This window comes from Pseudophryne corroboree, chromosome 6 (genome assembly GCF_028390025.1).
Source record: "Pseudophryne corroboree isolate aPseCor3 chromosome 6, aPseCor3.hap2, whole genome shotgun sequence".
In the NCBI taxonomy this organism is placed as follows: domain Eukaryota; kingdom Metazoa; phylum Chordata; class Amphibia; order Anura; family Myobatrachidae; genus Pseudophryne; species Pseudophryne corroboree.
In genome coordinates, this window is record NC_086449.1 from 85,244,771 (window position 1) to 85,316,859 (window position 72,089).

Below are 72,089 nucleotides of genomic sequence, written 5' to 3' on the forward strand. Positions count from 1 at the left end.
CATGTGGTAGTATCATGCCCAGAAAAGCCGGAAAACTTCAGGGCCTGAGGGTGATGGGAAATATCCTGTCAGGCCAGAAGTCAGAATTTCCCAAGAAGACTTTTATCATTCCGGTGACCTTGAAGATCCTCGGTCAAACTGTCAAGACTGAGGCCTTTGTGGACAGTGGGGCCGACGGGGTTTTTATGGACCGCCAATTCGCCCTGAAACACTCTGTTCCCTTAGTACCCTTGGCATCGGAAATTGAGATTTGTGGGTTAAACGGGGAACCATTATTCCAAGGTAAAATTACCTCTTGCACTAGCCAGATTTCTTTGTTTATTGGAGCCACACACTCTGAAAAATTGTCCTTTTATGTGACTGTCTGTACTTTTGCCCCATTGGTGTTGGGGTTACCCTGGTTAAGGGCCCACAATCCTCAATTTGACTGGGTCTCTGGGGAGATTCTTAGTTGGGGTACTGATTGTTTCAGGAGTTGCTTGAGCCTTCCAGTCAGGCTCTCGCAGCTAAGTTTGCCAGGATTGCCAGGGTGTTATGCAGATTTTGCGGACGTGTTCTCCAAAAAAGTTGCAGAGGTACTACCTCCCCATCGCCCCTATGACTGTGCCATTGATTTGTTGCCAAATGCTAAGCTTCCCAAGAGCAGGTTGTACTCCCTGTCACGTCCTGAGACTCAGGCTATGGCAGAGTACATTCAGGAGAACTTGGCTAAGGGATTTATCAGACCTTCACAGTCTCCAGTTGGGTCGGGGTTCTTCTTCGTGGGTAAAAAGGACGGTTCGTTGCGACCCTGCATCGACTTCAGGGAATTGAACCGTATCACGATTAAAAACTCATACCCACTGCCTCTCATTTCGGTCTTGTTTGACCAGCTTCGTACTGCCACCATTTTTTCTAAGATTGACCTACGCGGTGCGTACAATCTAATCCGAATAAGAGAGGGGGATGAATGGAAGACTGCCTTTAATACCCACTCAGGGCATTATGAATATTTGGTGATGCCTTTTGGGCTCTGTAATGCCCCGGCAGTCTTCCAGGATTTCATGAATGATGTGCTCAGGGAATATTTGGATAGATTCTTAGTTGTATACTTAGATGACATCCTAATCTTCTCCCATTCCCTGGAGGAACATCGGAAGCATGTACGCTTAGTCCTCCAGAAACTCAGAGACCACCGGCTTGGGGCAAAGCTGGAGAAGTGCGAATTTGAAGTTCAGCAAATCGCATTTCTAGGATATATTATCTCCCCAGAAGGTTTCCAAATGGAGGGTTCCAAGGTACAGGCAGTCCTGGATTGGGTGCAGCCCACTAGTTTGAAGGCGCTTCAGCGTTTCCTGGGCTTTGCGAATTTTTATAGACGATTTATCGCTGGATTTTCGTCTATAGTGGCGCTCTTGGTGGCACTCACTAAGAAAGGGGCGGATGTTGCTCACTGGTCTTGTGAGGCTAAAGCGGCTTTTGCCCGTCTCAAAAGGGCATTTGTTTCGGCCAAGGTGCTGCGACACCCAGATCCAGAGCGTCCTTTTGTGGTGGAGGTGGATGCCTCTGAGATGGGTATTGGGGCAGTGCTTTCTCAGATGGGAGTGTCTGATAATCGCCTTCATCCCTGTGCTTACTTTTCCCGTAAATTTTCGCCTGCCGAGATGAATTATGACGTGGGTAACCGGGAATTGTTGGCTATTAAGGATGCATTCGAGGAGTGGAGACACTGGCTTGAGGGGGCTAAGTTTGTGGTCTCAATTCTCACTGACCATAAGAATCTGGCATATTTAGAGTCAGCGAAGCGTCTCAATGCCAGGCAGGCACGATGGGCTTTGTTTTTTGCTCGCTTTAATTTTTTGATAACATATCGCCCTGGGTCAAAAAACATCAAGGCTGATGCGCTCTCGCGGAGTTTTGCTCCAATCCAGGAGACCACCGAGGAGCCGTTGCCCATTGTTTCCCCATCATGTATTAAAGTGGGCATTACCCAGGACCTCTTATCATTAGTCCTTAGAGCACAGGAGCAGGCTCCTCCAGACCTTCCGGTAGGTCTTTTGTTTGTGCCTCCTAGGTTAAGACAGCGAGTGTTCCTGGAATTCCATGCCAAGAAGTCGGCAGGTCACCCGGGTATTGCCAGAACTCGGGAGTTGCTATCTAGGGCGGTGTGGTGGCCCTCGGTGGCTAAGGATGTGGATCAGTGGGTTCGGGCATGTGACATCTGTGCCCGAAATAAGACTCCTAGAGGGGTTCCTGTTGGCCCATTACATCCACTCTCTATCCCATCTAAGCCATGGACCCACATTTCAATGGATTTTGTGGTGGACTTGCCCAAATCTTCGGGGATGACAGCCATCTGGGTTGTCGTTGACAGGTTTTCGAAGATGGCGCACTTCGTTCCACTGGTTGGGCTGCCATCAGCCAGACGCCTGTCTGAATTATTTATGCTGCATGTTGTGCGTCTCCACGGGTTGCCACTTGATGTGGTCTCTGACCGCGGATCCCAGTTTGTGGCCAAATTCTGGAGGGCATTTTGTTCCGATCTCCAGATTTCTGTCAGCTTGTCGTCAGGCTACCATCCGCAGTCTAATGGGCAGACTGAAAGGGTGAACCAGTCCTTGGAGCAGTTCCTCAGGTGTTATGTCTCCAAGTGTCAGACTGACTGGGTTGCTCATCTGTCCATGGCGGAGTTTGCCTATAACAACGCGGCTCACTCTGCTACAGGGATCTCTCCCTTCCTTTGTGTGTATGGGCATCATCCTAAGGCCAATTCTTTTGACCCCGTGGACTCCACGCCTGGTGGTTCCTCTGTGGTTTCGGTCCTTAGAGGTATTTGGCGGAAAGTGAAGAAAGCCCTTGTGTCTGTGTCATTAGTGACCAAAAGGGTTTTTGATAAGCGGAAAAGACCCTGCAGCTTCAAATTAGGAGACTTCGTCTGGTTGTCTACCAAGAATTTGAAGTTGAGACAGCCATCTCATAAGTTAGGGCCCCGGTTCATCGGCCCTTATAAGATCACCAGGGTTATCAATCCGGTGGCATTTCAGTTAGATCTGCCCCGTTCTTTGGGTATCAATAAAACATTTCATTGTTCCCTTTTAAAACGGGCGATTAGTAATCCTTCTACCAGTGGAAGACCTTCCCCTCTTCTGATACGTGGCCAGAGGGAGTTTGTTGTTGAAAGGATTCTTGACTCCAAGGTGGTTCGGGGTCGGCTGTCATTTTTTGTGCACTGGAAGGGGTATGGCCCGGAGGAGCGGTCGTGGGTGCGCAGTTGTGATCTTCATGCCCCCAGACTGATACGCTCTTTCTTCTCGCAGTTCCCCGATAAACCCGGTGGTAGGGGTTCTTTGACCCCTCGTCAGAGGGGGGGTACTGTTAGGGTCTCCTGCCCTGTGCTGCCACGTCATCATGGCAACCGGGAGACAAGTGCTAGTGGAGTAACCTGAGCGCAGCTGATACTCCGGTTCGGGTCTTTTGCTGTGCAGTGGTTATAGGCTCTGTGCACGGCAGGGGATCCGGTGCTGGTTTTTGTGCTCACAGTCTGTGAGGTCTGAGTGGGGCGTGGACAGCACCTGCTTTATAAGGCCTCTTTTCAGGGTAAGCAGATGCTGCTGAATCTTTGTTGGTTAGTCAGTTCATGAACGTTAGCCAGTACTGTGTAGCTTTGTATTTGTTTGTTGCTTACTGCAAATAGGCCTGGGAATTTGGTATTACACTCTGCCAATCCAGACCTAGCAGTAAGACTGGAGTCAGTCGTTTAGCTTGCTGGGGTTCTGTTACTACCCTGTGAACTTAGCAAGTTTGCGGCTGTATTCTAAGACTTGCCTGTCTAATCCTGTCTCACTGTGCTAGGTGTCAGGGGTCAGTTTAGTGGCAGTAAGCTAAAACCTGTGCACTGCAAGTGAGAATTTGGATTGTGGAGATTCTCCTTGTGTCTATCATTCCATCTCTGACCAAGGAGTTTACTGCCACACCCGTTGGTAACCCTTTAGGGTTTTGCTGTTGCCCTTAGCAACAGCATTTCGGGTACTCTACGTATTAAAACACAACATCTTGCTTTTTCCAACTTAGCAGTTCTAATACAAGGGAGATACCCAGTTCCTTAGCCTCTGGGCTTCTCTGTTCACTTTGTGTGTATTTTGTTACCCTATCACCTTCTGTGTACGTTATGTCATATCCCCCAGTTTGTCTGTGAGTCCATCTGTTTTGCATAACAGTTCTGACACCAGTACTTTCCTGCTGGCACTGGTGTGCATAACAAAAGGTTAGCGGGCTTTCTTATTATCAGTTAAATAAGCCTCCTCAACCTGCTCAGGTGACGTGTCAGTAATGTTTAACACATCTCTAATGGCCTCATCATGAGCTGCATCCCCCTTTGCAAGGGATGCCGCACCCCTCAGCACGTCCCCATCACCGTCTGAAGTATCAAAATCGTTATCTTGCATAATTTGGGCAAGTGCACGTTTCTGTGGGAACAAGCCAGGGGATTTTGCACGAATAGGGACAGAGCCTGACCAAACTGCCCTAGACTTCTTCAACACCTGAGTTTCAGTCTCAGTATTGGCTTCAACAATAGGGATCTGAGACAAAGCATTACAATCCTGTGTACATGGACTGGATCGCTCCTGAGAGGAAACATCTTCTGCAGCATATGACAGAGTCCCTAGACATGGCTACGGAGATAGTAAACACCCACACACACACATACAGAGGGAAATGTCAGACACAGTTTCCCCCCAACTATGCCACAGAGAGACACAGAGATTGGAGCCAACCCACACACAGCGCTTTTTAAGGTAGAACTAATGACACTACCAGCGCTGTCTGTGTACCTTAATAGACTACACAGACTTTACACAGCCTCCCCCTCCCTTCTACAACCCCCTGGTACCGTACAAGATAGCTGGAGTTTACTTGGAGGGACAGCTCTCCCTGTCAGCGCTTCTGCAGGCAGGAAGATAGCGCTGAACGCTGCTGGGTCCGCTCTGAGAAGCTCTGCCCCCTTTCATGGTGCTGCTTCCCGCTCTCCTGTAGTTTATACTGGCCTGAGGAATTGTGCTGGCAGCGATCCTGGGACCCTGACAGGCTTGTTGGACAGTGTAGGGTGTAGGCGCTGGTTCAGGGCGCCCCTCACAGCGCCGCACCATGTAGCGCTGAGCCCCAGAGTGGTTAGTACTGCGCTCCCTACCCTGTTGCCGCCATCTTCACACTGGCTCCCTGCTTGCCAGGGGGGCCGGTGACTAACTCGCCACTAAAGTCTTCTGGCTCTGTAAGGGGGTGGCAGCATGCTGCTGGGGTGAGTGATCCCCTGTAGCGGCGAACGTTCAATCCCCTCAGGAGCTCAGTATCCTGTCAGTGGAGATAGTGGCTCAGACCGTGCAGGGCGGACACTACTCCCCCCCCCCCCCTTAGTCCCTCGAAGCAGGGAGGCTGTTGCCAGCAGCCTCCCTGTGCCTAAAATCTGAAAAAAAAAAAAAAACTAAAAGAACTCCTATGGAGCTCCCCTAGCTGTGACCGGCTCCTCCGGGGCCCACATTTTCTAAACTGAGTCTGGTAGGATGGGCATAGAGGGAGGAGCCAGCCCACACTCTCAAACTCTTAAAGTGCCAGTGGCTCCTAGTGGACCTGTCTATACCCCATGGTACTAATGTGGACCCCAGCATCCTCTAGGACGTAAGAGAAACTTCGGTTCAATTGTGTGGTGTGGGGACAAGATTTGCTTCTGTTTGTCCACCTATTTAATAATTGGCAACCACCACTGGTTTTGTCCATTACACTGACCATAAATAATTTGAATTGGGCCTAGACCACCAGGACCCCTGCAAGTGTCCATGGACACCCCAGGGTGCCACAGCACAGTTACAGAACTACTGCAGAATACCCATAAAATACCTCACATACACAACATTAGAGAACAGTGTCTATCTGCCATGGGAGCATGTTATACCCCTTTCACACCAGAAATGCAGGGGCAAAACCCGGGAATATTGCCACGGGCTCATGCAGGGACATTCCCGGGTTGGCACCTTTCACACCAGCATTTTTTGCCGAGACATCCCGAGTCTGCACCTTTCATACTGCACCCGGGATGGCCCTGCATTTTCTGAGAATGGGCATCTCAGAAAAACCACAAGACCAGGAAGTGCCCTGAATAGCCAATCAGCATCAGCAGAGGCAACCCCGGAAGGTGGGACATGTCCCTGCACCATTCACACTGTCCAGGTTCCAGGGACGATCCCGGGACCAACCCTGGTCGATTGCAGGGTTGAAATGCAGGGACAGAAATCCTGGGATTTTGTCCCTGTACCCTTTCACACTGAAAAATTTCCCGAGTTGATGCGCGTTCATGTGTTTTAACCCTGGAAATTTATGGCTGTGTGAAAGGGGTATTATTTATCACTGTGGGGAGCAGGTCATCCAGTCTGTGGAAAAGCAGGTGTCAACGTATATATTTTGCCAGCTGGGTATGCTAGAACTTGTAGTCATACAATCTTTTTTTTTTAATTTGTAGCCCTACAGTTGGCTACATGTAAAGCCTTAACCTGTAGTACCACAAGAAACTGCCAGGGCGTGCTGGGACTTGTAGCTCTACAAGCTGAGTGACCATTATCCCTTTTACCTGGGACGCTCATGGATTACACAGGTTCTGTGGCTGATTAAACCAGCTGAAATGTAGGCTTGAAGTCAGCGAGCCACAGAACCTGTGTAATCCATGAGCGTCCCAGGTAAAAGGGAACATTTGGTCACTGTAGCTGAGGCATGCTGAGACTTGTAGTCCCAACAAAGGCTAACTGGGCATGCTGAGATTTGTAGTCACACAATAGGCATAATGGGTCTTGCAGTCCCACCGAAAGCTGCCTGTGCATGCTGGGTATTGTAGTCCCACAAGCCTGCCTTGACATGCTGGGATCATCTGCAGCCCACCAAAGGATGCTTTGACATGCTGAGACATCGAAAAAAGTATTTTACAGAGTGGTTTCTCCACAAATGTATGGTTTTCCAACGGCGCTCACACTGGCCGCTACACTCATTGTTCTCTACCCAAGCAGCATGGCAAGGCCGCCATGTTACCCGCCCTGTCGGCCAAGGAGCAGCTTCCAGTAGCCAGCCAGCCAATTACAGTCACCGTGCGTTCCAGGCCTCGATTCAGATACCCTAGCAACCAATGGAAAACGCGAACGTCAATGTCGGTGGGCGTGGCCCGGCGGCAACTATATAAGCGCTGGCGCTGCGGCCACTTCGTTCTGTCCCATCTCACCGGCATTTTACCATCCGCTCGCGCCACTCGCTGGGATCACGTGAGTGGGACTAGCCAGTCAGGCCGCAGCACCCGCCTCCACCCGACCGTCTTGCTGCGTAGTCAGGCCGCCTGCTGCCGAGCCGGTAAGTTACCGATGTGCTTCTCCCCGTGGGTCTCCGTGTCAACCGTAGGAACGTGCACGAAGGATTTGGGATCAACATCCGGTTGCGCTTTTGCTAGTACTTCACACCGCCATTTTCTTCTGCCCTGGCCGCCATTTTGTCCTGCTTCCCCGATGTAGCTCGTTCCCCCGGCATGCCCCTTGTCCCTGCTTTGTGGTTCCTACTATCGTCCCCGGTACCTCGCTGAGGCCTTGTGTGCCCTATTGTCTCTGGGCTGTGTTCAAAATGGCGGACGATGGCAGGAGCCGCACGGGGTTTCCTGGCCCCGGCTGCAAGGGTTTGTCATGGCTTTTGTCCGGCCTGGCGGGGGGAGTGGCCGTTTCCCGGGTAACTTGGCATTAATGTGTTTGTCATATGTGAAAAATACACCATGGGCTGCATGGTGCACTACCCTTACCGTGAGGATGGGTCGTTTGCGGCGGCATGGTGGACTGTCCCTACTATTACGATTGCTTACCTTCGGCTGTTTGGTGCAGTGTAATTGCATTAGGGTTCCTGATGAAAATAAGGTCAGACAAAAGGGTGTATAAAGGTGGTTTTTACTGTATACAGGCAGTGGTCTCTGTAGTATCTCTGGTTACAGCACATCTTCACTAGTTCTCGTGTATTTGCTGCAGTCTATTCCTATGGGCTGCACGTGTTTGGGTATTACCTGAGGTGGCTGGGCAGTGATGACTTTGCAGTTGCTGATTGCATAACATAGTTAAACAGGCCCAGGATTTGGTGTGCGTCTTCATTGTGCTTATTATAAATTCCTATCCTGGAAATTGGAGGTCCTCCAGAGGTCTTACACCTGGCTGCCTCGTCTGGAGAAAACTTTAAAGGAGCTGGTTTTTTAGGTCCCGAGACCTAAAAAAAAAGTATTCGGTTATATTGTCTGATTTTCAGTAGTTCAGTCTTTCGGTAACTGCTGGCTGCATGCACTGCAAATAAACATCCAAGGACTAGTGTACTTTCTATAGTAATCTGTAATACTGTGCTCGAATTCTGTTACTAAACTGTGCTTATAGCTGGGCCTTCTCATAGCTTGGTATGCTACAAGTTCATTCTGTGTAATCCTACCAGGGGACAGCGTAACAGCCACTAATGAGAAGCGTTTTGACTTCTATGGAAACAAAATAGGGATAAATGGGTTGCTCAGGTATACGGTTCAATTTTGCCCTTGATGGAGCTGCTTTTCATATAGGGTAGCTGGGCTGGATGTTTACATGTAGAGCAGCAATAGTGCTTTATTGGCCTGAGCCTGCACTAGGGATGGGTATCGAAGCATGCGTTCAAATGATGGTTGGTTTAAATCCGAGTGGGAGAAGGGACCTTCTGATGTCACTAGGAGAGGAGACACCTCACCAGGGGGCAGATGTATTAACCTGGAGAAGGCATAAGGGAGTGATAAACCAGTGATATGTGCAAGGTTATAAAGGCACCAGCCAATCAGCTCCATTATGTAAATGAACAGTTAGGATCTGATTGGCTGGTGCCTTTTTCACCTTGCACATATCACTGGTTTATCACTACCTTATGCCTTCTCCAGGTTAATACATCTGCCCCCAGGGGAGGAGCTACGGCTGGCTACGCTCACCACACTTTGGGCTCGGTGTAAAGGTAATAGTTGGTGGTGTGGATAGTAGAACTACTTATCCTGCTGGCCTAGCTCCTCACCCTAGTGCCGTGGCTCCTCCCCCCGACGTAAAAGGTCCCTTAGGCCACTTGGATCTAGCATCTACCTTCAAGTGATGGCTGGGCTTCCACCATTGGTGTCCAGTGTGATGGGAATAAATGCAGTGAAACATTGCTATAGCAACTTGCTGAATTTAGCTATTAACATTGTATGACTAATTGATTCCACACACTCAATGCCAGTTGCATTCACATTGTATAAAATCCTACCATCACAAGAAGAAAACATTGATGGTGTTAAGCCATTGAAACTTGATGTCAGTTCATACCTGGGGCCTCCAGACCCTTCCTACTTTGTTGCTGGGTTTGTTTGTTATAACTTGTGACTCTTTTTTTTTTTTTTTTTTTTTTTTTTTTTTTAAATCCCTGCTGATAGTGGTGTTTTTTTTTTAATGGTATTGAGCAAGTAAAATGTAGCCCTCTGACAGAGAGCCACTCATGCTGTTCCTGCCGCATATCTGACTTGCTAATGTCTTCAATGTATTTGCAGATCTGTGACTTTCTGGGAAATACCCCTGTTGATTTATAGTGTGAAAATACTGAGGACCTGCAACAATGGTGAGTTGTGGATTCCATGAGTGGGTGAGTGGCTCTGTACTGCAGAAATGTGATCTTAATATCTTGCATTAACGCTTTCAGCGTCCCATGCGCATCTTCCTGAGCGACGACCGCCATGTCATGGCAAAGCATGCTCTTGTTTATCCAACTCAAGATGAGCTAGAAGCCGTACAGAACATGGTGTCTCACACTGAAAGGGCACTGAAAGCGGTGTCGGACTGGATAGACCAGCAAGAAAAAGTCATAGGTGGGGAGACTGCGCCATTAGTACCTGAAGCCACAGAGGAGAGTAATGAAGAGGGCAAGGAGAGGTAAGTGTCACTGTGCTTAATGTATATGCATAGCTGTCAGCCACCTATATTTTACATATTTGCAAAGTCCTCTGCATTTTGTACGACTGACAACACATTTCCTTTTTGTAGTAGTGACAGCAAAGCTGGAGAGAACTCCACCAGAACGCTCCGTGGTGTGATGAGGGTTGGGCTCGTTGCCAAAGGACTACTCTTGAAGGGAGACTTGGATCTGGAATTGGTTCTTCTCTGTAAGGACAAGCCCACCATTTCTCTTCTGAGGAAAGTGTCAGATAATCTTGTGGTGCAGTTTGTGGTAAGTTGGGCAAGTTTCTCTCCTAATGTGTGCATCTGCTGTATTGAATGGCTATCTCTAATTATGGCTCCTTGTTGCAGACTGTCTCTGAGGAGGATAAATACGAAGTCGTACCTGACATTCGAGAAGCCACAATTGTAATTAAAAATACAAAAGAGCCGCAGCTTGTTCTTAACATCCGTCTAACGTCTACTCTGGTCCGTGAGGAGGTGGAGAAGCTGAGTGCTGGAGGTATGGAAGGTAGACAATGGTTGATCCTTAACACTATCCTAGAACCCACTTATCCCTCTTAATCCCCCTTCCCTTGCTAGATATAATTTTTTTTTTTTTTGGTAGGCTTTTATGTAATCCGTTTGCTGTTCAATATTTGATTTATATAATGCACTGTAACGGCATTGTCTAATTACTGTAATATGACCCACCCCTTCTGAGATTTGTTCTGACACTTATTGGCCCTATATGTGTTTAGTAGTTCTCTGTATAGTGTCATTTGGGCCTGCTGTGGATGGATCGCGTTGTAGGCCCCTCTGACACTGTATCCTGTTGCTGATAAAAGGTTATCGTTTTGCATGTATTACAAGTTGGGCCGAATGTGTTGCAGCAAGAGTAGCGGACACCATCCCTCTGTTAATCAGCACATGGCTTTCCAGGTAGTAACTGAGCGTTTTGGATAAAGTTAGACTGGACCTGCAGACTGCAGTTGTATAAACGTGACCCTAAATTTATCCTGTAATAAAGAATCTCCCATGTATAGACTAGCCTTATCTAAAACCCTGGTCTTGTGACGTGATCTTGCTGCAGCACACTGCCCCTATCATGATGTATGAATATATTGCAATATGGTTCTGACATTTGATCTCGTATCAAGACTTCTAGTTTGTCGATTTTTAGGGACGCTGGACCTTTGACCAACAGGACTCTCTCTGTCATGGGCTGTGGCCAGGGCAGTCGAGCTGGGTGGAAGGTTTAGTGCAGAGCCTGTAGATTTTTCAGCTGTTGCAGTTTTTCCATTCATTTTTGTGTTTTTTTTTTTACACTTGCTTTAAAGCAGCATTCTGTCATCTCTAGGTGTATCTTTGGTGCATTAGCTATGTTTAAAAAAATAAATAAAAAATAAAATATTGTCCATTCATTAAAGGTTTTTATAACAAATCTGTTTCTTGGGCAATATTTAACCCATTGGTGTCCTGTGCAGACTGCTGCTTTATTGCATGTGGCAGGCAAGTATAGCTAGTAGCATATAGCCAGAATGAGTCAGGATTTTTGTTTTGGGAACCAGAAATGTCAGGGAATGCCCTAGGGTTTGTGTTAGTGCAGGGTATTACATCAGCTGTAGTGCAAGAAGCCCCACTGCCCTCTGGAAGCTGCCTCATCCCCTGTCCACGTGACAGACACCCCCTTGGTCAAACCGTGCCTTGTCTTCTTATCCATGAATAGAAACGATATCAGTCAGCGATCCTCCGGACGTTCTGGACAGGCACAAATGCCTTGCTGCATTGGCGTCACTCCGACACGCCAAGTGGTTCCAGGTTTGCATTTTATTATTTCTGTCTTCAAAGTAGTAGTTGCCATTTGTAACTTTGTTATATAGCTTATTGCAGTTCACACGTGATAGAGGATACTTATGCAAACACCAGGCCAGTAGCTGTGCTTCGCTTGCTCCAGTCACTCCACAGGTGGCTGCAGAGGCTGACATCTCACAGGATACATAATACTTAGATTATAGCTGCTGCTTTGTTCTAAGAGTAACTTTACCCTTTGTACACTGTAATAATTAACGTTACATACATAAGGCTTATCTTTAAACATAGCTTACATTTACCCTTGACAAAGTAGCACTACAATAATGTCTCAGTCACATCTTATATAGATTTTTATTTATTTTCTGGCTTGTGCTGGTGTAGCATTGCTTGTTAACAGTAGAATCCCATGTCTCAGGCTAGGGCTAATGGGCTGAAATCCTGTGTCATTGTCATCCGTGTGCTGCGGGACCTGTGCACCCGTGTACCTACATGGGAGCCCCTAAGAGGCTGGGTGAGTACCTGCTAACGGAGTAACCTGTCTGTATTGTAGATGTAGTGCCGCCACCCCTCCCCCCTGCTAACGCATGAGCTTTTGTTGGTCTTTGTATTACAAATAAATAAACTAGAGATTATCCTGCACTAGACTAAGATATAGAAATAACTCAGAGAAAACCAACGAATACAAAATAGACCCCAATGGATAGCTATCCGTTATGTTGGAGGTGCTCCAGGAATAATGTAACAAGTACACAGTTGATCGACGTGTGTGGTAGGACCCACAGCTCACCGATAAAAGAAAATTCCTTTGTTTGGAGCACTCTTAGGTAATATGTATGTGATGATGAAATGTTTATTCAAGATTAAAACGTAACCTTTATTTTTCAAATTTAGACTATAAAATACATGGGGTAATACAATTCAAATAGTCTTTAAAGAATTCCCCTAGAAAAATAATTATTATTCTAGGGGAATTCTTTAGACTATTTGAATTGTATTTCCCCAAGGAATTTTCTTTTATCGGTGAGCTGTGGGTCCTACCACACACGTCGATCAACTGTGGTCTTTGTATTACACCAGCATAAATCGCATTGCATCTTATGAGCAGATGCACTGTATACAGGCCCCTTATAATAACTGACTCGGCATGTTAGACTGAGATCCTTCCTATGTCTCCAGCTCACCCTCAAACCCATCTGTACTCGCTGCAGTCCATACTAGACGCTACACCAATGCCTGACTTGCCCTCTCATTCTTCATTAGCTGCATTGTACCGTGTAGAACTATGGTATAACCACAGTGGCTGCTTCCTGAACACCCTCCCCCCCCCCCCCCCCCCCCCCCCCCCCCAAATCCAAATGCACTCCTCCACACCTTCCATTTGCCACTCTAGTACCCCACTCCTGCCTGCACCTTTAGGCTTTTATAAATGGATTTAAGAGTTGGCAGAGGCCCTGCTCGTCTGGAGAGACTTCATTGCTGCACAGTCGCATATCTGTCGGTACCAGATTCCCCTGTAGGCCTTGCACTCTCTTCCCACCAGTTACTTGCCTGTCTGACACTTGATTTCCTGTTAGCCTCTAGAGTTGCTATGCGAAAAGGCCATTGGAACAGCAAACCGACCGATGGGGGCTGGTGAAGCTTTCAGGAGAGTCCTAGAATGCCTCAGTTCTGGAATACTAATGCCAGGTGTGTATGTGCCTCAGTCTGCTTTCAGTGTGTGTAACTAGTGTGACCTGCCCTTTGGCTGCTTATCCAGCAGAATCGAATTCTGTTTTATAGATGGTCCTGGCCTGTATGATCCATGTGAAAAAGAAGCTACAGATGCCCTTGGACATCTAGAAAGGCAACAACGAGAAGATATAAGCCACAGTGCACAGGTAAAGAGCAGGCCTTATTGGTGTATGTATAGTTGATCTGATCTAAAAATGTGTACACATGGTGAGAGAAAGCTAAGATTTTGAATATATTGTCAAAATCTTAAGGAAAGTTAGTGCACATCTTAAGGTTTTGGCAGCTTGCAAAACAGATTCGATCCCGATGCGCATTCCTGTGTGGTCAGTATTGTAAGGCTAGATATACTGTGCAGGCAAGTCGGTCTTGACTATCTAGTGCAAAGTATTGTAAAGTCAAAATCTGTGCTCTGTGTCCTGGGGGAGTTCAAGGGAAATCGCATAGTCCAAATCGGGCATAGCAAGGATCTCGCTGTGTAAACACCTTAAGACGGGCATGTCCAAACTGCGGCCCTCCAGCTGTTAAACTACACATCCCAGCATGCCCTGACACAGCTTTAGCATTCTCTGACCGCAAAACTGTCAGTGTGCTGGGATATGTAGTTTCACAACAGCTGGAGGGCTGCAGTTTGGACATGCCTGCCTTAAAACTAACTCCTCCCCCTCTAACCCCTCCATCTCCAGCCTGACCAGCAGATTACCTCAGTTTCAGCTTTAAATCAATAGATTATTCAGCACACGGGATTTCTGACCATCAAATAGATGGTTTCATAGTGTTGGAATGTATTTAGATAAAATGTATCTGTGAGTGACCTTCACAATATGCACAGAACAATGAAGATAGTTAGTGAGTAGTTTGTCAGCTGCAGAAGCTGAACTCCCATGTAGTTCTCACGCACATTTACACGTAGTTAATACGTTTTTCTGTATTAATGTTCCTTTGTATCCAATTGTATGGTTAATAGAGGTTCTGTGTATTGCACTGTTTCTTTTATCCACTAGGACACTGGAAACTGCTTATACACTAGGTGTGAAGCTTGCAACCGGAGGTGTGGCACAATCTAAAATTAAACATTGTCTGCACAGCCAGCTCCTCCCCCTTCACGACCCTCATCCCTCAGTTTGAAAAATTGTGCTGGAGGTACAGCACGTGGGAGCTACTGCTCCCAGAGAAGAGACTGAAGAATTCTAGAAGTGCTAGGTCCACCAAAAAAAGGGACACAGCTAAAAGATTGAGACAAAGATCCCTTCTGAAGGGGCCTGCATCTCTACAGGAGATCCTCACAGCAGCCTGCTCTGTAAATACTGGTTGTACAGGGGGCCTCTGTATACAGCATAATAGCAGTAAGACTATCCCCCCCCCCCCCCCCCCTTCTGTTTTGTTTTTTAACCTTAACTTTGTGTTAGTCTCTCTCCCTAGTTTAAAGGGTGAAAGCACTGCAAAACGGTCTGGGACAGCCCCTGAGATAGCAGGTCTTTTCTCTGAGGTAACCTCTGGGGATCTTCTGCTAGTAGCCCCCTCAAGTCTGAGTACCAACCCCTGCGGGGTCAATCTGGTGCAATTAGAATTGTCCACAATTTCCCATTTCGCCTTCAGTACCCTGGGTATGAGCGGGAATGGTGGAAAAATGTGAACACTTCTGTAACCCCAAGAAAGTGTCAATGCGTCCACTGCTGGATCTTTTTGTTCTGGGCAGTTGATGGTGGTTTTGAGACGCCATTAGGTCTACCTGAGGTAGGCCCCATCTCACAATCATCTTGAAGACTTGGCTGTAGACGCCACTCTCCTGGATGCATGTCCTGGCGACTGAGAGAATCTGCTTCCCAGTTTTCCACTCCTTGACTGAACACTGTCAAGAGGACGTTGTTGTGTCTTTCTTCCCACAAGATCTTTGTGGCTTCCTTTAATGCCATTCTGCTTTGTTCCTCCTTGACTGTATGTATGCAGTTGTGATGATATCTGACTGTAAGTTTTGACTCACCATGTCCTCTGCTAAGAGAAGAGCATTGTAAACTGCCCTCAGTTTGAGATTGTGTATGGGTAGACTGCTCTCTTGCTATGTCCATCTGCCCTGAAACTGATGTTCCTCTGAGACTGCCATCCGTTGTGAGGATACTCCAATCCCAAATCTTGCCTGCAGGGAGATTCCTGTGCAACGACCAAGTTAGCAATGTTTGGACTTGTGCCGACGACCGGATTCTGCGATGTAGAAGCCAGTGCGAACCTGCTCCTTGAGCAATGAGGTTCACCTGGAATGTTTGGGAGTGAAGTCTGCCGTACTGTAGAGCCTCAACAGAAGGTACCATCTTCCCAAGAAGTTGTATGCATAGATGTAGGGCTTTTACTACCTGATCCACCAGCCTCTATCCTGGATCTTGCTCTCTGGTAGAAACACCCACCATTGTATTGTGTCCAATATTAGACCTAGGAATTTAATCCTCTGCATTGGTATCAGGTTGGTTTTCTGGAAGTTTACAATCCAACCATGTTGAATGAGAAATTGAGTTGTCTGAGCATCTCTGATCAGCTGTTCCTGAGAGGAGGCCTTGATCAGCAGATAGTCTAGATAAAGTATGATTGTGACCCCTAACATTCTCAATCTTGCGACCATTATTGCCATGACCATTGTAAAAACTTGGGGCTGATCATAGACTGAATGGCAAGGCCCTGAACTGGTGGTGCTCCTTCTCCAGTGCAAATTGTAAGTATGCTTGGTGAGGAGTCCAAATCGGGATATGAAGGTATGCGTTCTTTATGTCCATGGACACTATGAACTCCCCCTGTTCAAAGCCTGCAATGACCGACTGGATTGATTCCATCTTGAATCTGTAGACCATTAGAAACTTTTAAATTGAGTATTGGTCTGACCGTTCCATCAGGCTTTTGAACAACAAAGATTCAAATAGAATCCCATTCCTCTGAGAGGCTGGGACTGGAATAATTACCTGTGTAGCAATTTCTTTTTCATCCACTAGGGGTCACTGGAATACCCTTTATTTATTTTTTTCTAATTTCTCCACACTCCCTTCCCAGTTTATAAAGAAACTTGGGTCTGGGTTTGTTGGTGATGCAGAAGGGCAGCAGATAGTCTTGTCTGTGCTCATAAGAGGAGCCCTTCATTGACCACAATCAGCAGAGCTGACTGCAGCCTCCAGCTGCACAAGGAAGCAGGACGGAGCTTAGCAGAGAAGCCCCGTCATGGCCTCCGCAGGTGGTGCAGGTACTGAGCAGTTAGGCAGCTCTCACTGCCGCCGCTCACTCGCTTTCTTTACTATACTTTCTGGACGGTCGGCTCACACTGCCATCCACTATGTGATTGTATGTTTTATTTCTTTATTATTAAAGCTGTCTTATGTGTCCAGTGTGATTGTGGGAAGGAGGACGCAGGTGGTGGAGAGGTGGCAAGCCAGTGCCATAATGGGTTTCCAGCATTTCCGCTAGTCAGTTGTGGACATCCAGTTTGGTGGATCTGCAAATTGGGTTTCACACATTATGAAAATACACAACTGTTTCCATCATTGCCATTTTCAAGACAGGTCTGCCGGGGTCAGGACAAGATGGTGTTCTGCGGAGACACAGGCTCTAGTAGTCTCAGTAGTTTGATACCGCAGTCAAAACCAGAGTCACGGTTATATTTCGCTTTAGGATAGTTCAAAACTGGATGACTGTATGTCCGATACTGACCCTGCAGACAATACGTCGTTGGCAACAGATTCAAAATGGAATACTTGCAGTCGGTGACTGCAGGTTGGATCTGCAGTAATACCAGATTACAATGGATCTTGTACTTAGACGAATCGGCCCTACTTACGGTTCCTGTAAAATTCGTTCTTTCACACGCTACCGTTTGCCTTCTTATCAGCACCTCGGGTAGTCACAGATGCATTGTTCTCTGATGCAGTCAAGATGGGTTGGCCAGCTTCGAAGCAGACCTTGTCCAGATGGATTAAGCTGCATACGTCAGGCTTACCTTCATGCTAGACTACAGCCGCCTGCATCAGGTTCAGCTCATTCCACACGTTCAGTGGGAACTTCATGGGCAGCAGGTTGTGGGGCCTCTACGATGCAGTTTTGCCGTGCGGCCACATGGTCATCAGTGTACACGTTTGTGCGCTTTTACAAGTTTGATACGTTTGCGGCATCAGCATCTAGCTTTGGCCGTCTAGTGTTGCAGGTGCCAAACGGCTCTCCGGCCCAAGGGAGAAACTTTGGTACGTCCCAAGAGTACTCCAGTGACCCCTAGTGGATGATGAAGAAAATAGGATTTTGGCACTTACCAGATAAATCCTTTTCTTTGAATCCACAGGGGGTACTGGACGCCCACACAGAGCAGTTTTTTACCTGTCTTGTGGTAAGTTCAGTGGATCTTCTGGTAACACATTCTCAGACTGGTTCAAATGTTCAGGTGATATCTAATATTGTGCCAACTGTTTAGTTGTCTATTACGTTGTGTCCACTTCATTGTTGTCCATAATGTTATAAGTAATGCTCTATTCATCTTCTCTATCGCTCCTGTTCAGCTCGGTAAAAAAAAAAACAGGTATCTTGGGAGTATGGAGGGGGAGGAGAGTTACTAATTTAAATGTGCCTATCCTATTAACGCCCATCCATATCCCAAGAGTATTCCAGTGACCCCTGTGGATTCAAAGAAAAGGATTTATCTAGTAAGTACCAAAATCCTATTGCTGTATATAGAGGCCCCCTGTACAACCAGTACTTACAGAGCAGGCTGCTGTGAGGATCTCCTATAGAGATGCAGGTCCCGTCAGAAGGGATCTTTGTCTCTGAAAACCTTTCTCTATCGTCCTAAGTGGATGCTGGGGTTCCTGAAAGGACCATGGGGAATAGCGGCTCCGCAGGAGACAGGGCACAAAAAAGTAAAGCTTTACTAGGTCAGGTGGTGTGCACTGGCTCCTCCCCCTATGACCCTCCTCCAGACTCCAGTTAGATTTTGTGCCCGAACGAGAAGGGTGCAATCTAGGTGGCTCTCCTAAAGAGCTGCTTAGAGAAAGTTTAGTTTAGGTTTTTTTCTTTACAGTGAGTCCTGCTGGCAACAGGATCACTGCAACGTGGGACTTAGGGGGAAAGTAGTAAACTCACCTGCATGCAGAGTGGATTTGCTGCTTGGCTACTGGACACCATTAGCTCCAGAGGGATCGAACACAGGCCCAGCCGTGGAGTCCGGTCCCGGAGCCGCGCCGCCGACCCCCTTGCAGATGCTGAAGCGTGAAGAGGTCCGGAAACCGGCGGCTGAAGACTCCTCAGTCTTCATAAGGTAGCGCACAGCACTGCAGCTGTGCGCCATTTTCCTCTCAGCACACTTCACTGGGCAGTCACTGAGGGTGCAGAGCGCTGGGGGGGGGCGCTCTGAGAGGCAAATATAAACCTTATACAAGGCTAAAAATACCTCACATATAGCCCATAGGGGCTATATGGAGATATTTAACCCCTGCCTGACTGGAAAAATAGCGGGAGAAGAACCCGCCGAAAAAGGGGCGGGGCCTATCTCCTCAGCACACGGCGCCATTTTCTGTCACAGCTCCGCTGGTCAGAACGGCTCCCAGGTCTCTCCCCTGCACTGCACTACAGAAACAGGGTAAAACAGAGAGGGGGGGCACATTAATGGCTATATATATATATATTAAAGCAGCTATAAGGGAGCACTTAATATAAGGATATCCCTTGTATATATAGCGCTTTGTGGTGTGTGCTGGCAGACTCTCCCTCTGTCTCCCCAAAAGGGCTAGTGGGTCCTGTCTTCATTAGAGCATTCCCTGTGAGTTTGCGGTGTGTGTCGGTACGTGGTGTCGACATGTATGAGGACGATATTGGTGTGGAGGCGGAGCAATTGCCAAATATGCAGATGTCACCCCCCAGGGGGTCGACACCAGAATGGATGCCTTTATTTGTGGAATTACGTGATGGTTTATCTTCCCTTAAACAGTCAGTTGAGGACATGAGGCGGCCGGACAATCAATTAATGCCTGTCCAGGCGCCTCAAACACCGTCAGGGGCTGTAAAACGCCCTTTGCCTCAGTCGGTCGACACAGACCCAGACACGGGCACTGATTCCAGTGACGACGGTAGAAATTCAAACGTATTTTCCAGTAGGGCCACACGTTATATGATTTTGGCAATGAAGGAGACGTTACATTTAGCTGATACTACAGATACCGTAAAACAGGGTATTATGTATGGTGTGAAAAAACTACAAACAGTTTTTCCTGAATCAGAAGAATTAAATGACGTGTGTGATGAAGCGTGGGTTGCTCCTGATAAAAAGTTGATAATTTCAAAAAAGTTATTGGCATTATACCCTTTCCCGCCAGAGGTTAGGGCGCGCTGGGAAACACCCCCTAAGGTGGACAAGGCGCTCACACGCTTATCCAAACAAGTGGCGTTACCCTCTCCTGAGACGGCCGCACTTAAGGATCCATCAGATAGAAAGATGGAAGTTATTCAAAAGAATATATACACACATGCAGGTGTTATACTACGACCAGCTATAGCAACTGCCTGGATGTGCAGTGCTGGAGTAGTTTGGTCAGAATCCCTGATTGAAAATATTGATACCCTAGATAGGGACAATGTTTTACTGTCGTTAGAACAAATAAAGGATGCATTTATCTATATGCGTGATGCACAGAGGGATATTTGCACACTGGCATCTCGGGTGAGTGCTATGTCCATTTCAGCCAGAAGAGCCTTATGGACACGACAGTGGACAGGCGATGCGGATTCAAAACGTCACATGGAGGTTTTGCCGTATAAAGGGGAGGAGTTATTTGGAGTTGGTCTATCAGACTTGGTGGCCACGGCTACTGCCGGGAAATCCACTTTTTTACCTCAAGTCACTCCCCAACAGAGAAAGGCACCGACCTTTCAACCGCAGCCTTTTCGCTCCTACAAAAATAAGAGAGCAAAGGGCTTGTCGTACCTGCCACGAGGCAGAGGAAGAGGGAAGAGACACCAACAGGCAGCTCCTTCCCAGGAACAGAAGCCCTCCCCGGCTCCTGCAAAAACCTCAGCATGACGCTGGGGCCTCTCAAGCGGACTCGGGGACAGTGGGGGGCCGTCTCAAAAATTACAGCGCGCAGTGGGCTCACTCGCAGGTAGACCCCTGGATCCTGCAGATAATATCTCAGGGGTACAGGTTGGAATTAGAGACGGATCCTCCTCATCGTTTCCTGAAGTCTGCCTTACCAACCGTCTCTTCCGAAAGGGAGAGGGTGTTGGAAGCCATTCACAAGCTGTACGCTCAGCAGGTGATAGTCAAAGTACCCCTATTACAACAAGGAAAGGGGTATTATTCCACTCTATTTGTGGTACCGAAGCCGGATGGCTCGGTAAGGCCTATTCTAAATCTGAAGTCCTTGAACCTCTACATAAAAAAGTTCAAGTTCAAGATGGAGTCACTCAGAGCAGTGATAGCGAACCTGGAAGAAGGGGACTTTATGGTATCCTTGGACATCAAGGATGCGTATCTACACGTTCCGATTTACCCCGCACACCAGGGGTACCTCAGGTTCATTGTTCAAAACTGTCACATACTTGGACGATCTCCTAATAAGGGCAAGGTCCAGAGAACAGCTGGAGACAGCTTTAGCACTATCTCAAGAGGTGCTAAGACAACACGGGTGGATTCTGAATATTCCAAAATCCCATTTAATCCCGACAACTCGTCTGCTGTTCCTAGGAATGATTCTGGACACGGTTCAGAAAAAGGTTTTCCTTCCAGAGGAAAAAGCCAAGGAGTTATCCGATCTGGTCAGGAACCTCCTAAAACCAGGAAAAGTGTCAGTACATCAATGCACAAGAGTCCTGGGAAAAATGGTGGCTTCTTACGAAGCAATTCCATTCGGCAGATTCCATGCAAGAATATTCCAAAGGGATCTGTTGGACAAATGGTCAGGGTCGCATCTGCAGATGCACCTGCGAATAACCCTGTCACCAAAGACAAGGGTGTCACTTCTGTGGTGGTTGCAGAAGGCTCACCTATTAGAAGGCCGCAGATTCGGCATTCAGGATTGGATCCTGGTGACCACGGACGCCAGCCTGAGAGGCTGGGGAGCAGTCACACAAGGAAGAAACTTCCAGGGAGTATGGACGAGTCTGGAAAAGTCTCTTCACATAAACATTCTGGAACTAAGAGCAATCTACAATGCTCTAAGCCAGGCGGAACTTCTCCTGCAAGGAAAGCCGGTGTTGATTCAGTCGGACAACATCACGGCGGTCGCCCATGTAAACAGGCAGGGCGGCACAAGAAGCAGGAGTGCAATGGCAGAAGCTGCCAAGATTCTTCGCTGGGCGGAGAATCACGTGATAGCACTGTCAGCAGTGTTCATCCCGGGCGTGGACAACTGGGAAGCAGACTTCCTCAGCAGACACGATCTTCATCCGGGAGAGTGGGGTCTACATCCAGAAGTCTTCAACATGTTAATAGACCGTTGGGAAAGACCAATTGTAGACATGATGGCGTCTCGCCTCAACAAGAAACTGGACAAATATTGCGCCAGGTCAAGAGATCCACAGGCAATAGCTGTGGACGCACTGGTAACTCCTTGGGTGTACCAGTCAGTGTATGTGTTTCCTCCTCTGCCGCTCATACCAAAGGTATTGAAGATCATACGGCAAAGAAGAGTAAGAACAATACTAGTGGTTCCGGATTGGCCGAGAAGGACTTGGTATCCGGAACTTCAAGAGATGCTCACGGACGAACCGTGGCCTCTACCTCTGAGAAGGGACCTGCTACAGCAGGGTCCCTGTCTTTTTCAAGACTTACCGCGGCTGCGTTTGACGGCATGGCGGTTGAACGCCAGATCCTAAAAGGGAAAGGCATTCCAGAAGAAGTCATTCCTACCTTGATTAAGGCACGGAAGGAAGTCACCGTGAAACATTATCACCGCATTTGGCGAAAATATGTAGCGTGGTGCGAGGATCGGAGGGTTCCGACGGAGGAATTCCAACTGGGTCGTTTCCTACATTTCCTGCAATCAGGATTATCTATGGGTCTCAAATTGGGATCCATTAAGGTTCAAATTTCGGCCCTGTCAATATTCTTCCAAAAAGAATTGGCCTCTGTCCCTGAGGTCCAGACTTTTGTCAAGGGAGTACTGCATATACAGCCTCCTGTGGTGCCTCCGGTGGCACCGTGGGATCTAAATGTAGTTTTAGATTTCCTCAAATCCCATTGGTTTGAACCATTGGAAAAGGTGGATTTGAAATATCTCACATTGAAAGTGACTATGTTACTAGCCCTGGCCTCTGCCAGGAGAGTATCTGAATTGGCGGCTTTATCTTATAAAAGTCCTTATCTAATCTTCCATTCGGATAGGGCAGAACTGCGGACTCGTCCGCATTTTCTCCCTAAAGTGGTATCAGCATTTCATCTGAACCAACCTATTGTGGTGCCTGCGGCCACTAGCGACTTGGAGGACTCCAAGTTGTTGGACGTTGTCAGAGCCTTAAAAATATACATTGCAAGGACGGCTGGAGTCAGAAAATCTGACTCGCTGTTTATATTGTATGCACCCAACAAGTTGGGCGCACCTGCTTCTAAGCAGTCGATTGCTCGTTGGATTTGTAACACAATTCAACTTGCACATTCTGTGGCAGGCCTGCCACAGCCTAAAACTGTAAAAGCCCACTCCACAAGGAAGGTGGGCTCATCTTGGGCGGCTGCCCGAGGGGTCTCGGCATTACAACTCTGCCGAGCAGCTACGTGGTCGGGGGAGAACACGTTTGTAAAATTTTACAAATTTGATACCCTGGCAAAGGAGGACCTGGAGTTCTCTCATTCGGTGCTGCAGAGTCATCCGCACTCTCCCGCCCGTTTGGGAGCTTTGGTATAATCCCCATGGTCCTTTCAGGAACCCCAGCATCCACTTAGGACGATAGAGAAAATAAGAATTTACTTACCGATAATTCTATTTCTCGGAGTCCGTAGTGGATGCTGGGCGCCCATCCCAAGTGCGGATTATCTGCAATACTTGTACATAGTTATTGTTAACTAATTCGGGTTATTGTTAAGGAGCCATCTTTAAGAGGCCCTTTCTGTTGTCATACTGTTAACTGGGTTTAGATCACAAGTTGTACGGTGTGATTGGTGTGGCTGGTATGAGTCTTACCCGGGATTCAAAATGCCTCCCTTATTGTGTATGCTCGTCCGGGCACAGTACCTAACTGGAGTCTGGAGGAGGGTCATAGGGGGAGGAGCCAGTGCACACCACCTGACCTAGTAAAGCTTTACTTTTTTGTGCCCTGTCTCCTGCGGAGCCGCTATTCCCCATGGTCCTTTCAGGAACCCCAGCATCCACTACGGACTCCGAGAAATAGAATTATCGGTAAGTAAATTCTTATTTTTAGCTTTGTGTTCCACCCCACTTATTTTTTTATTTTGTGGACGTAGCACTTACAGAAATATTTCAGTAACTTCTCTAGGAGCAGTGGCTCCCACGTGCTGTACTTCCAGCACAAATTTTCAAATTGAGGGATGAGGGGCGTGAAGGGGGAGGAGCCGGCTGTGCAGACTGTTAATTTTAGATTGTGCCACACCTTTGGTTGCAAGCTACACACCCCTACTGTAAGCTGTTTCCAGTGTTCCCAAGTGGATTCAGAGAAATGGATTTATCGGTAAGTACCAAAATCCTCTTCTATAAAATGTCCGTAAAGCAGTGAATATTGACTTGTGGTTGATCAATCGTAGATTGGGGGTGGCTATCGGTATGTCTGCCATAATTGGCAACGTTAACCACCAATGGTACCTAACTATTCTTTAGCTCGTGTGCATGTGCAGCATGACTAAGAGCTGGGGCTGCTGGCTGACTGCATAGCAGCTCTGCAGCAGGGGGGGTGGGGTAAAAAAACAGAGCCCACTGCTACATCAATGGTGGGAATCCTTCTGGATCACCACAATTGATGCTAAAAGTATAAAACATTGATCATAAACCATTGATGGCTTAGTCTATTGCCATACTTAACAGATTCTACTTTATGTAGCATACATGGTAACTAAGGTTGAAAAAACAACAACTCAATTGTCCATAGAGTTCAACCTATTTGTGGTCTCCTATGCAGTCTTATTATAGAACTAGTTATTTCTTTTTCATCCACTAGGGGTCACTGGAGTACTCTTGGGATATGGACGGCTTAGCAGAAACAAAGGCACTGAATATTTAAATTTAGAACTCTCCACCCCTCCATATCCCAGAGTACCTCAGTGTACGACCTCAGTGTTTTTTCCGTGCTCACAGCAATAACGAGGCTTGTGGGGACTTCCCACACTTGGTGGAAGATTTTATTAATTTTTCATATTTAATTTTTTACACTTGGCACATCCCTTCCCAGTTTCTGGAAAAACATGGGTCCGGGATGGTGCCGCTGCAAGGACAGCGCATGGCATGTCGGACCTCACAAAGAGCACCCTCACAGCCACAGGCAGCCCACTGTCTCCTGCAACAGCTGGACGGAGCTTACACATAGAAGCCCCGTCGCAGCCATGACCTGAGAAGCTGGACGGAGCTTACAGATAGAAGCCCCGTCGCAGCCATGACCGGAAAGCGTCGCAGACCTCCCTACAAAAGGTATGCTGGGGAAACGGGGCGGTCAGCGCAGGCTGCCGCCCCGCTGTGTGGGGTCCGTGGGTAAAGCCGACCGCTCACTACCGTGATAGCCGCTCCAGCGCTCCGTCTGCCGCTCCTCCCGCCAGGCGCTCCGTCCTCCCGCCAGGCGCTCCGTCAGCGGTACACCGCTCACAGAGACCCGCCGCAGCTTCGCTCCGTCAGCGGTGCTCACAGAGAGAGACCCGCGCAGCTTGCCTAGCAACGCCGCGCTCCGGCCAGCCGACCACAGCTGCTCTGGACTGTGTCCCTCGCCTCCCTGCAATGAGCTTCCCGGCTCCCCGCTGAGACACAGCGCTACAGGGAGTACAGGGAAGGGGGGGGGGGGAGTGGGGGACCTGGCTGATTACTGCGTGGCTGCAGCTGCCAGATGCTGCAAGGGGAAAGTCACGGTATAATAGGCTGTTGAGTGTGTGTGTGTATGTATGTATATATGTATATATGTATATATATATATATATATATATATATATATATATATATATATCTGCCATATCTATAGAAGATATTAATATTAACATATCTATAGAAGATATTAATACAAAATTAACTGCAGGCAGAGCTTATATTAAATGTGACCTGCCTGTGATTGTATTGTAACCTGCATGTCATTATCAGTGTATACTAGACTGTGATTATCAGTGTATACTAGACTGTGATTATCACTGTATAATAATCTATTGAGCCTATATTAACTGCAGCAGGTATTGTAACTTGTCCTGTGAGTCTCAGTGTAAGCATGGCATGGGGGCCATTTTAATCATGTTTCCTGTTTCTTCCAGTGGTAATTCCAGAACATTCCTGCCCTACATCTCTACGCCACCGGAGGCGCAGGGTGTTAGTGGGAATTTTGGTTCAGGTTTCACATAGGCTGCCCATGTAAACTGTATTTAGCCATATATGTGTGTGTGTGTGTGTGTGAATATATATATATATATATATATATATATATATATATATATATATATATATATATATATATAGTGCACCTTAAGTAAAGATTTTACTGAGTCGTGCAAGTGTCTGTCCTTTGGCTATTGTGGCATAAATCTACCACAGATTCAGTTGGTTTGTAGGTTTCCACTCCGGAAGCCGGGTCAGTCCCAGATCCTATGTTAAGCATTGGCAATTCAAATTGACTCCGCTCGACAGGAGCGGTAAGATCGGAGTCTCGGAAGTTACTCCGCCAGCTCTAACGAAGGAGTCTCAGTCTTTCCAAAGGTCCAATTTCCCTTTGGGTACCAGGGTGTTAATTTAACTGGTCTTATAATTTAATGCAGTCTGACAATTCTATGTCAAACCTCACAGCGATAACTACGAGTGAGAAGGGTACATTAGACCAGCAGTCAGATAGTGCGGGGTTTTGACAACCATACATTGCTAATGACCAGTGAGTCAATGTCTCAATTTTTACAGTGACTAAGTAGACTCTAACATCTAATCCGTCGAATTTAATAAACAGATCTTCAATGAGTTCTTATTTAGAATATCTGACTAAGATTTAACTCTATTTACCCGTTTCCACATCTAAATGGGAGAATCCGCCATTGGTGAATTCGTCTGTCAAACATTATAAAGACCCAAGATACATTTGGGTCACTAGGCGCTCTATGTATGGAAACAATGACTATCACGTTAGACTTACCGTTAATGAGAAGCTGCAGAGTATCTCTGTAAAGCTGCTGCTGACTCCTGTTACCTCGATTCTCGCTTTTCATCGTCGCTAGTTTCAGCACGACAAGGCCAGAAGTTGTTTGGTCCTAAATTTGATATTCAGGCCAAGACGGGGGGGGGGGGTAAAGTCTAGCCATTGCCGCCTCCGGTATCAAAACGGAAATACTTTGGTCCGGCGTTTAAACCCTTTAGACTTCAGTCTTTTCAAGGCTGTGGTACAAAAACAGTCACGACTTGTAACGCCAGGGCGCTAAAGTCAACAAGCCAGTGGCTTGACGGCCTCTTAGGCCATCTCGATTTTCCAATTGTGGAAGCGTGCCTTTACACGTTCCATTTGCCGGGTTTCCAGACATCCACTCATGGATGTATCCGCTATTTAAAGATTAAAAGACAAGACTGCCTCTGTCGGATGAAATTAGGCGTTTTGGCAGGTTGCCATTCAGTCTCTGCTGGTTTCAGCTGTTTTTATTTCCAGGCCTGGTACACCAACAGAGTCAGGGTTACTTATTTCCCTCTGTTTGGGGTATCGAAGCCGGAGGGCTCCGTCGCAGTCTCAATCAGCAAGTCACTTAACTACAGTTTGAAAATGGATTTTCTGCGGTTAGTAGTTGCATATTTGGAGCCACAAGATTGCATGATTGCGCTTGATCTTCAGGATGCGTATTTACCCATTCCGGTTTGGTCACCGCATCACAGGTTCTTGCGTTTTGCAATACGCCACAACCATTAACCGTTTCAGGTTCTACTGTTTGGCCTCTTGTCAACGCCTCGGGTATTCACCAAAGTGATGTTGGTGATAGCTCATCTCAAAGCCCTGGCAGTGACAATCGTTCCATACTTAGACGATCTGCTCATAAGAACTGTCTCAACAGAGGTTCCTCTTACTTGCGCTACTAACGTACACCACGGTTGCAGTGTCAAGTTCAAAAACAATCGCATCTAATTCCGTCTGAACGACTTCAATTCCTAGGTATGATTATAGATACGGTAAATCAAAGAGATTTACCTACTATACCAGAAAGAACAGATTATACCATCTAGTACAATTACTGCAAAAGCCACGCACACTAGCGGTACATTGGTGTATTTGCCTATTAGGAACAATGATGTGTTTTCGAAGCGCTTTAGTTCGCCGAGTTTCACTCGCGTTTCCCACAGGGGGGCGAGGGTGTCTATACTCTGGGCGAGAGTCTCAGAGGTTGAGGAGTTGTAGTTAAAAAGGTCAGCGACAGGGGTTCTAAAACGGATCACGACAGATTGCGGTCTATAAATGTCCTGGAACTCCGTGCAATTTACAATGCACTACATGCTTCGCTTTCAGTCTGTCCAAGTGCAGTCAGACAACGCAACGGGAGTTGCATACACAACAACCAGGGAGGACCGAGAAGCCGCATGGCAATGCGGGAGGTAGCTCGAATCCTCAATTGCCCAGAATACCACAAGGTGATATTGTCGACGGGGTTCATTCCGGGAGTGGACATCTGTTAGACAGATCTTAGCCGTCGGGATTTTCATCCAGAAAACTGGGCATTAAATCCAGAGGTGTTTCACATGTGGATCCACAGGTGGGGTTACCCTCAGGTGTACATGATGGCATCTCGCCACAATTACAAACGCTTAGTATGTGTACAGAGCGACAGATCACAAGGGCAGTAGCGGGGGAGGCTCACATTCGCGTGGTCGTACAGCCTCGTGTATCTGGGTCCACCGTTTTCCGCTGCTCTCTCTGTTGCTAAAACGGATCCTAAGACGGTTCGTCAGTCATACTAGTGATATCTCATGGGTTTCAGAGAGCTTGCTTCTCGAATCTAAAGAATACTCGCACACGATCCTTGCCCGCTCATAATACGTCCAACCTGTTACAACAGGGACCGTTCTTTTACCCCTATTTACCTATGTGCTGCGGTTGACGGGGTGGTGGTTCAGACCGCCCTCTTAAGAAAAGAGATAGGGCATTACAGTATCGGTTATACCAACCATGTTACGAGCTAGGAAGCCGGTTACGGCAGCTCATTATTACAGAATTTGGTGTGCCTATATAGGTTGGTGTGAAGCTCGAAGTTTCCGACATCTTTCAAGTTACCCGTATTCTGTTATTTTACAGACTGGGTGGGATGGAGAACTGCGTTTATCTACACTGAGGGTGCAGGTATCTGTGTTGTCAATTTATTTTCAAAGACGTTTGACTCTATTGCGTCGGTACATACCTTTCTACAAGGTGTCATCAGAGTGCAGCCTCCATTTATCCCACCTACAGAGCCATGCGACTTGAAGCTGGGTTCAGATTTCTTACAGGTTTCATATTTTGAACCCTTACAACAAATGGGGATTAAGTTTCTCACTTGGAAAACGTTTTTTCTTCTAGCCTTAGCTTCGGCAAGGGTTTTGTTTTCAAATTTGGGTGCCTTGTATTCCAAGCCTCCGTATTTGGGTTTCCTCATGACAGCGGAACTTCGGACGAATTCCGATTTCTTATTTTTCACATCAATAAACCAATAGTGTTTCCTGTGTTGACAGCACATTCTAGAATTCTGAATGTGGTACGCGCATTACGCGTTTATGTCCCGAACGTCTACAGTTCGTAATACGGATACGTTTTGTTTGTTCTCTATGATGCTGCCAACTGGGGTTAGCCAGTTTCTCAGCAGACCTTATCCAGTTGGATAAAACTGACTACACGTCAGGCTTACCTTAAGGCTAAGTTACAGTCGCCTTCGTCAGTAATAGCTCATCCCACAGGTTCTGTGGGAATGTCATGACCAGCTGGTCGTGGAGCTTCTACGACGCGGCTACATAGTCTTCAGTGCACACGTTTGTGCGCGTTTACAAGTTTTGAAACGTTTGCGGCATCAGCATCTAGCTTTGGCCGCCTACTGTTACAGGTGTCAAACAGCTCTCCCGCCCACGAGGGAAGCTTTGGTACGTCCCAAGAGTACTCCAGTGACCCCTAGTGGATGAAAAAGAAAATAGGATTTTGGTACTTACCAGGTAAATCCTTTTCTTTGAATCCATAGGGGGCACTGGACGCCCACCCAGAGCAGTTTTACCTGGGTTGTATTAAGCTCAGAGGAGCTTATGGTACCACATTTTCACCGATTGGTTCAAATTATAAAGGTCTATCGGTTATGGTGTCAACTGTTTAGTTGACAGTAACGTTATGTGTCAACTTTGTTGTCCGTTATGTTATAGGAATTCTCCATTGTCAACCTCTCGTTCCTGTTCGCTCAGTAAAAAACACTGAGGTCCTCTGGGATATGGAGGGGTGGAGAGTTCTAAATTTAAATATTCAGTGCCTTTGTTTCTGCTAAGCCGTCCATATCCCAAGAGTACTCCAGTGCCCCCTATGGATTCAAAGAAAAGGATTTACCTGGTAAGTACCAAAATCCTATTTTTTATGTTAGGACTAGTTAAATTAACTATAATGCGTGCCTATGCACCATAACCCTGAATATCTTTATCCAATAGGAATTTTATCTAACCCATTCTTAAAGGTGTTGACTGAGTCCACAGTTACTACTCTCAGGCAGGGAATTCCAAACACGTATTGTCCTTACTGTGCAAACCTCTTTGCCTCAATGTGCGGAAACTCCTCTAACCTAAGCGAGTGACCATGTGTTTTCTGTGCGGATCTCATAGAAAACATGTCCCTCCCAAGCTCTGTGTATTGACCCCTTATATATTTGTAGATGTTGATCATGTCCCCTCTTAGTCTCCTACTTTGGAATAAACCTTAAGGCAATGTATAGATGCAATTCTGTATCAGCAAAATGCCTCTACGTATTAGGGCTGTAGTACTATTACATGCTGAGTAATCTTAATGACGCCTTGCCCTCAGTCGCGTTGCCTTTCTCCTGAGCATCATATTGCTAAATGTTTGGACGAGGGTGAAGATATGGTTCATGCCAGAAGAAACTACTCGCCTAAACTGTTGCTATCTGTTTTCCACACTTAATCCTGGTTCTGACCATGTGCTGTTCCCTCTTCCTCACAGCATGCACTCAGACTGACTGCATTTGGCCAACTACATAAAGTTTTAGGCATGGACCCAATGACCACAAAGGTGTCTAGAAACGGCAGAAAGCCAGAGCCGATGATTGATTACACAGGTATGTCTCTTCCTTAAGCAAGAAGTGCTGCTGAGACTCTATATAATTTATTTTTTATTTTTTGCTTCTATAACACGCTAATATAAAGGTTTCCTCTAATGCTCCACAGTCCAGATTCCTCCCAGCACAACCTACGTTATACCAGTCCTGAAACGCCCCATAGAGGAGGACAGTGAAGACAAATCGCCAAGTAAGAAGAAAAAGAAGATTCAGAAGAAAGGTATTTGAGGGGAGTTAGGCAGGGTCCTCTTGGTAACTCATTCCTCGCCTGCTGTGTCCACTTGCCCAACTGCAGTGTTGGCCTATGGTTTGACAGAAGTGCCTTAGACGGTCCTTCTTGACCAGTGTAATAACACTAACAGATGGTGCTTGGGTGGAACCGCATTCTCGGATGATTCCAACAGTTAGACTTTTTATTTAAGACATTCAGTGTGTATAATATATCTCCAAATAGTAACCATTCATACAGTATTCTATAGCCAATTGCTTAGACACTTATACCACTTTCACACCACACAACCCGGTATCAATCCGGCATATTGCCAGGTCGGCGTGTGATATGAAAGCGCCATAGTCGAAATACCAGGTCGTCTGACCCGGTAATTCGACCCGGGAATAAAGCAGTGTTATTCCTGGGTTGAATACCAGGTCAGTGGCAGTGTTAACTGGCTCCCGGGTCGATGGGACTTGTTCACTACAACGGGGAGAGGTGGTGCGGAGATCTCTCCTCCCAGCGCCGCACTCAGTTGCTGACTCTGCCTGCCGCCCCCATATTGCCAGGTCCGGGAAGCCGTATCTGGGTAAGAACAAACTTTCCATACATACAATTATATGGAGTGATCCATTAAAGCACTTTTTACACCTTACTGCTGAGACCAGACTCTGAGTGCCGCCGCCTGCTAGGAGTGGTATATCTATCTATCTATCGCACCCACCCACGGGACGGACCGGCACTCCTCCCAATGATCACTCCAATGCTCTGGTGCCTCCAGCAAAAACAAAGTATGTATGAGGCAAAAAACAACTGCGGCACTCGGAGACTTGATGCAAAAATAGGTGTATTACAAACAACACATTTCCAACGTTTCGGGGATAACACACCCCTTTATCAAGGTGTGGTGGGTTTTTTTTGTAGGGGAGAATTTTGATTTTCGCGACCACCACTATATGGTGCCTGACAGCTGCTAATCTGTTCTGCCAGTCAGGCACCCATTAGCCACGAAAGTCCCTTTGCCTTTTATTTATGGTGTGCAAATTCTGGTAAAATCTAGTTGACTGCTGGAATCGTCCATTAGAGCAAATGCTGTTCCTTCCAAGATCTGTCCTTTGTTTAAAAACAAGTACTAATACAATGAACAGCAGATTATTTATAGACAGCTGCTGGATTGTACAGCTGGCTAGCAATTTTATCTTGTTATATATTTTGCCAAAAGGACTATTTACGCTGATACGTTGGCACCTATTTCCAATTTTCTTTTTTGTCCAGTTTAACACTCATTTTATAGTGGTTCCTGTGGGTATTTTGAGTAAGTTAAGGATTTGATCATTTTTTTTTTTTTTTTTGTCAGCCAGGCTGTGTCATAGAGTCCATAGTGTTTTTGCTGCCATGAAGGTTTCTGAAATTAAAAAAGTTGCAGAGCATCATAAATGTTTATAGGTCTGTGCTGCTTGAGAGTCCCCTCTACACAAGCATGCCTTATGTAGCCACCTACTGGGAGATTACTTCCTAGACTTTGTTTGAAAACATTCTTATGATATTAGGACTTGAATGTACTTGTACCAGAGACGCATTATTAGAGGCCAGTTTATGCTGGCCAATCCTGGGATCGGCAGGATCCTGGTATTTAGGGCCAAAAATGGCCTGGATTCAATCCCGGGATTGGAAGCTCCAATCCCAGGGATTGAGGGATCAGCGTTGAGCGTCCACAGGACACTCAGATGCTGCCCGGCTTCCTCCTTCCAGCTCCCCAGCGCAGCATGAGGTCACGCTGCACCGTCGGCTGCTGCAGGGAGCCGCCAGGAGAGATCAGAGGTTGTTCCCCACCCGCCCCGGTATATGGTGAGTTGTGGGTGGGGTGACCACATAGCTAAAAGCCAATCCTGGAATTGGCCATTTTTCAATCCCAATACCCGGGATTGAAAAAATGGCTTGGGAATGGCTTCCCTAGGCCAGTTGCCATAACTGTAGTAGTTCACTATTTTACCGATCTCGTTTAAAGTCAAGTAATTGTATGGTCTTGTATCGCTAAACATATACCTTTATACAGATACAGATAAGAGTGAGCCTCCACAAGCAATGAATGCCTTGATGAGGTTGAACCAGCTGAAGCCAGGCCTCCAATACAAACTGGTATCTCAAACAGGACCAGTCCATGCTCCCATCTTCACAATGTCTGTGGAGGTGGATGAGAAGACTTTTGAGGCTTTTGGACCCTCAAAGAAGACTGCTAAACTACATGTGGCAGTTAAGGTATTTTACATGATTTTAAAGTGGTTTGGTCTAACAAAGAAATGTGACCACCAGTCATTGACATGGCCTCTAACTGTAGGTTCTGCAAGACATGGGACTTCCCACAGGGATTGAAGAGAAGGAAGAGGCGTCTGAGGAAACTGAGCAGAAGCCAATAATCCAGACTCCAGTTCAGACGGACAGTGCTCAGCAGGATAGTGAATCCCCAACAGACCAGACTGAAGTAAGTGCTTGTGATGGTTCTCATCTTATACAGATGCCTGCATTGTCCTCTTTAATACTGGGCACCATCTTACTTATAGCTTTCTAAGCAGCAAGGGCCTATTATAACAAAGCATGGGAAGAACCCAGTCATGGAGCTGAATGAGAAGAGACGTGGCCTGAAATACGAGCTAATATCAGAAACTGGTGGCAGCCACGACAAGAGATTTGTGATGGAGGTAATTGCTTCAGTTACTTGGAGGGTTATTAATGGCCAGACCATAATGATCCAATATTACAGCAAACCATTTACATGGTGCTATATAACTTGAGTGGTATGTTTGCAAAAACCAAAGCCGATGAAAAGGTCCCTATAATACTGGAGCCTTACCGGTGTGTTGTGCCTCTGTACAGGCTGTAAACATTGCTTGTGTTTTCACTCTGCAGGTTGAAGTAGACGGCACTAAATTCCAAGGCTCTGGCTCTAACAAGAAGGTTGCAAAGGCCTACGCTGCACTAAATGCCCTAGAGAAACTCTTCCCTGACTACAGCATGCACCCAGAGGCTCCCAAGAAGAAGCGGCCCCCAATGATGGCTAGGGGTGGGGGTCCAAGGGGTGGAAAAGTAAGCTTGACCCAAATTCTGTGCAGATGGTGTATCTGGTAGAAGCATTAAACTTTATTACTGTTGCAAGGGACTGATCTTCCCCCTCCCTACTCCACTTGGGTCAATGTATAACACTAATTTACTTGCATCATAAACAGGGTTTTGGCATGATGTTCAATGAAGTTCCCCCACCACAAGTAATGCGTGGTCGTGGCAGAGGAGGAATGAATCGTGGCAGAGGAAGGGGCCGTGGCTTTGGAGGCAGTCCCGGGTACATGAATTCAGGTAAGTGCTGGATGTATACAATGAACTAGTCACATTCTTGGCTGATGCCTCTGGAACAATACATACAGAGGACACTATGAAACGAGTGTTCGATTATGGCCACTCATGGTCTCTAGAGTTGGGCTGGTACCAGGGTTTCTTGGGTGTTGATGCATTATCTGCTCTATGCTGCTAGAGACCTGATCTCTAAACGCCTCTGCTTTCTTCAGGTGGATATGGCGGTTATGGTGGAAACTACAACTATCAAACTTCAGCGACAGCTGGATACAGTAAGTGCTGTTTGGCTTTTAGTGACTGTTAGACTGTGGTGTCACACATGCAGTTACTAAGCATTCAGTAGTTTCCACACTTCATATAGCACAGTGAAGGGGAACCTTGGCACTCCAGCTGTTGAAGGTCACATCCCAGCATGCCCTGCTACAGTTTTTAGCGTGGCCAAATGGCAAAACTGTAGCAGGGCATGCTGGGATGTGTAGTTCAGCAGGTGGAGTGCCAAGGTTCTCATCACTGATCTAGCAGCTTCATATAAATTGCCTACCCCCCTACAGTGTAACCAAGGTGTTGTCTAATTTGAGTAATGTAAAGCTAGTTTAAGGTGGGGAAAATGAGCAGAGGATGGAACACTAAGCTGAAGTGGCTGGGGAGGGGGGTTGTTGTGGAGGGGTGGTATTCAGTTTGCCGGCTGTTGGGATCCCGGCGCACAGTATACCGGCATGCCAACACTTTCTCCTGCTTGGGGGTCCACGACCCCCTTGGAGGGAGAATAAATAGCGTGGCGTGCCAATGTGCCCGCAAGGGGCTCATTTGCGCTCGCCGTGCTGTTGGGATTCCAGCGCGCTGGTCGCCAGGAGCCTGGCCGCCGGCATACCATACTACACCCTTGTGGAGCTATAAAATATTGTTTGTGCTGAAATTGAATTACTTTGCTGGTAACTAGTGATTCGTTAAGACTGAAACCTGTTGCACTTGCACAAGCCTAACGTTATGGTGGTGAATTGCCTTGCCTGTTCGCTTATGTTCTGTTGTATAAAGGTCATTGAATATGCTTGCTTAGATCTGCAGTTTACAGGAATGTCATGACGTGGTCATTCTTTAGGTGATACACCTGGATTAAACAGGACTTTGCTTTTTTTTAGTAGTCTTCCTTTTTAGACGTCCCTGTCTCATAATTGAACCTTGCAGTTGCATAGTATGCTGTATGTTTTACAGCGAGTGCTGTGCAGCTTGTTCGTACTGGATCATATGCTCGTTGTTCTGCCTCTACTGCAAGGAAGCAGGAATCCTTTTGGAAAGGCCACAAAGCTACCTTTGTTAGCAAAGAAAGTGGACATGTTACTGCACTTTATTACAGCAAACGTTTATTCAAACCATAAGCTGCAGTTTCCCTTTGTGTATTTAAGCGAAACATCAGTCATACCAGATGTGCAAACGGGAACTAGCTTAATAGGTGTACTGGCTAAAATAAGCTGCTTTACTGAACATTTTGTAATCATCCCATGACGTATACTGACAGAACTACATGTGGTTATGGTCTTCTGATTGACTTTTTTCTTTGCACTTGACTCTGGTTACTTGGTGACCTGCTTGTGCCCTATGGGACACAGGCTTGGGATTCCGTGCAAAGAATAAACATGCCAATCACATGCAGACTAATGTGTGGTTTTGTCACTGTAGACGTCTGTCTTTATGGCTACAGAATCCTTTCATACAGGAGCAGCTTGTATTTTGGTTGGCATGAAGGTAAAGCTTGCTAATCCTCTACACACAGTGGACTCGGTCACTTGGAACCATAAACCTCACTGATGCACTTGGCACTGGTTTACATGGATCAGTGAGGTAACTTGTGCCTGAACAGATGGTCCGTTTCTAATGGTTTCCTACTGTGTGTAGATGGCAGGTCTGCTTTACCAATCAGATATTTACTGAGTAATAATGTGCGTTAATTGTTCGTTTTTTTTTTTTTTTACATTTCTCTGCTTTGGTTTTACATTGTGAGGAAAACTCACATCCAAGTACTTGACTCTAAAACGCAGCCTCCCACCCTCCCCTGTCACCACCTGGAGGAGCCCACAGTTTGTTTATTCTTGTGGGGAGACAGGAGCAGAGAAATCTAAAATCTTTATACTATATGGCACAATGGCCATTCTACAGAGGATTCTAATTTTATTTCTCTCTGCTGTCTCCCCCTCTTTGTAGGTGACTTTTTCTCAGACTGCTACGGTTATCATGATTTTGCATCTGCTTAGACCATCTGTAGCGTATTGCACCCATCCACTCAAACCCACAAACTGCTATTAACTCCCGTCTGTTTTGAGCTCCACAAGATGAATTCTGCTGGGTTTTATTTTTGCCGTTTCCACTTATATTTTTCATTTTGGACTGTTCACATCAAGCTTTACAGACTGTAGACTGCAGCAGCGTATAAACTGTGATTGGAGTCTGTCTTGAGACTCCCGTTTTAATCATGTGAATCTTGATTTATCAATGTCGACGTTTTGAAGTGTCCCTTGGCCAGTCATTCATGTTCCTTCATGATTTGGATACTGACCTGCAGTTAATGGAGACTTGAGCGCACAGGGGTGGTCTTGTTAATTGTTTTTTTTATATATTGCAACTTTTACTTTGCGTGTCCATATTGTTTTAATAAATCTTGTAAAAACTACTGTGGGAAAATAACTTTGCGACGCTGGTTTTCCTCTTCCAAACCATTTCCAACAAGTTTGTTGCTATACAGTATGTGGTACACTTCTCGGGTGAGAAAAGGAAGACCGAGAACCCTAAAACACTATTTTTCAAACCCACGGACTGACTGCCCAATTTTTGTTTATGCCTAGTTATGAAGCAATCATTATACATCTTTTGTAGTGAATAAAGCTCTGGTACTTGAATAGAGGCTTCCAACTATGGACAGTGGTATAGAGTGGCCGAGTGAAAAGGTGAATAGTGCCTTAAACTCAAGTTACAGCGGATCTGTCTAGTACGTTCTCGGTGTTTATCCACTAGAAATATTAACTCTTCTTTACTCATCTCAAAATATCTCCCTACCAGACCCCTCCGCTCTGCACAAGATCTGCGTCTCTCATCCACTTGTATTACCTGTTCCCACACAATTACAAGACTTTACCCGGGCTTCACCTGCTCTGTGGAATTCCCTTCCACGCACAATAAGACTCTCCTCTAGTCTCACAACCTTTAAACGTTCCCTGAATACTAAGCTCTTCAGACAAGCCTACCAAATTCCAGACCCACCCACATAACCTTCAATGCTTCCCTGTCCAGTTACATCCTCTGTACAGTCCACATAACCTCACATTTTGTCTTCCAACATTGCTGGTTGATATCATACGATCCATTAAGAACCTGGCAATCTGGGGGACCATTATGTAACGGGTAGCATCTATCCTTGTGTATCAATGGCTATTTCCCTATAGATTGTAAGCTTGCAAGCAGGGCTCTCCTACCTGTCTTTGCCCAGTTTTGTTCTTTAACTGTTCTAATTTTAAAGCGCAACGGAATAAAACTGCTAATAACTCTCTTGTGGAGCTTAAGGTTGCATACGTATTGGCAAAAGCTGCAGATTAGGTAAGCTATAAAAAATTGCCCTTCAGCCTCTCGATATGTTGGGGCAGAAGCCCTGCAGCCAGTCCACTGGCGGTTAGAGGGTTGCCTGTATACACATGCAGGGCTTATCTGATGTCTGTACGACATGGTTCAGACATTAGCTGTACACACTTATTGGTCCATGCGTGCTATGGTAAACCAGTATATTGACCAGTGTATCCAGCATAAGGCAAGGTTTTTCCATATCTTTAATGTCACTCCAGACCACTATCCATGGCTGAAACATATATTTAAGTGCCTGGGAGAGCTCTTCCAAGTAATTAGATGTAATGACTTGGGATCACTCCACTCTCCTAATGATGCTACTGCTCTAGTTGCCCTTGGTGCTGCCCACACAATGACTTGATAAAATTCAAGTTTACCTGAGCAGTGATGCATCCCTTGCTGTGTATTGCTCTAGTGCACAGGTTCTCAAACTCTGTCCTCGGGACCCTACACAGTGCATGTTTTGCAGGTCTCCTCAAAGAATTATAAGTGAAATTGGCTCCACCTGTGGACCTATTACTCACTGACACATTTTAAAAGGTCCGAAGGTGGAGCTAATTATTTCACTTGTAATTCTGTGAGGAGACCTGAAAAACATGCACTGTGTGGTGTAATGTGGACAGTTTGCAGACCTGTGCTTTATCCCCTTCAGTGGTATGCACAAATCTCCTGGGGTAGCCAGTGTTACCGCTGGCCAACCCAGAAGATCTCCATGCATACTACTGGCTGATTCCCTGGAGACAGCCGGTACCCAGGAATCTGCATAAGCAATTATGGAGTTTGGCCAGGGGGCTGGCTTAACTGTGTAATGGTTTATGCTGATTGCGGCGCCCGGGAACTAGCTCTCTGGCACACATACACACTGAGCTATGATCCTTGTGCCAGCGATGTCCAGGGAGAAAGGGGGGGGGGGGTTGAAGCACTTTCCAAAGTAGGAGACTGTGGAAAGTGCTTGACTCTGCTGTACAAACAGCCTGGCGAATGGAGGCTAGCGATTGATGTGGGAGCGCTCATCCAATACACACGAGTTTGAGCTCAAAGTAGCTCAATGCCAGAAGTGAGCTACTTTTAGCTCAAAATCACCCAGTGTGTATGGGCCTTAATGGCTTATGGCAAGGTGTAAAGTAATTTGTTGCCTGCAGGTGTTCCTCAGTGAGCGATCACCCTCCTGCACTTTAACCCCTGTACTACCTGATTCTCAAAACGCACCATGGGAGGTGTGTATTTAAAAAAATAAATAAAACACTGAAGGGTTTAAAAGGAAATTGCTTTAATAGTTGGTTTGTCCCTGGAACCATTGTCTGTATAGTGAAAATGTGCGTAAGCACTAGCATTGAAGTTGGCGCTACTTTATATACCCCTGACCAGGAGTACTTCCATTTGTTAAAGTGCAGAACACTTCCTGAATTATAATACTTACTGTGTATATATAAGAAGTATCCCTTATGTGACAGCTGTGGTGCCAGCAGGAACCTCCTGGTTGCCTCCCCTGGTCTCCTAGATGAAGTACTGGAATGAGAATCCAAATCTCAAAGCCTTCCTAAATATGACAGATGTCCCTGCTTCATTTCTGATCCATAGTTCAATGCTAGAGGGAGCTTCTATTGGCAAGTTCAATCCTGTTATGGATTTGTTGTAGTTGCTCCTCCTGTGAGTTCTATGCAAGTCCACTTATTCTCTCCTTTACCCTTATGACCAATGCGTAGTGTCCAAGCATCTTCTAATGGTGTGATTTCAGTGACCCTATTGCGTACTGTAACCAAAACACCTAGCAACAGTCTTTATGGTCACCCCTTGCTTATCTTGAGGCTGAGGCCCATCCACTGTTAACCTGCAGGTTGTAGCACCAGTCTGGCTCAGCGGTGGCTACATTGATGAGCTTACATTGCTGGTGAACAGATTAGGGTGAGATGTTAGAGGTCCTCAGTAATTGTCCAATATAAAATACACATGTCCTTAAGTCTCCTGTTGCTGCTTGGTTCTTTGGCCTTCTGAGGGCCAAATCCCCAGTAGTCCAAAGGCAATGACTGACATCAGAAGTGCTCAGCCAGGAGGCATATAAGATTCTGAGAGACTATGGATCCCCCACAGAGGCTGACATACGCATCCATTTAATTAGCTTATGATGTCCTCTGTACCTAAGTGACATATTCTCATTCCCTTGACTCAAATCGGCCCCTCAGTGTGGACACTAACTAGTCCATAGTGTGAGTGTTGGCATACGGCTTTTGACAAGTGTGTAAAGTATTCTACTTAATCTGCATAAAAGTTCTGTCTGAGCAGGCATTCAACACCCGTAACAAATGGCTTCCATGGCCGTTTAGTTGTGTGGGGAAACTGACGCCTGAGACCCCACCAAGCCGGTTTGGTAACTGTTACCTGTGCTTCCTTTCCTCTACTGCTGACACCAGGTCTAGAGGAGTGTACTAATGTACCAAACTCATGATGTGAAGGACTGCCTTAGGAGACTTTGCCAACCTGCATCTCCAGCTGTTGTGAAATCCACAGCCCTGCATGCCCTGGCACAATTTTTGCATTCCTCAATAGCAAAGGTTTTCCAGGCTTGTTCTGAGTGTTTAAAAGATCAAAAACTCTAACGTGTCAAAACCTCTTATGAGCTATAACTTGTGCAGAGTGGATGTCTTTGATTTATCAACTGTGCATACATACCCCCCTTCAGATAATAGCTGCTTTGCTGTATAGTGCACAGTTCCTGCTGTGGATTGTGGTGCTAATGTTATAACTTGCATAAAGTAACTTTGTTAAGCTGGAGAACATTTAAAATGCAGTAGAACCCAGTGTCAATGCTTAAAAGAAACCTAACACTTGTGTCCGTAGACGTGAAATAGACCACTGTGCTGGACCATATTTATGCTGTCAAATTGTTGGCACTTCATGCCCCATGAATCTTGGTTATGGTTGTTGAATAGCTTGTAGGCAGATTAATTGTGGATAGCTTATGTGATCCTATGTTGTTCCCGATGGTGGGGAGACTGCACATTCGCAGTTGTGACGCAGCTATGTGAACACCTGCATATTAGGGACAATGGGCATGTCTCCCCGTTCTGGCAAGGCCAAGGACTGCTTTGCAAGACTGTTTCCTTGGCCTAGCAAGCTGCACTGCGACCGAAAAGCTGAAGCTTACTCAGCCTGCCATCGCAGGTAAACTGTTGCAATGTTCATCTGATGTGATCGCATTGCAAATGTATGGAGGAGGTTGTATGCTCCTCCTCTTGCATTGCTAAGGACTGGAAATGCAAAGCTGCTGCAAGCAGCTTTGCAATCATTAATGAATAAGGCCCTTAGTGTGGCTGTCATGTGCAGCAGGTGCAAGTTTCTCTGTATATAAATAATTGCGCAAGTATGGCTGTGATCAAGCAACAAATATTGGCCTTTAAGCCATAAATCTAGTGACTGTAAGGGGGTTTCCAATTAGCCTGGTAATTTACTGGTGCTAATTGTCCCACCGGGGCCTATCCTATTAACCCCAATAAGCCAGCACGAGTGGTGGCTTATTGGGAGTTACCTGAAGCTGCATCGGGTGCCGGCTTCTGACAGCACCCGGTGCAGCGCTGCTCCTCCGGTCATATGGCCCTCCCTTGTCATGTGACTGCTGCCAGGGGTGCAGGAGAGGGGGTGTGGTCACTGCTCTGCCCCTGCTTCTCCGCCGGGGGTCACCGTGCCGAGGACAGCTTCCAGATGCCTGCAGGCCTGGCCTGCTATAGCAGGCATAGGACGCTGCAGGTTGTCCCGCTCATCGGGGCTTTTGTCCAAATCCCCAGAAACGGCACGTAAACTAGGCTTTCTATTGAAAACGAAGGTTTCACTGGTTTTGGGGGAGGGCGCTTTTTATTTATTTTATACTTTTTTCGCACCCGATATTTTACTGGGCCTAATAGTATATCCCCCATAGAGCACACATTGCATCCATCAGACAGCCTAATAATCTGACGGTGTATGGCCATCTTGATGGCTGACCATGAATGGATATGCCCTTCCAGTGTGGAATTCCTAGCACTACAGTGGGCAGCTATGTAACTTGGATAATTGTATTGGGGGTGGAGAGAGAGATCCAGGAAAATTACCTATTTAGGGTTACTTGAGGACGAGTTGAGAAGCCTTGTTCTAAGCTTCACTTAGTTTTTACAATTTATTTGGTGTCTGCTAAACCCATTTATTACTGTGGACTATTCTGATAAATACTAGGTAGCAGGTTCAGTTAACAGTGACTGCTACTCTTAACTGCTTCACGGGAGATGTAGTTTCTGCTTGCAGCCTATGGAGGTGAGTGACTACTGTAACTGAATTGGCTATTCAGCCTTGCTGTAGCTAAACAATAATGTCCAGACTTATCAAGCCTTGCTGAGGGACAAATTGCACAGTGCTTAAGTGCCAGCAAATCAGCTCCTAATTGCCATGTTGCAGGCTGTTTGGAAAAATAGGAGCTAGTTGGTAAGTTATCACTCTTCACAGCTTGATTGGGCCTCCATCCTTTAAGTGCTTCTGGAATGTAATCCAGGGAGTACAGACAACCATGCTCTCCTGTAAGTGTGGCAATTCAGCCATTCGGTATAGTGTCTGAGCTTTAAGTTTAACTAGTGGGTGGGTTTTTTGTTTACATTTGTAGTGGGGGGGGAATGCATTAGAAACATGGGCCTTGTTGGCAGTGAATATTCTTTCATTAAGGTGCTACCACACCTTCAGCACAGTTGGCTAACATGCAAAGAGCTCCACATATTACATTATAGTATTGTGACTAGAAGAGAATAGTAAATGTTTGTAGCAAAATTCAAATTTCACAATTTTTGGGTACCTTTACTTTTTACAGGTCAGTTTTACAGCAATGGTGGCTCAGCCAACGCTAGCGGAGGCGGTGCAGGTTCTGGTGGCTACAGCTCATATTACCAGGGTGAAGGTTATACAGCACCAACTCCTCCTAAACCATTTGTGAGCAAGAAGCCACCGCCCCAACCACAACAGCCACCACAGCAGCCACCGGCACCACAACATGCAGTGGCACCAGCCAAACCGGCTTACAACCAGGGTTACCAATCGCACCAGGCACAGCCGCAGCAGAGCTACAACCAGAGCCAGTACAGCAGCTATGGACCACCCCAAAAACAGAAGGGAGGCTACAACCAAGCATCTCAGGGAGGTGCTAGCACCTCCTACAACTACTCTAACTCCTACAGCAGCGGGGCAGCCTCAGGTAAGACTGAGGAGTGAACACCAGTAGGCTTGAGTGACTTATCCCTAGCATAAAGGGTATTGCTTTTTTAGGATCATGATGTAGTTTAGTTTGTGTCTGTAATGGATAGGTTGCCTTCAGTAATATAGCAGCAATTGCCCCCAGTACTAATACTTTCTTGTGAATTGATCACCTACAACAGAGGTTCTCAAACTCTGTCCTCGGGGGCCCACACAGTGCATGTTTTGCAGGTAACCCAGCAGGTGCACAGGTGTATTAATTACTCACTGACACATTTTAAAAGGTCCACAGGTGGAGCTAATTATTTCACTTGCGATTCTGTGAGGAGACCTGCAAAACATGCACTGTGTGGGGTCCTGAGGACAGAGTTTGAGAACCTCTGACCTACAAGTTATTAGGGATAAAATAATGGTTATAGGACTTCATCTAATATATTAATGGTTCTAATCTGATCTTTCATCAGAGGTGCCACTAATATTCTGACCCCTTCCCCCTGCCCACCTCTTCCCATTGTATCGCTAACTCCTGTCCAAATTGCTGATGTGTAAACCCTCTCGGGATACAATAATGCTTTAGCCTAGTTGCAAGGGATATAACAGAGCTTGCTCATGGCCTAAATGGAGGAAGAACCCACATACTTCTATGATATGAAGTGCCCTGAGCTGAAAATGTCTTGGCACTAGTTCTTAACTGATAGCTACACCCGGTGATGGACTTGGTCTTTGCAGTGAATAATACAATAGGTTTCTTCGGCAGTAATGTTCTCATAAGGGTAATGTGAAAGTTCAGTGCCCTTATGGGAGAGTTAGCATATTGGTTACACTTCTCTCTTCTACACAGGTTACACTGCTGGAGATGGTTCAGGTGGCCGAGGTGGCAGTTCATACACAGCACCCAGCACTGGCTACAATGCGGGCACAGCCTATGGGACTGGTGCCAACAATACCTCATACCAAGGTAAGTGCCCTTGTCAACTGGGTCCTTGACCTTTTTCCTTTACATCATCACTTATGAGCTTATTTGTTCCTTGGGCCTCATAAACCGCCTATATACAGACATTAGACATTTTATACCAGGTTGCTTCTGTTCAGCCATCTCATACTGGCATGTAACTCATACCAGTACCCCCCCCCCCCCTACCCTACTCCAACCTTTGAGTACTCCCTCTCTTCCCTTTTAGTTGAAGTCGGGGTGTCTTACATCAACCTCTGCATAGTATTTTTTTTCCTATCCTGGTTCCACCTTTGCAAAATTGCCGTACTGCCACACTCCAGTCTATCCTTTTTGTCACTCTACACATGCTGTCCTGGTAATATTCACAGTGTATTACTAAAAGATTAGCATAACATTAAACCAGTCCATATTAGCACACATACCAAACCACAAATAGTCTAGTCTGATCACAAATCACACAGCATAAAGATGGCTCAACTCGGGTCCTTGTAAATCAACAAATGTTTGTAAGTCTTAATACTGCATCTGAGTGTTCTAGTTTTATTCTCATGGATATCACTTTTAGTTCATATTTTATTTTACTCCAGGCAACTCAACTTCTGGCAATTGTCTCCCTGTTCCATTAGTCTTCAACTTTTTTTTTTTTAAATCTCAACACCTCCTACTAATCCCTAAAGATTATAAAGTCATGCAAGTATGCCTCACTACAGTGATTCTGCAGATTGCACACTGTATCTATTAGAAAATTGTTAATACCTTTTGCATTTGTACTTCTGTACCTTAGGTTTTGTAGCACCAAACAAGGAATGCAGCAAGCAATTTGCAGCATCTTTTATAAATGTTATCTTTGTCTTATGTAGGATATACACAATCGAACTACAATCAAGGTCCTGGACAAAACTATACCGCCCCTCCGCAAGCTTTCCAACCGCCCCAAGGCAGCACTGGGAACTATGGCAGAAACGTGGATCACACCATGAATTACCAGTACAGATAGACTGCCCCTTCCTCCTTTATTGCCCATACATAACCCTCTCCCAAAGGAACATCTAGCTTCTGTTACCACTTACTGGTTTTACAGCATCTATGGAGAGTTTATTCCCCCACGTTGCAGTGCTTTTTATTACGTGATGACTCTGCTCTTTCCCATGTACGTGGCAACATGTCAATTTTGTATTGGTCCCTCTGTATCTCTATCACCTGTTGCCGCACCAGAAGGCCTGTTGTGCGTATACTGTAATTTTGGTTTTCAAAAAAATGTTTTGTCTTTTTATTTAAGTTATGGTAATGAGAGCTCACTATGTGATTGCTGCCATGGCTCCCGGCAATATAGTATGGTGTCCACAGGCCATATAATGCTTGTCTGACAGTCAATAGGAGTTCCTGCTGGAGCTGGTTCTGTAAGTGTATAATCCTGTGCTGGGGCGTTGGGTGGTTGCTGGTAATAACAGTAGGTAACCTGTGGCTCTTCAGCTGTTGTGGGACCAGATGTTCCAGCATGTCCTGCCTGGTGTTCTCTATTAAAAGGCACAAGTTGCCTTCTACAATTGATAGTTGTGTATGCTGTCAGTTTTTCCACAGCTAGAGAGCCACAAGTTGCCTAGTGCTAGTTGTGAAACAACTTTCAGGTTCTTGTAGCTTCCTGTGAGCTACCTTCTGATATCCGAGCTACAGTAACTGTTGGCTTATGATTCAATCAGTTGTCCCTTTCCTGATGCTTCTAGTCTCTCGGCTGTCAGCCCCTAATCTCAACAAGGATTTGTATTTGGCATTATCAGTTTCTGAGGTTTTTGGCCTGAGTAGTACACGCCTATCTGCACCAGTTTTCCCATTTAAAATAATTCTGTGAAGTGACTTAACAAGCTTTATGTATTTTAATGCGTTTAACGTTTTTTCCTTTTTGCTATTTTTGTGTTTTATAAGTGAAGATTTTATTTTAAGACAGTGGGATGTGTCAAAGGGTTTTTTTTTTTCTTGGTATGTCTCGTTTCATTCAGGCAGTATCAGAGTGAGCCGAAACATAGTTTAAAATAAAAAAAAATAAAAATTGTAAAAAAGTGTGGTGGCTTTTATTGTGTTTTTCCCAAAGATTTTCATTGTCTGGTTTAGAGAGTAAATCTATAGATCCTTTTTGTGCCATATGGCTCTAGAGCACAGGTTCTCAAACTCGGTCCTCAGGACCCCACACAGCACATGTTTTGCAGGTAACCCAGCAGGTGCACAGGTGTATTAATTACTCACTGACGCATTTTAAAAGGTCCACAGGTGGACCTAATTATTTCATTTGTGATTCTGTGAGGAGACCTGCAAAACATGCACTGTGTGGGGTCCTGAGGACCGAGTTTGAGAACCTATGCTCTAGAGCAGGGCTGGCCAAACCAGTCCTCGAGATCTACCAACAGTACACATTTTCCAGATCACCTAGCTGGTGCACAGGTGCAGTCATTACTAATTAAGATGTGCTGCATTCATTCCTAACTGACAATTCTACAGATCTCCAGGAGGCCTGGAAAACATGAACTGTTGGTAGATCTCGAGGACCGGTTTGGCCAGCCCTGCTCTAGAGGGATAAGATCAGTGTTGTAAATGATGGGATCTGGTACAAGCACCAAATGGTTAAGTCTTCAGCAATCCCAGGATGCTCGGTCCTACATCGCCTTAATTCTCAGGCAGGTCAGTGTTTTGTTTATCCCAATCCACTAGGGATCACTGGAGTACTCTTGGGATATGGATGGGGCGTTAGCAGGGATAGGCACATTTAAATAAACTCTCTACCCCCTCCATACTCCCAAGATGTGTTTTTTTTTTTTCACTAGGGAGGGCATGTTTGGAGGAATCCCAATTTTTATTACAATATTTTTATTAAAATAAATATATATATATATATATATATTATATAATATAGGGAATTGGTACGATGGGGTCCAAAGGAGCTGGTGCACTTTAAAAAGCTTCATCTAGGTGTGCTGGCTCCTCCCCTCTATGACCTCTGACCCCCCCCAGAAGCTGCTTTACTTATTTTCGGTATGCCTTCACTGTGGGTTAGGTGGGGTGGTTACCAGTCTCTTCAGGTTGTACAGCGGGGCACTGCACCTTAGCGGTCACAATCGCAGCACGCTGCACATCCCTAACATTGCCTGAAGGTGACGACAGTGGTGAGTACAAACCAGAGCCCCACTAGGGTGTGTTCCCTACCCCCTTTGTGTGGCAAAACTTCAGGGGTGGCATACAGGACCCTCCCAGGAGGGATCCACTATAACACCCCTGTGTACACTGGCAGCAGTAGTGGAAACACTTCTGTGATGTTTTTACACTTATGGAGACATTTCCAGTATAATTATGTGCTGTTACAGGGGGTGGAGCTTCCTCATAGTGTGACCAGCAGTGTTTTGGTGCCTACTTGCAGCAGCAGGTGCATACAGCTTCTTGACACTCTGTATATGCAGGAAAACTGGTACAGGGGTGTAGCAAAGGGGGAGAGCTGCTATTGTACATAATCTCTCCTGAACAGGACAAACTCCGGTGTTATATCACGGTGTATTAGCTTACAGTCTCACTGGGACTTTTTAGCTTGGGTGTGCTGTTCCCTTCTCTTGGTCTCCTCCCTCTCGCATACAGTAAGGGCAGACTTGTTTTCTTTTTCATCCACTAGGGGTCACTGGAGTACTCTTGGGATATGGATGGTGCATTAGCAGGGAGGCACATTTTAAATGTGTAACCCTCCAACCCCCTCCTTACTCCCAAGCACCTCAGTGTTTATGTGCCTCATGGAAGCACATCATGGGCTGATTGCTCAATTTTATTTTACTTTTTTATTTGACAGGCAATCCCATCCCCACTTAAGTGTGGATCCGGGATTGTACTGCCTCCAGCCGCTGCTGACACGTGGGCGCTTGCAGGAGAAGCATTGCCGTGTCAACCAGGCAGCGTATGATCCCTTCCCCCCACTTGCTGAGGAGTGAGGGTCTGGGATTGAGCGGCCATCTCCACCTACAAGACTCCAGAGACCGGGTGTGCTATGGCTGCTGGTGTGGAGAAGATTTCAGAGGGGAGGTTGTCTAACAGTGCTGCCGCCGGGAGAACGGAGAAGCGGGGATTGGAAGCAGCATATGGTTAGCTTCCACAGCTGCCGTAAGGTCAGTGCACCGCTCCCGGCACACAGCCGCTCCCAGCACGGCGAAGTGCTCTCTGCACCCACACGCTGCACACAGCGGGTGCAGGGAGCGTGTTCTATGGGTCATCAGCCGCTTCCAGTGCAGCACACAGCTCCCGGCACACTGATGGGGCAGTGAGCGTGCCCAATATGCATTCAAAGCAGAATGCAAAAGAGCCGCTGCTCCCAGTACGCAGAGGGGGTATGGAGCGTGGTCTGTCTTTTACACTCTTCTACGTTGTAAACAGCAGCCTATGCTTGTGGTAATGCGCAGGGAACATGTTTTAAACAAGATATTTGCTGTATAAGCTCCCTGAGGCTGCATAACATCAAGGTGCTGACAGTAATCTGTGTATGTATTACACAAATATCTTTTTCTCTAACGTCCTAAGTGGATGCTGGGGACTGTCAGGACCATGGGGAATAGCGGCTCCGCAGGAGACAGGGCACAAAAATAAAGCTTTAGGATTAGGTGGTGTGTACTGGCTCCTCCCCCTATGACCCTCCTCCAAGCCTCAGTTAGGTTTTTGTGCCCGTCTGAGCAGGGTGCAATCTAGGTGGCTCTCCTAAAGAGCTGCTTAGAAAAAGTTTTTAGGTTTTTTATTTTCAGTGAGTCCTGCTGGCAACAGGCTCACTGCATCGAGGGACTTAGGGGAGAGAATTTCAACTCACTTGCGTGCAGGATGGATTGGATTCTTAGGCTACTGGACACCATTAGCTCCAGAGGGAGTCGGAACACAGGTCTCATCCTGGGGTTCGTCCCGGAGCCGCGCCGCCGACCCCCCTTACAGATGCTGAAGATTGAAGGTCCGGAAACAGGCGTCAGAAGGCTCTTCAGTCTTCATGAAGGTAGCGCACAGCACTGCAGCTGTGCGCCATTGTTGTCACACACTTCACACCAAGCGGTCACGGAGGGTGCTGGGGGCGCCCTGGGCAGCAATATTTAATACCTTTATGGCAAAAGAATACATCACATATAGCCATTGAGGCTATATGTATGTATTTAACCCATGCCAGATATCTAAAACTCCGGGAGAAAAGCCCGCCGAAATAGGGGGCGGGGCTTATTCTCCTCAGCACACAGCGCCATTTTCCTGCTCAGCTCCGCTGTGAGGAAGGCTCCCAGGACTCTCCCCTGCACTGCACTACAGAAACAGGGTAAAACAGAGAGGGGGGGCATTTTTTGGCGATATTTTGATATATTTAAGCTGCTATAAGGAACAACACTTATTTCTCTATCGTCCTAGTGGATGCTGGGGTTCCTGAAAGGACCATGGGGAATAGCGGCTCCGCAGGAGACAGGGCACAAAAAGTAAAGCTTTTTCAGATCAGGTGGTGTGCACTGGCTCCTCCCCCTATGACCCTCCTCCAGACTCCAGTTAGATTTTTGTGCCCGGCCGAGAAGGGTGCAATCTAGGTGGCTCTCCTAAAGAGCTGCTTAGAAAAAGTTTAGCTAGGTTTTTTATTTTACAGTGATTCCTGCTGGCAACAGGATCACTGCAGCGAGGGACTGAGGGGAGAAGGAGTCAACTCACCTGCGTGCAGGATGGATTGGCTTCTTGGCTACTGGACATCAAGCTCCAGAGGGACGATCACAGGTACAGCCTGGATGGTCACCGGAGCCGCGCCGCCGGCCCCCTTGCAGATGCTGAAGTCAGAAGAGGTCCAGAATCGGCGGCTGAAGACTCCTGCAGTCTTCTAAAGGTAGCGCACAGCACTGCAGCTGTGCGCCATTTTCCTCTCCGCACACTTCACACGGCAGTCACTGAGGGTGCAGGGCGCTGGGAGGGGGGCGCCCTGGGAGGCAAATACCTATAAAGGCTAAAAATACCTCACATATAGCCCCTAGAGGCTATATGGAGATATTTAACCCCTGCCTGATTTTTCTAAATAGCGGGAGACGAGCCCGCCAGAAAAGGGGCGGGGCCTATCTCCTCAGCACACGGCGCCATTTCCTCTCACAGCTCCGCTGGTCAGGACGGCTCCCAAGTCTCTCCCCTGCACTGCACTACAGAAATGGTAAAACAGAGAGGGGGGGGCAAATTTATGGCGATATTTTGATATAACAAAGCAGCTATAAGGGAGCACTTATTATAAGGCTATCCCTGATATATATATAGCGCTTTTGGTGTGTGCTGGCAAACTCTCCCTCTGTCTCCCCAAAGGGCTAGTGGGTCCTGTCTTCGTTAGGAGCATTCCCTGTGTGTCGGTACGTGTGTGTCGACATGTATGAGGACGATATTGGTGTGGAGGCGGAGCAATTGCCAAATATGAGGATGTCACCCCCTAGGGAGTCGACACCAGAATGGATGCCTTTATTTATGGAACTACGGGATAGTGTCAACACGCTAAAGCAGTCGTTTGACGACATGAGGCGGCCGGACAATCAATTAGTGCCTGTCCAGGCGACTCAAACACCGTCAGGGGCTGTGAAACGCCCTTTGCCTCAGTCGGTCGACACAGACCCAGACGCAGGCACTGACTCCAGTGGTGACGGTGACGATTCAACCGTATTTTCCAGTAGGGCCACACGTTATATGATTTTGGCAATGAAGGAGGCGTTACATTTAGCTGATACTACAGGTACCATTAAACAGGGTATTATGTGGGGTATGAAAAAACTACCTATAGTTTTTCCTGAATCAGAAGAATTAAATGACGTGTGTAATGAAGCGTGGGTTGCCCCTGATAAAAAGCTGATAATTTCAAAGAAATTATTGGCATTATACCCTTTCCCGCCAGAGGTTAGGGAGCGCTGGGAAACACCTCCTAGGGTGGACAAGGCGCTAACACGCTTATCTAAACAAGTGGCGTTACCCTCTCCTGAGACGGCCGCACTTAAAGATCCATCAGATAGGAGGATGGAAAATATCCAAAAAAGTATATACACACATGCAGGTGTTATACTACGACCAGCTGTAGCGACTGCCTGGATGGGCAGTGCTGGGGTAGTTTGGTCAGAGTCCCTGATTGAAAATATTGATACCCTGGACAGGGACAATATTTTACTGTCGTTAGAACAAATAAAGGATGCATTTCTTTATATGCGTGATGCACAGAGGGATATCTGCACACTGGCATCACGGGTAAGTGCTATGTCCATTTCGGCCAGAAGAGCTTTATGGACGCGACAGTGGACAGGCGATGCGGATTCAAAACGGCATATGGAAGTTTTGCCGTATAAAGGGGAGGAGTTATTTGGAGTCGGTCTATCAGATCTGGTGGCCACGGCTACAGCCGGGAAATCCACCTTTCTACCTCAAGTCACTCCCCAACAGAAAAAGGCACCGACTTTTCAACCGCAGCCCTTTCGTTCCTTTAAAAATAAGAGAGCAAAGGGCTATTCATATCTGCCACGAGGCAGAGGTCGAGGGAAGAGACAGCAACACGCAGCTCCTTCCCAGGAACAGAAGCCCTCCCCGGCTTCTACAAAAGCCTCAGCATGACGCTGGGGCTTCTCAAGCGGACTCGGGGACGGTGGGCGGTCGTCTCAAAAATTACAGCGCGCAGTGGGCTCACTCGCAGGTAGATCCCTGGATCCTGCAGATAATATCTCAAGGGTACAGGTTGGAATTAGAGACAGATCCACCTCGCCGTTTCCTGAAGTCTGCTTTACCAACGTCCCCCTCCGAAAGGGAGACGGTTTTGGAAGCCATTCACAAGCTGTACTCTCAGCAGGTGATAGTCAAGGTACCTCTTCTACAACAAGGGAAGGGGTATTATTCCACTCTTTTTGTGGTACCGAAGCCGGATGGCTCGGTAAGGCCTATTCTAAATCTGAAGTCCTTGAACCTGTACATAAAGAAGTTCAAGTTCAAGATGGAGTCACTCAGAGCAGTGATAGCGAACCTGGAAGAGGGGGACTTTATGGTATCCTTGGACATCAAGGATGCGTATCTCCACGTTCCAATTTACCCCTCACACCAGGGGTACCTCAGGTTCGTTGTACAAAACTGTCACTATCAGTTTCAGACGCTGCCGTTCGGATTGTCCACGGCACCTCGGATCTTTACAAAGGTAATGGCCGAGATGATGATTCTTCTTCGAAGAAAAGGCATATTAATTATCCCATACTTGGACGATCTCCTAATAAGGGCGAGGTCCAGAGAACAGCTAGAGATGGGATTAGCACTGTCTCAAGAAGTGCTAAAACAGCACGGGTGGATTCTGAATATTCCAAAATCCCAGTTAATGCCGACAACTCGTCTGCTGTTCCTAGGGATGATTCTGGACACGGTTCAGAAAAAGGTTTTTCTCCCGGAGGAAAAAGCCAAGGAGTTATCCGACCTTGTCAGGAACCTCCTAAAACCAGGAAAGGTGTCTGTACATCAATGCACAAGAGTCCTGGGAAAAATGGTGGCTTCTTACGAAGCAATTCCATTCGGCAGATTCCACGCAAGAATTTTCCAAAGGGATCTGTTGGACAAATGGTCAGGGTCGCATCTTCAGATGCACCTTCGGATAACCCTGTCTCCAAGGACAAGGGTGTCTCTTCTGTGGTGGTTGCAGAGTCCTCATCTATTGGAGGGCCGCAGATTCGGCATACAGGATTGGATCCTGGTGACCACGGACGCCAGCCTGAGAGGCTGGGGAGCAGTCACACAAGGAAGAAACTTCCAGGGAGTATGGACGAGCCTGGAAACGTCTCTTCACATAAACATTCTGGAACTAAGAGCAATATACAATGCTCTAAGCCAGGCAGAACCTCTGCTTCAGGGAAAACCGGTGTTGATCCAGTCGGACAACATCACGGCAGTCGCCCATGTGAACAGACAGGGCGGCACAAGAAGCAGGAGTGCAATGGCAGAAGCTGCAAGGATTCTTCGCTGGGCAGAGAATCATGTGATAGCACTGTCAGCAGTGTTCATCCCGGGAGTGGACAACTGGGAAGCAGACTTCCTCAGCAGACACGATCTTCACCCGGGAGAGTGGGGACTTCATCCAGAAGTCTTCCACATGCTGGTAACCCGTTGGGAAAGACCAATGGTGGACATGATGGCGTCTCGCCTCAACAAAAAACTGGACAGGTATTGCGCCAGGTCAAGAGATCCGCAGGCAATAGCTGTGGACGCGCTGGTAACGCCTTGGGTGTACCAGTCGGTGTATGTGTTTCCTCCTCTGCCTCTCATACCAAAAGTATTGAGAATTATACGGCAAAGAGGCGTAAGAACGATACTAGTGGTTCCGGATTGGCCAAGAAGGACTTGGTACCCGGAACTTCAAGAGATGATCACGGAAGATCCGTGGCCTCTACCTCCAAGGAGGGACTTGCTTCAGCAGGGTCCCTGTCTGTTTCAAGACTTACCGCGGCTGCGTTTGACGGCATGGCGGTTGAACGCCGGATCCTAAAGGAAAAAGACATGCCGGAAGAAGTCATTCCTACTTTGATTAAAGCAAGGAAGGAAGTAACCGTGCAACATTATCACCGAATTTGGCGAAAATATGTTGCGTGGTGCGAAGATCGGAGTGCTCCGACGGAGGAATTTCAACTGGGTCGATTCCTACATTTCCTGCAATCAGGATTATCTATGGGTCTCAAATTGGGATCTATTAAGGTTCAAATTTCGGCCCTGTCGATTTTCTTTCAAAAAGAATTGGCTTCAGTCCCTGAAGTCCAGACCTTTGTTAAGGGAGTGCTGCATATACAGCCTCCTGTGGTGCCTCCAGTGGCACCGTGGGATCTCAATGTGGTTTTGGACTTTCTAAAATCTCATTGGTTTGAACCACTAAATAAGGTGGATTTGAAATATCTCACTTGGAAAGTGACCATGCTTCTAGCCCTGGCTTCTGCCAGGAGAGTATCAGAATTGGCAGCTTTATCTTACAAAAGCCCATATCTGATTTTCCATTCGGACAGGGCAGAACTGCGGACTCGTCCGCATTTTCTCCCTAAGGTGGTGTCAGCATTTCATCTGAACCAGCCTATTGTAGTGCCTGCGGCTACAAGTGACTTGGAGGACTCCAAGTTACTGGACGTTGTCAGAGCATTAAAAATATATATTGCAAGGACAGCTGGAGTCAGAAAATCTGACTCGTTGTTTATATTGTATGCACCCAACAAGATGGGTGCTCCTGCGTCTAAGCAGACGATTGCTCGTTGGATCTGTAGCACAATCCAACTTGCACATTCTGTGGCAGGCCTGCCACAGCCTAAATCTGTAAAGGCCCACTCCACAAGGAAGGTGGGCTCATCTTGGGCGGCTGCCCGAGGGGTCTCGGCATTACAACTTTGCCGAGCAGCTACGTGGTCAGGGGAGAACACGTTTGTAAAATTTTACAAATTTGATACTCTGGCTAAGGAGGACCTGGAGTTCTCTCATTCGGTGCTGCAGAGTCATCCGCACTCTCCCGCCCGTTTGGGAGCTTTGGTATAATCCCCATGGTCCTTTCAGGAACCCCAGCATCCACTAGGACGATAGAGAAAATAAGATTTTACTTACCGATAAATCTATTTCTCGGAGTCCGTAGTGGATGCTGGGCGCCCATCCCAAGTGTGGATTATCTGCATAAATTGTACATAGTTATTGTTAACTAATTCGGGTTATTGTTGAAGGAAGCCATCTTTCAGAGGCTCCGCTGTTATCATACTGTTAACTGGGTTTAGATCACAGGTTGTACGGTGTGATTGGTGTGGCTGGTATGAGTCTTACCCGGGATTCAAAATCCTCCCTTATTGTGTACGCTCGTCCGGGCACAGTACCTAACTGGAGTCTGGAGGAGGGTCATAGGGGGAGGAGCCAGTGCACACCACCTGATCTGAAAAAGCTTTACTTTTTGTGCCCTGTCTCCTGCGGAGCCGCTATTCCCCATGGTCCTTTCAGGAACCCCAGCATCCACTACGGACTCCGAGAAATAGATTTATCGGTAAGTAAAATCTTATTATAAGGTTGTTCCCATATATATTATAGCGCTTGGGTGTGTGCTGGCAAACTCTCCCTCTGTCTCCCCAAAGGGCTAGTGGGGTCGTGTCTTCGATAAGAGCATTCCCTGTGTCTGCTGTGTGTCGGTACGTGTGTGTCGACATGTATGAGGACGATGTTGGTGTGGAGGCAGAGCAATTGCCGATAATGGTGATGTCACCCCCCAGGGAGTCGACACCGGAATGGATGGCTTTGTTTATGGAATTACGTGATAATGTCAGCACATTACAAAAATCAGTTGACGACATGAGACGACCGGCAAACCAGTTAGTACCTGCCCAGGCGTCTCAGACACCGTCAGGGGCTGTAAAGCGCCCTTTACCTCAGTCGGTCGACCCAGACACAGACACTGAATCTAGTGTCGACGGTGATGAAACAAACGTATTTTCAAGTAGGGCCACACGTTATATGATCACGGCAATGAAGGAGGCTTTGCATATCTCTGATACTGCAAGTACCACAAAAAGGGGTATTATGTGGGGGGTGAAAAAACTACCTGTAGTTTTTCCTGAATCAGAGGAATTAAATGATGTATGTGATGAAGCGTGGGTTAACCCAGATAGAAAAGTGCTAATTTCAAAAAAAGTTATTAGCATTATACCCTTTCCCGCCAGAGGTTAGGGCGCGCTGGGAAACACCCCCTAGGGTGGATAAGGCGCTCACACGCTTATCAAAACAAGTGGCGTTACCGTCTCCTGATACGGCCGCCCTCAGGGATCCAGCTGATAGGAGACTGGAAACTACCCTAAAAAGTATATACACACATACTGGTGTTATACTGCGACCAGCCATCGCCTCAGCCTGGATGTGCAGTGCTGGGGTCGTCTGGTTGGATTCCCTGACTGAAAATATTGATACCCTGGATCGGGACAGTATTTTATTGACTATAGAGCAATTAAAGGATGCTTTCCTTTATATGCGAGATGCTCAGAGAGATATTTGCACTCTGGCATCGAGAGTAAATGCGATGTCCATATCTGCCAGAAGGAGTTTATGGACGCGACAGTGGTCAGGTGATGCGGATTCCAAACGACATATGGAAGTATTGCCGTATAAAGGGGAGGAATTATTTGGTGTCGGTCTATCGGATCTGGTGGCCACGGCAACTGCCGGAAAATCCACCTTTTTACCTCAGACCCCCTCCCAACAGAAAAAGACACCGTCTTTTCAGCCGCAGTCCTTTCGGTCCTATAAGAACAAGCGGACAAAAGGACAGTCATATCTGCCTCGGGGCAGAGGAAGGGGTAAGAGAGGGCAGCAAGCAGCCCCTGCCCAGGAACAGAAGCCCTCTCAGGGTTCTGCAAAGCCCTCAGCATGACGCTGGGGCCTTACAAGCGGACTCAGGAGTGGTGGGGGGTCGACTCGAGAATTTCAGCGCACAGTGGGCTTGCTCACAGGTGGACCCCTGGATCCTGCAGGTAGTATCTCAGGGTTACAGGTTGGAATTCGAGAAGTCTCCCCCTCGCAGGTTCCTAAAGTCTGCTTTGCCAACGTCTCCCTCAGACAGGGCGACGGTATTGGAAGCCATTCACAAGCTGTTTTCTCAGCAGGTGATAGTCAAGGTACCCCTCCTACAACAGGGAAAGGGGTATTACTCCACGCTATTTGTGGTACCGAAGCCGGACGGCTCGGTAAGACCTATTCTAAATCTGAAATCTTTGAACCTGTACATACAAAAATTCAAGTTCAAGATGGAGTCACTCAGAGCAGTGATAGCGAATCTGGAAGAAGGGGACTTTATGGTGTCCCTGGACATAAAGGATGCTTACCTGCATGTCCCAATTTGCCCTTCACATCAAGGGTACCTCAGGTTCGTGGTGCAAAACTGTCATTATCAGTTTCAGACGCTGCCGTTTGGATTGTCCACGGCACCTCGGGTCTTTACCAAGGTAATGGCCGAAATGATGATTCTTCTGCGAAGAAGAGGCGTATTAATTATCCCTTACTTGGACGATCTCCTGATAAGGGCAAGGTCCAGAGAACAGCTGGAGGACGGAGTAGCACTAACCCGACTAGTGCTGCAACAACACGGGTGGATTCTGAATTTTCCAAAATCTCAGTTGACCCCGACGACACGTCTGCTGTTCCTGGGAATGATTCTGGACACGGTTCAGAAAAAGGTGTTTCTTCCGGAGGAGAAAACCAGGGAGTTATCCGAACTTGTCAGGAACCTCCTAAAACCAGGGAAAGTGTCTGTGCATCAATGCACAAGAGTCCTGGGAAAGATGGTGGCTTCTTACGAAGCGATTCCATTCGGCAGATTCCACGCACGAACTTTTCAGTGGGATCTGCTGGACAAATGGTCCGGATCACATCTGCAGATGCATCAGCGGATAACCTTATCGCCACGGACAAGGGTGTCTCTTCTGTGGTGGTTGCAGAGTGCTCATCTGTTAGAGGGCCGCAGATTCGGCATACAGGACTGGGTCCTGGTGACCACGGATGCCAGTCTGAGAGGCTGGGGAGCGGTCACACAGGGAAGAAACTTCCAGGGAGTATGGTCAAGCCTGGAGATGTCTCTTCACATAAATATACTGGAGCTAAGAGCGATTTACAATGCTCTAAGTCTGGCAAAACCCCTGCTTCAGGGTCAGCCGGTGTTGGTCCAGTCGGACAACATCACGGCAGTCGCCCACGTAAACAGACAGGGCGGCACAAGTAGCAGGACGGCAATGGCAAAAGCTGCAAGGATTCTTCGCTGGGCGGAAGATCATGTGATAGCACTGTCAGCAGTATTCATTCCGGGAGTGGACAACTGGGAAGCAGACTTCCTCAGCAGACACGATCTACACCTGGGAGAGTGGGGACTTCATCCAGAAGTCTTCCACATGATTGTGAACCGTTGGGAAAAACCAATGGTGGATATGATGGCGTCCCGCCTCAACAAAAAACTGGACAGGTATTGCGCCAGGTCAAGAGACCCTCAGGCAATAGCTGTGGACGCTCTGGTAACACCGTGGGTGTTCCAGTCAGTGTATGTGTTCCCTCCTCTGCCTCTCATACCAAAAGTACTGAGAATTATACGGCAAAAGGGAGTAAGAACGATACTAGTGGCTCCGGATTGGCCAAGAAGAACTTGGTACCCGGAACTTCAAGAGATGCTCACGGAGGATCCGTGGCCTCTACCTCTAAGACGGGACCTGCTTCAGCAGGGACCGTGTCTATTCCAAGACTTACCGCGGCTGCGTTTGACGGCATGGCGGTTGAACGCCGAATTCTAAGGGAAAAAGGCATTCCGGAAGAGGTCATTCCTACACTGGTAAAAGCCAGGAAGGAGGTGACTGCACAACATTATCACCGCATTTGGAGGAAATATGTTGCGTGGTGTGAGGCCAGGAAGGCCCCCACGGAGGAATTTCAACTGGGTCGATTCCTACATTTCCTGCAAACAGGATTGTCTATGGGCCTCAAATTGGGGTCCATTAAGGTTCAAATTTCGGCCCTGTCGATTTTCTTCCAGAAAGAATTGGCTTCAGTTCCTGAAATCCAGACTTTTGTAAAAGGAGTACTACATATACAGCCCCCGGTTGTGCCCCCAGTGGCACCTTAATGTAGTCTTGGATTTTCTCAAATCCCATTGGTTTGAGCCGCTCAAATCGGTGGAGTTGAAGTATCTTACATGGAAAGTAACCATGCTACTGGCCCTGGCTTCAGCCAGGAGAGTATCAGAATTGGCGGCTTTATCATATAAGAGCCCATATCTGATTTTCCATTCGGACAGGGCAGAACTGCGGACGCGTCCTCATTTTCTGCCTAAGGTGGTGTCAGCGTTTCACCTGAACCAGCCTATTGTGGTGCCTGCGGCTACTAACGATTTGGAGGATTCCAAGTTGTTGGACGTGGTCCGGGCATTGAAAATATATATTTCAAGAACGGCGGGAGTCAGGAAGTCTGACTCACTGTTTATATTGTATGCACCCAACAAGATGGGTGCTCCTGCTTCTAAGCAGACGATTGCTCGTTGGATTTGTAGCACAATTCAACTTGCACATTCTGTGGCAGGCTTGCCACAACCTAAATCTGTCAAGGCCCATTCCACAAGGAAAGTGGGCTCATCCTGGGCGGCTGCCCGGGGGGTCTCGGCATTACAACTCTGCCGAGCTGCTACTTGGTCAGGGGCAAACACGTTTGCAAAATTCTACAAATTTGATACCCTGGCTGAGGAGGACCTTGAGTTCTCTCATTCGGTGCTGCAGAGTCATCCGCACTCTCCCGCCCGTTTGGGAGCTTTGGTATAATCCCCATGGTCCTGATGGAGTCCCCAGCATCCACTTAGGACGTTAGAGAAAATAAGAATTTACTTACCGATAATTCTATTTCTCGTAGTCCGTAGTGGATGCTGGGCGCCCATCCCAAGTGCGGATTGTCTGCAATACTTGTACATAGTTATTGTTACAAACAAATTCGGGTTGTTATTGTTGTGAGCCGTCTGTTCAGAGGCTCCTACGTTTGTCATACTGTTAACTGGTTTCAGATCACAAGTTATACGGTGTGATTGGTGTGGCTGGTATGAGTCTTACCCGGGATTCAATATCCTTCCTTATTGTGTACGCTCGTCCGGGCACAGTATCCTAACTGAGGCTTGGAGGAGGGTCATAGGGGGAGGAGCCAGTACACACCACCTAATCCTAAAGCTTTATTTTCTTTATCATCCACTAGGGGTCACTGGAGTACTCTTGGGATATGGACGGGCTTCCGTAGGAACATCACTGAATATTTAAATTTAGAACACTCCACCCCTCCATATCCCCGAGTACCTCTCAGTGTTTTTTCTGTGCTCGAAGTAGCAACAGCTAATGTGGCTGAGTCCACACTTACTTTGAATTTTTATTTTTTCTATTTTATGTATCCCTTTCCCCCTTCCAAAAGGCAGGGTCAGGGATAGTGCAGCTGCTGATAGCAGCAGGGGCGTGTCGGGCCTCTCTGAAAGAGCTCCCTCACAGTCACACAGTCACACAGTCACACAGTCACACACACTCTCTCTCTTCCTGCAGGCTGGCCGGCGCTTACTGAGCAGCCCCGTCGGAGCCTCATTACAGATATTGCAGGTATGTGAGGAGAGTGAGAACGGGGCGGTCAGCTTCCGCTGCCGTCCCGACGACGAGAGAAGGCGCTGCTGTTTTTTCTGGCTGCGGCAGCGCCGGCCGCCGGGTAACGTTCAGCGGCTGGCGCCGGGTAACGCTCAGCTGCTGGCCGCCGGGTCTCCGCTCCAGCGCTTCTTAAATGCTCCGGCCGCCGCTACAGGCTATCTGCTCCCCGCGTCTGGTCCGCCGCCGCTGCTCCCAATGCTCCGGCCGCCGCTTGTATCCGCTGGGGGCCGTAATCATAGCGCTAAGCTCTATCAGGTGCCCGATGCCCGGCCCGCACTGCACGCTACAGCTGCGAGGGGGGGGGGTGTAAGAGACAGCAGCAGGCTGTTGAATGCCACACATTTTATATATATATATATATATAATATATAATGAGGCTTTTGCTGGCAGGGAGACTCTGTATAACATCAGTATGGAATGCACTGTGATTATATGTATAAGCATGGCAGCCATTAACCATGCTTCCTGTGGCAGCCATTAATCATGCTTCCTGTGTCTTCCTCTGTGATTCCAGAACGTTCCTGTCCTACATCTCTACTTCACCGGAGGCGCAGGGGTGTTAGAGGGAATTTGGGATCACATTTCATAGTACTGGCCACGTGTACTGCACTTGGCCAGATTTATATACAGAGACACCTTACTGCTATTTTACTGAGTCGTGCAGGTGTCTGTTTTTTGTGTATTGTATTGTCTGTCGCCATAATGAGTAAGGCACCAGCAAAAACTAAAAAGCATAATTGCAAAGTCTGTAACAGTGTATTACCGGATGGATCTACCACATGTACAGTATGTTTTGTAAATTCGGTTCAGAATACCATTGCTGCTCCTGTTTTACAACCAATTTCCTCACCGGACCCTCCGTGGGGTATGTTAGTAAATGTACTGGATAGGTTAAGTTCAGAATTGACCGCCGCTCGTCAGGAGCGGGAAACGGTAAGATCTGAGTCTGGAATGAGACCGCCAGAACTCCTGGAGGCGTCTCAGTCTTGCGTAAGGTCCAAATCCATTTTGGGTAAACGGGATAACTTTCATATGTCTTATGATTTTCCAGTGTCTGCTATGTTGCATTCTGACGATTCCATGCCTGACCTCACGGAACAAGATGAGGGTGAGGAGGGCGAAGTGGAGTCAGATGGCGAGGAGGTTAACAGTTCCGGCATTGATGATCTCATCAGAGCGGTACGTCAGTCTCTAAGGTTTCCTGAAGCTGAGCAGCCTCTCACAAATGATCAGGTCGTATTTACTAAACGACGGAAGACGCCAATAAGTTTTCCTGTGTCGGATTCTCTAAATCAGATGCTAGTAGAAACACGACAGAATCCAGATAAACGGTTTTCTATACCTCGCAGATTTAAGTCTAGTTATCCGTTTCCAGACTCGGTAACGTGTACATGGGAGAATCCACCAATAGTTGATTCGTCAGTGTCCAAGCTTACCAAGAAATTAACCATACCAGTGCCATCAGCTACTACGCTTAAAGATCCTTCAGATCGCAAAATAGAAACTATGCTAAAATCCATGTATGTAGCAGCAGGTGTGATGCTAAGACCTGGATTGGTTGGCATTTGGGTCACTAAGGCGCTCATAATATGGCTTACAGAACTCAAATCTGCTTTACAGGACGAAAATCTGATAATTCTTGTAAATCAAATGATTGAGGCTGTAGAGTATCTCTGTACAGCGTCTACTGACGTCTGTCAGCTCACTTCTCGTATTTCATCGTCGCTAATTACGGCACGAAGAGCACTCTACCTGCGTACTTATCAGGCGGAGGCAGAGGTCAAATGAAGTATAGAGGCGTTGCCTTACGATGGAAAGAAGTTGTTTGGTCCAGAATTGGACGCATGGATTGCGGAGGCTACGGGAGGTAAGTCTGTTTTCTTACCATTGCCGCCACCGGTTCCAAGAAGAAGGTACGCTGGACCTTCGTTCAAATCCTTTAGACCTCAGCCCTTTCGAGGACGTGGCAGAGGATCAGCCACGCCTGCTAGACGTGGTCGCGGACGTGGTTTCCATCAAACCAACACAACTCGCCAAGACGCTAAGGTTACCGACAAGCCAGTGGCATGACGGCCTACCAGCCCATCTCGGTTCTCCAATTGTGGGAGCACGCCTTCAGACGTTCCATGTAGCGTGGTTCCACACATCCGCGGATGGCTGGATCCGAAATTTAGTGTTAAAAGGTTACAAAATAGAGTTCGACTGTCTTCCGCCTCTGCGGTTTTTCAAGACAGGATTGCCTCTGTCGGACGACAAGAGGACGGTTTTGCAAATTGCCATTCAGTCCCTACTAGATTCGGCAGTGTTAATTCCGGTCCCTGTACACCAACAGGGTCAGGGTTATTATTCAAGTCTGTTTGTGGTCCCGAAGCCGGATGGCTCAGTCAGACCAATATTGAACTTAAAGGGGCTCAATCAGTACGTAACTTACTACAGATTCAAGATGGAGTCTCTACGTTCGGTGATTGCGGGTTTAGAGGCAAAGGAATTTATGATTGCGCTAGACCTCAAGGATGCGTACTTACACATTCCAATTTGGCAGCCTCATCAGAAATTCTTACGGTTTGCAATACGCCAGAACCATTACCAGTTTCAGGCTCTACCGTTTGGCCTGTCATCAGCGCCACGGGTATTCACCAAAGTGATGTCTGTGATGATAGCTCACCTCAGATCCCTGGGAGTGACAATAGTTCCGTATTTAGACGATCTGCTCATCAAAGCTCCGTCTCAACAGATACTTCTCCAACATGCGCTGCTAACATACGATGTACTGGTTCACCACGGTTGGATTGTCAACTTCAAGAAATCACATCTAATTCCGTCTCAACGCCTTCAGTTCCTAGGTATGATTCTCGATACGGTCAATCAAAGAATTTACCTACCACAGCAGAAAGTACAAATGCTACGCCATCTAGTACAATTAGTGCTCAAGCCACGCACAGTGTCGGTACACTTGTGCATTCGCCTCTTAGGCACAATGGTGGCAGCTTTCGAGGCGCTTCAGTTCGGAAGATTTCACTCTCGTCCATTTCAGCTGAATGTGCTTGCCCAGTGGTCGGGCTCGCATCTGCAGATTCACCACAGGGTGAGGTTGTCACCAACAGCAAGAGTATCTCTGCTCTGGTGGCTCAAGGAACACAATTTAACCGCAGGAAGACGGTTCGGAGGTTGGAATTGGATAATTCTAACTACGGATGCCAGTCTCAGAGGTTGGGGAGCGGTAATTCAAAATTGTCAGCTCCAGGGTCTCTGGGCGGATCACGAGAAATTGCTGTCGATAAATGTTCTAGAACTCCGCGCAATTTACAATGCGCTACGACAAGCAGTGCATATGCTTCGCTCTCAGCCTGTCCAAGTGCAGTCGGACAATGCGACGGCGGTCGCATACATCAACAAACAAGGAGGAACGAGAAGCCGCATGGCAATGCGGGAAGTAGCTCGAATCCTCAATTGGGCGGAATGCCACCAGGTGATATTGTCGGCAGTGTTCATTCCGGGAGTGGACAACTGGGAAGCGGATTATCTCAGTCGTCGGGATTTTCATCCAGGCGAATGGGCATTAAATCCAGAAGTGTTTCGCATGTTGGTTCAGCGATGGGGTTATCCTCAGGTGGACCTGATGGCGTCTCGACACAATCACCAGACATTCCAGTATGTGTCCAGAACAAGAGATCCACAGGCAGTGGCGGTGGATGCTCTCACGGTCGAGTGGCCGTACAGTCTTGTGTATCTGTTTCCACCGTTTCCGTTGCTCCCTCTGGTGCTAAAACGAATCAAAAGAGAGTCGGTCACAGTCATACTAGTGGCGCCTCATTGGCCTCGGAGAGCTTGGTACTCGGATCTCCGAGGATTACTCGCAGACGATCCTTGGCCGCTCCCGCTACGTCCAGACCTGTTACAACAGGGTCCATTCCTTTACCCCGATTTAGCGCGGCTGCGTTTGACGGGGTGGCTGTTGAGACCGTCCTCTTAAGAAGAGAGGGCATTCCAGATTCAGTTATACCAACCATGTTACGAGCTAGGAAGCCAGTTATGGCAGCTCATTATTACAGAATATGGCGTGCCTATATAGGTTGGTGTGAAGCTCGGAAATTTCCGACATCAGCTTTCAAGTTATGCCGCCTCTTGTTGTTTCTACAAACAGGGTTAGATGGAGGACTGCGTTTATCTACACTAAAGGTGCAGGTATCTGCTTTGTCAATTTACTTTCAAAGACGATTGGCTCTATTGCCGTCTATACGCACTTTTCTCCAAGGTGTCCTCAGAGTACAGCCTCCATTCATTCCACCTACAGCGCCATGGGACTTGAATCTGGTTTTAGAGTTCTTACAGTCTTCATATTTTGAACCCTTACAGCAAGTGGATATAAAGTTTCTCACTTGGAAAACAATTTTTCTTCTAGCCTTAGCTTCGGCAAGGCGTGTTTCGGATTTGGGTGCATTGTCATGCAAGGCACCGTATTTGGTGTTTCATGATGACAGAGCGGAACTTCGTACGAATCCCGCCTTCTTACCAAAGGTAGTGTCATCTTTTCACATCAATCAACCAATAGTAGTTCCTGTGTTGACGGCACATTCTGGAACTCTGGATGTGGTACGCGCATTACGCGTTTATGTATCCCGAACGTCTTCAGTTCGTAAAACGGATACGTTGTTTGTTCTCTATGATGCTGCCAAGATGGGTTGGCCAGCGTCTAAACAAACCTTGTCCAGATGGATAAAACTGACCATACGTCAGGCTTACCTTCATGCTAGGTTACAACCGCCTACGTCAGTAACCGCTCATTCCACACGTTCTGTGGGAACTTCATGGGCAGCTGGTCGTGGGGCTTCTGCGATGCAGCTTTGCCGTGCGGCTACATGGTCTTCAGTGCACACGTTTGTGCGCTTTTACAAGTTTGATACATTTGCGGCATCAGCATCTAGCTTTAACCGCCTAGTGTTACAAGTGCCAAACAGCTCTCCCGCCCATGGGGGAAGCTTTGGTACGTCCCAAGAGTACTCCAGTGACCCCTAGTGGATGATAAAGAAAATAGGATTTTGGTACTTACCAGGTAAATCCTTTTCTTTGAATCCATAGGGGGCACTGGACGCCCACCCAGAGAAGTTGTGGTTAGTTCTGAGGATCTTATGGTAACACACTTTCACCGACTGGTTTAAATTACAAGTGCTGGTTAGGGTGTCAACTGTTTAGTTGTCAGTAACGTTATGGGTTAACTTCGTTATTGTCAGTTATGTTATATGTAATACTCCATTGTCAACATCTCTATAGTTCCTGTTCGGCTCAGTAAAAAACACTGAGAGGTACTCGGGGATATGGAGGGGTGGAGTGTTCTAAATTTAAATATTCAGTGCTGTTCCTACGGAAGCCCGTCCATATCCCAAGAGTACTCCAGTGCCCCCTATGGATTCAAAGAAAAGGATTTACCTGGTAAGTACCAAAATCCTATTTTTGTGCCCTGTCTCCTGCGGAGCCGCTATTCCCCATGGTCCTGACGGAGTCCCCAGCATCCACTACGGACTACGAGAAATAGAATTATCGGTAAGTAAATTCTTATTATTTCACACGGTACTTCTATATAATTAACCACATGGCTGGGGGCCATTTTAGCAACAACTTCCTGGTTCTTTCATGAATTTCATGTAGTCTGCAACACTCTGCCACTGGAGGGTGCAGTGGTGTTAGGAATGTCTGTAAAGCACATCTTTAACATAGTTGGTATGTGTCAGCGCTTCTAGTTTTTGCACACTTTAGTTAATGTCTGTGTGAGTGTTACCTAATGGAATCCACGTGCAGTGTGAATACCAGTCCGCATACAGACATCTACCCTGATCCTCTTTGGGTAAGTAGTAAGGCGGCTACATCAAACTGCATATTGACACCGTCTGAGCTGCTACAGAGCGCATGATATGTCAAGGACTTTGCAAGATTTACCAAAGTCCAAGTCTTGCTCAATTCCTAACAGTAGCAATCATTGGTTGCATGCTAACAGTTTCAGCTGTGTTGCAATCTGATTCAGTGCCAGACCTTATATCGATCTCACAAGGCCACGAGTCATAGTGAAGTTATTCATAATCTCAAAGGCCAGCGCAAGGTTATGAATTTTAATGGCACTAAGGAACCTATTTCAAATGATGGCGTTTTTTTTGGATAAAATGCAGCGAGCACCTGTGGGTGTGTTTTTCTTTATTCGCTTATTAAGCCATTCTCTATACCAGAGTATATGACAATTCAGTAGGAGAATACACAAACACTGCATTCCTCTGTCAATTTTCCAATAGGTTAACTATTCAGTCCCATCTGCAACTACGCTTAATGACCTGTCAGAGCGTACATTCAAGCTATGCTAAAGTCAATGTATATGGCAGAGGTTCCCAAACGTGGTCCTCAAGGCACCCTAACTGTCCAGGTTTTAAATGTATCCATGCTTGGCCACAGGTGACTTAATTAGCACCTCAGTCAATTTGATTTAACCATCTATGCTGAGCCATGGATATACCTAAAACCTGGACTGTTGGGGTGCCTTGAGGACTGCGTTTGGGAACCTCTGGTATATGCTGTAAGGTGGGGGTTGGGTTAATTATGTTATAGTTGCACAGGCAATGTAGTTGCTAGCTGGATCTTGCCTTAGAACAGTTTCTACTTCTTGCTAATCACATCTGTAGATCTGCTGAGTATTTATGCATGGCTGCTATAGATGTCAGCCAGGTTAGTCTCTGATTTCAGCATCAATCATTGTGGTTGACAGACACTTTGCCTACCCAGGTGGACGCAGAATCAAAACAAGAAACAGAAACGTTTCCTTACACGGGCACTATGTTGTTTACTCCTAAACTAGAAAGAAAAATTAATTTCTCGGGCTACGGCGTGAGTTTTCCGGCCATTAACACCCAAGTTCTTAAAAGGAAATGCGCTACACCAGTGTTCAAATCTTTAAGACCTCAGTCCTTTCGAGGTTATCTTACAACACTACACGTGGTAGAGGATGTGGTTTTCAATAAACTATTAACTCGTTCGGTCACAAAGGCTGCTGCGAAGCCAGTGGCATGGCGACTTTTCAACTGTCGAGTCTTTTTGTGGGAGCAAATCTTCCAATCTTCCAATGTTTCAATTGACGTAACTGCGGAAATCCACAAATCTGTGGATCCACAATATAGTGCTCAAAACATCACAAAATAGAGTGCCATTGTCTACCACCTTTGCAGTGGTTTCTCTGACGTCCTAGTGGATGCTGGGAACTCCGTAAGGACCATGGGGATTAGCGGCTCCGCAGGAGACTGGGCACAAAAGTAAAGCTTTAGGACTACCTGGTGTGCACTGGCTCCTCCCCCCATGACCCTCCTCCAAGCCTCAGTTAGATTTTTGTGCCCGGCCGAGAAGGGTGCACACTAGGGGCTCTCCTGAGCTTCTTAGTGAAAGTTTAGTTTTAGGTTTTTTATTTTCAGTGAGACCTGCTGGCAACAGGCTCACTGCATCGAGGGACTAAGGGGAGAAGAAGCGAACTCACCTGCGTGCAGAGTGGATTGGGCTTCTTAGGCTACTGGACACCATTAGCTCCTGAGGGACCGAACACAGGCCCAGCCTCGGAGCTCGGTCCCAGAGCCACGCCGCCGGCCCCCTTACAGAGCCAGAAGCAAGAAGAGGTCCGGAAAAATCGGCGGCAGAAGACATCCTGTCTTCACCAAGGTAGCGCACAGCACTGCAGCTGTGCGCCATTGCTCCTCAGCACACTTCACACTTCGGTCACTGAGGGTGCAGGGCGCTAGGGGGGGGCGCCCTGAGCAGCAATAAAAACACCTTGGCTGGCGAAAATACATCACATATAGCCCCCAGGGCTATATGGATGAATTTTAACCCCTGCCAGATTCCACAGAAAAACGGGAGATAAGGCCGCCGAGAAGGGGGCGGAGCCTATCTCCTCAGCACACTGGCGCCATTTTCTCTCACAGCTCCGTTGGAGGTAAGCTCCCTGGCTCTCCCCTGCAGTTACTACACTACAGAAAGGGTTTAAAAAAGAGAGGGGGGCACTAATTAGGCGCAGTATAACAATACAGCAGCTATAAGGGGAAAAACACTTATATAAGGTTATCCCTGTATATATATATATATATATATATATAGCGCTCTGGTGTGTGCTGGCATACTCTCCCTCTGTCTCCCCAAAGGGCTAGTGGGGTCCTGTCCTCTATCAGAGCATTCCCTGTGTGTGTGCGCTGTGTGTCGGTACGTTGTGTCGACATGTATGAGTGGATGAGCTTATGGAAGGAATTATGTGACTGTCAGCTCTTTACAAAAGATTGATGACATGAGACAGCCGGCGACTCAGCCTGTGCCTGTCCAGGTGTCTCAAAAGCCATCTGGGGCTCTAAAACGCCCGTTACCGCAGATGGCAGATACAGACGCCGACACGAATACTGACTCCAGTGTCGACGATTAAGAGACGAATGTGACTTCCAGTAGGGCCACACGTTACATGATTGAGGCTATGGAAAATGTTTTTACACATTTCTGATAATACCAGTACCACTAAAAAGGGTATTAGGTTGGGTTAGAAAAAACTGCCTGTAGTTTTTCCTGCATCTGAGGAATTAAATGAAGTGTGTGATGATGCGTGGGTTTCCCCCGACAAAAACTGTTAATTCCTAAAAAGTTATTAGCATCATACCCCTTCCCGCCAGAGGATAGGGCACGTTGGGAAACACCCCTTAGGGTGAATAAAGCGCTCACACGCTTGTCTAAACAGGTGGCACTACCGTCCCCGGATACGGCCGCCCTTAAGGAACCTGCTGACAGAAAGCAGTAAAATATCCTAAAATGTATGTACACTCACACGGGTGTGATACTGCGACCAGCAATCGCCTCAGCCTGGATGTGCAGTGCTGGGGTGGCTTGGTCGGATTCCCTGACTGACAATATTGATACCCTAGATAGGGACAGTATATTACTAACTATAGAGCATTTAAAAGATGCATTTCTATATATGCGTGATGCACAGAGGGATATTTGCCGACTGGCATCAAGAGTAAGTGCGCTGTCCATTTCTGCCAGAAGAGGGTTATGGACAAGACAGTGGTCAGGTGGTGATGATTCCAAAAGGCATATGGAAGTATCGCCTTATAAAAGGGAGGAGTTATTTGGGGTAGGTCTAACAGACCTGGTGGCCACTGGAAACAGCCAATTCCCAGGAACAAAAGCCCTCTCCCGCCTCCGCAAAGTCCTCAGCATGACGCTGGGGCTTTACAAGCAATCTCAGGCACGGTGGGGGCCCGTCTCAAGAAATTCGAGACGTCTCCCCCTCGCCGTTTCATAAAGTCTGCTTTACCGACGTCTCCCTCAGACAGGGAGACAGTATTGCAAGCCATTCACAGGCTGTATTCCCAGCAGGTGATAATCAAGGTACCCCTCCTGCAACAGGGAAAGGGGTACTATTCCACACTATTTGTGGTACCGAAGCCGGACGGCTCGGTGAGACCATTTTTAAATTTAAAATCCTTGAACACTTACATACAAAGGTTCAAATTCAAGATGGAGTCACTCAGAGCAGTGATTGCAAACCTGGAAGAAGGGGACTATATGGTCTCTCTGGACATCAAAGATGCTTACCTACATGTCCCAATTTACCCTTTTCACCAAGGGTACCTCAGGTTTGTGGTACAGAACTGTCACTATCAGTTTCAGACGCTGCTGTTTGGATTGTCCACGGCACCCAGGGTCTTTACCAAGGTAATGGCCGAAATGATGATACTCCTTCGAAGGAAGGGAGTTTTAGTTATCCCTTACTTGGACGATCTCCTGATAAGGGCAAGATCCAGGGAACAGTTGGAAGTCGGGGTAGCACTATCTCAGCTAGTGCTGCGCCAGCACGGTTGGATTCTCAATATTCCAAAAATCACAGCTGATCCCGACGACACGACTTCTATTCCTAGGGATGATCCTGGACACAGTCCAGAAAAAGGTGTTTCTCCCGGAGGAGAAAGCCAGGGAGTTATCCGAACTAGTCAGAAACCTCCTAAAACCAGGCCAGGTGTCAGTGCATCAGTGCACAAGGGTCCTGGGAAAAATGGTGGCTTCCTACGAAGCAATTCCATTCGGCAGATTCCACGCAAGAACTTTCCAGTGGGACCTGCTGGACAAATGGTCCGGATCGCATCTTCCGATGCATCAGCGGATAACCCTGTCACCAAAGACAAGGGTGTCTCTCCTGTGGTGGTTGCAGAGGGCTCATCTTCTAGAGGGCCGCAGATTCGGCATTCAGGACTGGGTCCTGGTGACCACGGATGCCAGCCTGAGAGGCTGGGGAGCAGTCACACAGGGAAAAAATTTCCAGGGCTTGTGGTCAAGCCTGGAGACATCACTTCACATAAATATTTGGAGCTAAGGGCCATTTACAATGCCCTAAGCCAAGCAAGACCTCTGCTTCAAGGTCAGCCGGTGCTGATCCAGTCGGACAATATCACGGCAGTCGCCCACGTAAACAGACAGGGCGGCACAAGAAGCAGGAGGGCAATGGCAGAAGCTGCAAGGATTTTTCGCTGGGCGGAAAATCATGTGATAGCACTGTCAGCAGTGTTCATTCCGGGAGTGGACAACTGGGAAGCAGACTTCCTCAGCAGGCACGACCTCCACCCGGAAGAGTGGGGACTTCACCCAGAAGTCTTCCACATGATTGTAAACCATTGGGAAAAACCAAAGGTGGACATGATGGCGTCCCGCCTAAACAAAAAATTGGACAGGTATTGCGCCAGGTCAAGGGACCCTCAGGCAATAGCTGTGGACGCTCTGGTAACACCGTGGGTGTACCAGTCAGTGTATGTGTTCCCTCCTCTTCCTCTCATACCAAAAAGTACTGAGAATTATAAGACGGAGGGAAGTAAGAACTATACTCGTGGCTCCGGATTGGCCAAGAAGGACTTGGTACCCGGAACTTCAAGAGATGCTCACGGAGGACCCGTGGCCTCTACCTCTAAGAAGGGACCTGCTCCAGCAAGGACCCTGTCTATTCCAAGACTTACCGCGGCTGCGTTTGACGGCAGGGCGGTTGAACGCCGGATCCTGAAGGAAAAAGGCATTCCGGATGAAGTCATCCCTACCCTGGTCAAGCCAGGAAGGATGTAACCGCAAAGCATTATCACCGCATTTGGCGAAAATATGTTGCGTGGTGCGAGGCCAGTAAGGCCCCGATGGAGGAATTTCAACTAGGTCGATTCCTGCATTTCCTGTAAACAGGAGTGTCTATGGGCCTAAAATTGGGGTCCATTAAGGTTCAAATTTCGGCCCTGTCAATTTTCTTCCAGAAAGAACTAGCTTCACTACCTGAAGTTCAGACGTCTGTAAAAGGGGTACTGCATATACAGCCTCTTTTGGTGCCTCCAGTGGCACTTTGGGATCTCAATGTAGTTTTGGGGTTCCTAAAGTCACATTGGTTTGAACCACTTGAATCTGTGGAGTTAAAATATCTTACATGGAAAGTGGTCATGTTGTTGGCCCTGGCCTCGGCCAGGCACGTGTCAGAATTGGGGGCTTTATCCTGTAAAAGCCCTTATCTGATCTTCCATTCAGACAGGGCGGAATTGAGGACTCGTCCTCATTTTCTCCCTAAGGTGGTTTCAGTGTTTCATCTGAACCAACCTATTTTGGTACCTACGGCTACTAGTGACTTGGAGGACTCCAAGTTGTTGGACGTAGTCAGGGCCTTGAAAAT

The 72,089-nt window shown here is 47.2% G+C and overlaps 1 protein-coding gene across 4 annotated transcripts; it reads left to right on the plus strand.

The window, feature by feature from the left end:
* The first annotated feature begins 7,200 nt into the window (after positions 1–7,200).
* Positions 7,201–46,283, plus strand: ILF3 (interleukin enhancer binding factor 3). Of its 4 annotated transcripts, none has more exons than XM_063931404.1 (20): positions 7,201–7,362; positions 9,569–9,636; positions 9,718–9,947; positions 10,059–10,242; positions 10,323–10,482; positions 11,680–11,771; positions 12,181–12,276; positions 13,340–13,451; positions 13,545–13,642; positions 30,780–30,894; positions 31,004–31,114; positions 33,162–33,364; positions 33,444–33,587; positions 33,679–33,804; positions 34,013–34,189; positions 34,330–34,456; positions 34,666–34,725; positions 42,891–43,271; positions 44,112–44,228; positions 45,086–46,283. In XM_063931404.1, exons 2-20 carry the CDS (start codon positions 9,634–9,636, stop codon positions 45,220–45,222), a joined length of 2,673 nt encoding a protein of 890 aa, XP_063787474.1. In that variant the 5' UTR covers positions 7,201–7,362; positions 9,569–9,633; the 3' UTR covers positions 45,223–46,283. The 4 variants fall into 4 exon arrangements, with proteins under 4 accessions (XP_063787474.1, XP_063787475.1, XP_063787473.1 ...); XM_063931403.1 differs by having other exon boundaries at positions 7,202–7,362; positions 10,323–10,473; positions 33,667–33,804; XM_063931405.1 differs by lacking the exons at positions 42,891–43,271; positions 44,112–44,228; positions 45,086–46,283 and adding an exon at positions 36,653–37,118 and having other exon boundaries at positions 33,667–33,804.
* The last annotated feature ends 25,806 nt before the right edge of the window (positions 46,284–72,089 follow it).

Excerpts from the sequence above, each read along its gene's own strand:
- ILF3 (XM_063931403.1), top strand. Across the intron at positions 33,805-34,012 it reads ACAAGAGATTTGTGATGGAG|GTTGAAGTAGACGGCACTAA; the intron begins GTAATTGCTTCA and ends TTCACTCTGCAG. Across the intron at positions 34,726-42,890 it reads TTCAGCGACAGCTGGATACA|GTCAGTTTTACAGCAATGGT; the intron begins GTAAGTGCTGTT and ends TACTTTTTACAG.